General features: G+C 37.3%; 1 non-coding gene across 1 annotated transcript; it reads left to right on the top strand.

Annotated features, from left to right (window-relative positions):
• Nucleotides 1-48,998: 48,998 nt before the first annotated feature.
• LOC133766105 (U6 spliceosomal RNA) lies at nucleotides 48,999-49,101 on the top strand. The gene has a single exon (XR_009866660.1). It is a non-coding gene; the product is annotated as a U6 spliceosomal RNA (small nuclear RNA).
• The last annotated feature ends 22,988 nt before the right edge of the window (nucleotides 49,102-72,089 follow it).

Genomic DNA, 72,089 nt, shown 5'->3' with positions numbered 1-72,089 from the left:
CTCTAGAATCTCAGAACAAATTAATCTGCCTCTAATTTAGGATTGGTTAATCAACGTTTGCCTATATATTACTCTCTTCTTTTTTCACTACCCCAATCTCATGGCTTTGTGGTAACAAAGACATAATTTTTAACATAATTTTGCTAATTGTCTTGCTAACCATAAGCTAATTGTTAATATACAAATAAAAATTTTAAAGTCACAGTGTTTTTGATTGAAAGTACATGAGCATAGCTTTTCAAAAATAACTTTAAATTTCTTAATGTATTTTCCATTGATTAAGTTAAAAATCTGAGTAATGAGTTCTGAATTAGCTATCAGTATCCTTCAGGCTGGTAGTTTTTCTAAGCATAAAATTCTATTGATCCTGTGTCTGGCTTATTGTACATGAGAATAGAATGCAATCCATTATAAGAGAAAGCAAACCATTAGACTCCTCATGTATTCAATTAGGCTATTACTTTATCTGTCTTAATTGATACTGCTAATAGCATCATGTATAATTGCTCTATATAAGCAGAAAACTTACTTGTTAATGAGTCTTAGATAATTCAAAGAATGGTATTTAAGTACTATCAGTAGAATAGTATGTGAGTCAAAAATCAATATGTGACATATATCTGCAGTCATATAGCAGGTGGTGGAAAACAATAATTAAACTTGATGATAACTTCAAATAGGACCTAGCTAATTTCAATTTGTTTCTTTTTTGCTTCTGTTTGCTTCCTACTTCCCTTAATTTTAGCTTTCATATTTTTTCACAGATTATCTTTGATATGGATCTATCATCAAATCATTCTAAAATTAGAAACATTTTTTCCATAAACCTTTATGTCAAATTGTGTAACAGATAATATGCTCAAAGGAACTGTCACATATTAACAGTTAAAAACAAACCAAAATATTAATACCTTCTGACCTATTCAGACTTAAAGAAAATACACTCTTATAAGAGTCAGAAACATGGCAGAATGTGTAAAAAATACAGAGACTATGTTAAAATATGCAGCATCTAATTTTTTTTTTAATTTTTGACGGGAATAGTGGACAGTGAGAGAGAGAGACAGGGAGAAAGGTCTTCCTTTGCCGTTGGTTCACCCTCCAATGGCCGCCGTGGCCGGCGCGCTGCGGCCAGTGCACCACACTGATCCAAAGGCAGGAGCCAGGTGCTTCTCCTGGTCTCCCATGCGGGTGCAGGGCCCAAGGACCTGGGCCAACCTCCACTGCACTCCCGGGCCATAGCAGAGAGCTGGCCTGGAAGAGAGGCAACCAGGACAGAATCTGGCGCCCCGACCGGGACTAGAACCTGGTGTGCTGGCGGCGCAGGCAGAGGATTAGCCTGTTGAGGCATGGTGCCAGCCTGTGGCATCTAAAATTTCAGTGCATATTGAAGGACATTTCCCGTTGATTGGAAATTAAGCAAATACTCCAGCTGTTTAACTTTTTCAATTATTGAGCTACTATTTAGACCAACCACAAAAAATGAAATAATTTCTTTCAAATACATTAATTGTGCAGTATTAAAATATCTCAGTACATGAAATGCAGAGTGCAGTTTTTAAGTTGACTGCCATGATAGCAAGAGTGGAGTGTGCTCTAAATTTGGAGAAGAGTGCTCCCTTATTCTAGGCTGTAGCTGGCCGTGCTGGTATGAGGATGTACTTGGGGGAGGGAATCGAGTCCTAGGATGTTTTAGTTTAAGACATTTGCACACCTACTCTTTAGAATAGCTTGCAAAGATGTTTATTACAATCTGTTTCATTAACTCAGAGCTCTGTTGTTGCCGAAAAGAAATTGAGCTGTAAAGAAATTTAGGTCCAAGAAAGATCATTTGATTCGTCCAAGGCCTTATCCAGCAGTTATTCCCTAAGATATAATTAGATTCAGAATTCCTTAGAATGTGTTTTAATTTTTTGTTGTGGTGCTTAGATCACTGAACCATGAACTTAATTTAGAAAAATTTGCATAATATTGCATTTTTCAATCAATTTATGCAATATATCTGGCATGTTTTCAATCTAGAGAGAGCATATTTATAGTCACTTTGCAAAAGCAGTTTAAAAAAATGTTTCATTTCTCACACTAAGATGTCCTTGCCTCAGACCTTTATAAATTTTATCAAGTATGTCTACTAGTTCTCAATGGAAATCATGAGTGGCCTAGAGAATTTTTACAGATTTTTACTCTCTGAGCAGTTATTTTGCTACCAGACTGGAAAATGGGTGAAGAACAAATTGGAAAAAAAAAAAGCATCTCAATTTTCCAGCCCAACAAGATTTCAAAATGTTCTAAATGATATAGCATGTACTATTTGGAGAGTGCCTTAGTCTTGAACACTACATAAGTCTGTCTCTTACACAGAAAATGAATTGAAAACTAGAGGACATTTCAAACCATATCACAAATCACAAATGTGTAGTTATCCTAAAATCCCACAGATTTTCTTTGTTTTGTTCAGAATAGATTGATCATTGAATAACACATTCTCATCCTGAGAAAAATTCAGTTTCTCTTTATGAGTAATGACCTTTATTTCTGTGTCTCATTTCTTTTGTTTTAAGTAAAGTTTTATTTTATTTTTGTTTTTAGGAATTATTTATTTGGAAGGCAGATGGTCAGAGAGAGTCTTCCATCCTCATTTATTTTGTAGTTTATATTATATATGTGTGGACTGAATAGAGAATCCTGAATGTGTATAAAGAACTCCCCAGATTATGTGAAAATATTTAAATGAAATTTGGAGAGGATATGTTCCAAATATCAGAGAAGTGGTTTATATTGAAGAACTGGAATAACACTCAAAATAATGAAGGGGGATTTAAAATAATGTATTCAGGTACCATATTGTTCTTCTTCTAGATTGTTACCAGTCTATTTAATTAATATTTTTCTTTTCTATTTTCATTATGGAGTCTGTACAAGGAAGACTATGAACTTCCCAAATTCTTCTGACTTTGTATAAGGACAAGATTCCAAAATGGCAGAATAGGGAGGGATCTTATTGCTCTAGTCCAGGGGAAGATAGTTTAAAAGACAAAGTGGAAACAGTGCAATCTCAGGGAAGAGTTAGAAAACTGTAGTGGAAACTCAATGCAAGTTAGAAGACAACTGTAGATCTACATGCAGGTTGTGGATCTACAGCGCAAACATGGACACAACACAGGACCCCAGCAGTCAAGAGCCTCAGCACCTGTGGCGGCCCTATGAAATAGCAAGTAAAGCCGCTGCCTGCAGTGTCAGCATCCCTGGCTGCTCCACTTCCAAACCAGCTCACTGCTGGGAAAACAGTCGAAGATGGCCCAAGTCCTTGGGCCCCTGCACCCCAGTGGGAGACCCAGGAGAAGCTCCTGGCTCCTGGCTCCTGGCTTCGGATTGGTGCAGCTCCGGTTGTTGCAGCCAATTGGGGAGTGAACCAGTGGATGGAAGACCTCTCTCTCTCTCTCTCTCTCTCTCTCTCTCTCTCTCTCTCTTTCCCTCTCCTTCTCTTTCTATGTAACTCTGACTTTTAAATAAATCAATAAGTCTTTAAAAAACAAGGAGCCTCAGTACCAGCTTTGGAGGGTTAGTTGAGACCAGTCCAAGCCACTGGTGATAAAGCTGTTAGGAGAGCTGGGCGTTAAGTCCAACTTGAAGGTCTGTGAGGGACAGTGTATTTGTAAACCTAGAGAAATAAAAAAGTGGAACATTTCTCTCTTCCAGACCATCTGACAGTGGTGTCCTCTAACTAGCTTAGGGAGGGTGGTGCTTTTTGGACATACATAACCGCTGCACTAGCTTGTGCCTGTGTGCCTAGCAACCAATTGAGAGGAGACTCTAGAGCATGGCTGAGATAATTCACATGTTGCTGGGAACCCATGACTGTGGGAGCCTTGCATGCTGGGACTGTGAAAACATCATGGCTGCGTAGGAAGGCACAATGGTCACCTTGGAGGAGAGGGGGTGAGCCTGACGCTATTCCTACAGAAATGATGAAACCCTCATCTCTGATAAAAAGAGGAGATTAACCACACCCAAGTTATCACATTGGACACTCCTCTCACTTTGGAACACAGAACACATGCCTCCTAGTAATCACTGAAAGACTAGATACTTCACTAAGTTCCAGAGGCTTAGTTCAAAATAAGAGCCTTAAGAGGGAAACAAACAAACAAAAACACCAAGTATCTCCACCTTGCCTAAAAATAAACAAATAAATTAGAAAAATAAGAATAAGGAAGACAACACTATACCCCCAAAGGAACATAACAAAACTTCAATACTAGAATCTGAAGTTGAAGAGATTGAAGAAATCCCAGAAATAGAACTCAAAAAATTGATCATAGGATTACTTAGAAATAATCAAAAACAAATTCATAAATCAATGAAATTCATACATGATATGGATGAAACTTTTTTCCATGAAATTTAGATTTTAAAGAGAAATCAAAATGAAACATTATAAATGAATTATTCAATAGATCAAATAAAAAATGGGGCTGGCACTACGGTGTAGCTGGTAAAGCTGCCACCTGCAGTGCCAGCATCCCATACAGGTGATGGTTTGATTCCCGGATGCCCCACTTCCAATCCAGCTCTCTTCTATAGCCTGGGAAACCTGTAGAAGATGGCTCAAGTCCTTGGGACATTGCATGCTTGAGGGAGACCTGAAAGAAGCTCCTGGCGCTTGGCTTCAGATTGGCATAGGTACAGCTCTTATGGCAATCTGGGGAGTGTGTCAGCAGATAGAAGATTCTCTCTCTTTGTCTCTCTCTCTCTCTCTCTGCCACTGTCTCACAGTAACTCTTCCTTGAAATAAATAAATAAATAAATAAATAAATCTTTTTTAGAAAATGTGGTGAGGCTGATGCTGTGGCGTAGCATGCAAAGCCACCATATGCACTGCTGGCATACCATATGGGTGCTGGTTTGAGTCCTGGCTGCTCCACTTCTCATCAGCTCTCTGCCATAGTCTGGGAAAGCAGTAGAAGATGGCCCAAGTCCTTGAGGTCCCGCACCCATGTAGGAGACCCAAAAGGAGCTTCTGGCTCCTGGCTTCAGATAAGCACAGCTCTGGCCATTGTGGATAATTGGGAAGTTAACCAGTGGATGGAAGGCCTCTCTCTCTCTCTCTCTGCCTCTCATTCTCTCTCTGTGTAAGTCTGACTTTCAAATAAATGAGTAAATCTTTAAAAAACAAAAAGCAAATGCCATGGAAAGCCTTTAAAATAGACACTGTGAGGTATAAGAAGGAATATCCAAGTTAGAACACAAATCTCTGGGAACTTTACAGTCAGACTAAAAAAAAAAAAAGGAGAAGAAAAATTAGAAAAATAAAAACCTTGTTGGAGATCTATGGGATACTATCAAATGACCCAATATACGGGTCTTAGGAGATCCTGAAGGTGTAGAAAGAGAGAATGGATTAGATGCCCTATTTAGTGTAATAATTACAGAAAACTTTCCCAATTTGGAGAAAGAAAGGGATATCCAAGTACAAAAATAATATAGAAATCCTTATAGACATTACCTGAAAAGATCTTTACCAAAACACATTGTAGTCAAACTTTCAACAGTAAACATAAAGAAAAGATTCTAAAATATGCAAGAGAGAAGTTCCAGATTACTTTCAGAGGATCTCCTATTAGGCTTACAACACTTCTCATAGAAACCCTACAGGCAAGAAGAGAATGGCATGATGTATTCTAAGTCTAAGAGAAAAAAAAAAGTCCTAAATTCTGTACCATGCAAAGCTCTCATTTATGAATGAAAGTGAAATAAAGACCTTCCATAACAAACAGAAATTGAAAGAATTTTTCACCACTTGTCCAGCCTTACAAAAGATAGTTAAGAATGTAATAGTCACAGAAACAAAGAAACATGGTCATCACAATGAAAGAAGGTTAAGGCATAAAATCTCCCAAATAAAGGACAAAGGAAATCCAAAGTAAGAAACAGGAATATTTATGGAAAAATGGCAGCTTCAAGTCATTACTTATTAATAGTAACCTTGAATGTAGATGGCCTCAATTCAAAGGTTAAAAGAGATGACTGGCTGAATGGATTAAAAAACAAAACCCATCTATTCGCTGCCTAGAAGAAACACAATTCTCCAACAAAGATACACGTAGACTGAAAGTGAAAGTATGTAATAAGATATTCCACGTTAACAGAAACCAAAAAAGAGCTAGTGTAGCCATCTTAATATCAGACTTTGACACAAAAAAACTGTCAAAAGAGACAAAGAAGGACACTATGTAATGATTAAGGTATCAATTCAACATGAAGGTGTGACTATAAAATGCATATACACCCAATTATAGGGCATCTGTCTATTTAAAAGAAATGTTAATGGATATAAGGAAGTCATAGATGCCAGTACAACAGTAATGGGTGACTTCAATACCCCACTTTAGGCATTGGACGGATCAACCAGACAGAAAATCCACAAGGAAACAACAAAGTTAGTTGATACTATAGACCAAATGGACCTAGTGGACATCTACAAAACATTTCATTCTACAGTTGCAGAATATAAATTCTTCTCATCATTGCATGGAACTTTCTCTAGGAAAACCACATGCTATGTCATAAAGCAAATCCAAACATTTCAAAATCATACCATGCAACTTCTCTGAACACAATGGAATGAAACTGAAATTCAACAACTCAAGAATCTGTAGAACATATGCAAACACATGGAGACTGAATGACATGTTCCTCGAGAAATAGTGGGTCACTGAAGAGATCAAAAGAGAAATTAAAAGATTTCTGAATATAAATGAATATGATAATACAACATAGCAAAATTTCTGGGATACCGTGGCAGCAGTTTTAAGATGAAATTTTTATAGCGATTGGTGTCTATATCAAGAAATTGGAAAGGCACCAAATAATTGAGCTATCAATGCATGTCATGGACTTCGAAAAACAATGGCAAACCAAATCCAAATTTAGTAAGAACAAAGAAGTAATTAAAATTAGAGAACAAACAAACCAATAGAAACAAAAAACAATATAAAAGATCAGCAATATGGAGTTCTAGTTTTTTAAAAAATAAAATTGATGCACTGTTGGTCTGACTAACCAAAAAAGAGGGAGAAGGTCCAATTCAATAGAATTAGAGATTAAAACAGGAAATATGACAACAGATACCACAGATATAAAAAAGAATCACGAGCAATGACTACAAAGAGATGTATGCCAACAAATTGGGAAACCTAGAATTGATGGATAGATTCCTGGACATACACCACCTACCAAAATTGACCCAAGAAGACACAGAAAACATGAACAGACCAATAACCTAGACAGAAATTAAATCAGTAATAAAGACCCTCCCTACAAAAAAGCCCAGGACTGTATGGCTTCACTACAGAATTCTACTAGACATTTAAAGAAGAATCAATTCCATTACTCCTTAATCTATTCAAAACCATTAAAAGTGGGATGGGGTGAATCCTCCCAAACTCCTTCTATGAAGCCAGTATCACCTTAATTCCTAAACCTGAAAATGATACAACTAAGGAAGAGAACTACAGACCAATTACCCTAGTGAAAATAGATACAAAAATCCTCAAGAAAATCTTAGCCAATCGAATCCAATAACACCTCAAAAAGATCATTCACTTAGACCAAGTGAATTTATCCCTAGTATGCAGGGATGGTTCAACATTCACAAATCAATAAATGTGATACATCACATTAACAAACTGAAGATCAAGAAACATATCAAGAGATGCAGAGAAATCATTTAATAAAATGCAACATCCATTCATGATAAAAACTTTACGCAAATTGGGGATAGGCAGAACATCTCTAAACACAATCAAAGCAATTGTGTTAAACCCATGGCCAGAATGCAATTGAATAGGAAAAGTTGAGTGCATTCCCACAGAGACCCAGAACCAGACAAGGATGCCCACTCTCACCATCGCTATTTAGTATAGTCCTGGAAGTTTAAGCCAGAGCCATTAGGCAAGTAAAAGAAATTAAATGAATACAAATTGGGAAGGAAAAGTCAAACCGTTCCTATTTGCAGGTGGCATGATTCTATATGTAGGACATCCAAAAGACTCCACTAGGAGATTATTGGAAATCATAAAAGGGTTTGGTAAAGTGGCAGGATACAAAGTTAATACACAAAAATCAATAGCCTTTGTGTACAGAGTCAATGCCAAGGCTGAGAAAGAACACCTAAGATCAATCCCATTCACAATAGCTACAAAAAGTTTAATACATTGGAATAAATTTAAACAAGGACATCAAAGATCTATATAATGAAAATTTTAAAATTAAAAAAGAAGGAGAAGACACAAAAAAGGGGAAAATCTTTCATGTTCATGGATTAGAAGAATTATTATCATATGATAATATTATCATATTATCAAAATGTCCTTACTACCAAAAGCAGTTTGCATATTTATTGTGAAACCAATCAAAATACCAATGACATTCTTCTCAGATCTAGAAAAAATGATGCTGAAATTCACATGTAATCATAGGAGACCCCAACTATCTAAAGCAGTATTATACAACAAAAATAAAGCCAGAGACATCACAATACCAGATTTCAGGACACACTACAGGGAAGTTAGGTTCAAAACTGCCTGGTACTGGCACAAAAACAGATGAATAGACCAATGTAGCAGAATAGAAACTCCAAAAATAGATTCATGCATCCACAACCAACTTGTCATTGGCAAAGAAATTAAAATCAGTACCTGGAGCAAGGACAGTCTCTGCAACAAATGATGTTGGGAAAACTAGATATCTACATGAGGAAGTATTAAATGGGACTCCTACCTTATACGTTATGCAAATATCTACTTAAAATCAAAGATCCAAATACAACCTGACACCATCAAATTATTGGAGAATGTTGCAGAAACCCTACAAGACACTGGCATAGGCAAAGAGTTCTTGCAGAAAAAACCCCAGAGGCACAGACAATCAAAGCCAAATTAACAAATGGGATTACATCAAATTGAGAAGCTTCTGTACTACAAAATAAACACTCAGCAAAGTGAAGTGACAACTGACAGCATGGGAGAAGTTATTTGCAAACTATGCAACTGATAAAGGATTAATATCCAGATTATATAAAGAGATCAAGAAGCTGAACTACAAAAAAAAATCCAGTTAAGAAGTGGGCTAATTACTTGAACTGGCATTTTTCAAAAGAAGAAATCCAAATAGCCAATACACACATGAAAAAATGTTCATCAGGGAAATGCAAATCAAAATCACAATGAGGCTTCACTGCAAACTTTCTAGAATTGCTTTCATACAGAAATGAACAAACAGCAAATGCTTGAGAGGATGTGGAGAAAAAAATTACCCTAATACTCTGTTGGTTGCAATGTAAACTGGCACAGCCACTGAGGAAGACAGTATGGAGATAGCTAAGAAATCTCAATATAAACCTAAGATATGACTAAGCTATCTCACTCCTGGGAATTTACCCAAAGGAAACAAAACCATCATATGAAAGAGTTATCTGTTCCACCATGTTTATAGCAGCTCAATTCACAATAGCTAAGCTATGGAATCAACCCAGATACCCATCAACCAAAGACTGGATAAAGAAATTAGGGTATATGTACTTCATGGAATATTACACAGCAGTTAAAAACACCATGAAATACTGTCACTTGCAATAAAATGGGTGCAACTGAAAAACATTATATAAGTGAAATTAGACAGTCATAAAAATATAAATACAATATGTTCTCTCTGATATGTGGTAAGTAATAGATTACCTAAAATAGTAACCTATAGAAGTGAAATTGACACTTTGAGATGCAAGACTTTGAGCAGTATGTAAATTTAATTGAATAAATTCAATTATAAATTGAATTCAATAATAAATTGTGTATAAATTTCATTAAAAATAGATTTTAGTGAAAAGAATGAGAATCAGATAGGGATGAGAAAGAAAAGTGGGGATGCGGGGGGGAGGGGGAGAGGGGTGGGAAGAAACACTATGTTCCTATATTTGTATTTATGAAATGCATGAAGTTTGAATATCTAAATAAAAGAAAATGAACTGTAAGTGTATTAGAGGTTTTGAATATTCAGATCATGACAGTCCTACAATCAGATCAAAAATAAAACTCCTATTGTACATACATAGATATTCAAGCTTCTATCAAACAGATAAATAAATTCCAATAAATTATATCCAGGCATTTCATTGTTCTAGGCCAGCATCTCATATCATACTTCCAGTTATCCTACTTCTGATTTAGCTTCTTGCTAATGCATCTAGGATGGCAGGAGAAGATGGTCCAGGTACATGGGCCTCTGAAATCATGTGGGAAACCAGGAGTGGTATTCCTGGTTCCAGGCTTCAAATGTGGCTCTTTTGCCATTTGGGGAGTGAATCAGCATATAGAAAATTCTCTCTCTGCCTCTCTCTCTCTGTCTCTCTCTCTCTGACATTCAGATAAATAAATTTTAAAATAGAAATAGAAGAAGAGTCATAAATATGTAGAAAATATTTTTAAAACATGTATATAGTAAGGTACCTGTGCTATTCCAATAAGTATTAAAACTCAAAGAGGAAAGAATCTAATTTTAAAAAATAGAAAGAGAGTTATTCAGGCATCCGGCCAAAAGATATACGGACTGTAAGTAGTCATATGAAAATGATGTTCAATGATATATGCTATTATGGGATTACAAGTGGAAACAGTAATGAAATACCACTACCTACCTTTTAAAATGGACAACATCCAAAATACTAAACATAACAATTTCTGGTGAGTTTGTGGAAAACAGGAACTCTCATTCATTGTTGGTGGGAACTCAAAGTAATGCAGCCTTTTGGGAAGACTGTTTGGCAGGTTTTTCACAAAGCTATACATATTATCATAGGTTGTAGTGATTGTTCTCCTTGATATTTGCTTAAATGGATTGGAAACATGTCCACAATAAAAACTTGTGCAAATATGTATATTTGTCTCATTCTCTATTCCTAAAATTTGAAAGAATCAAGACATCTTAATTGGCTAAATAAGTAAATTTGTATATTCACACAGTAAATATATCGAGTAATAAAATATAAAAGGAAATGTGCTCACAAGCCATTAAAACAGGAGATCACCTTAAAGATTTATTGTTTTCTAGAAAATTCAACTTAAAATTGCTACATACTATGTAATTCCCATTATTAGACATTTGGAAAAGGAAAAATGATGAAAAAAAAAACATAATGGTTGCCTTTCATCCTTGGACAAAAGGAGAAATATATATACTTGGAAAAGAGAGGATTTTAGGGTAGTGAAACTATACTTCAAGATACTGTAGTGTTGGATACACATCAAATCAATAAGTGTGCAATGTAAAGAGTAAAATATAATGTACAATATGTCTTTCAGTTAACACTTTCTTAATATTAGCTCAACAGTTGTAGCAAATGTGCCAAACTAATGTGAGAAGTTAGTAGTGGAAATTTGAGGATGAGGTGTTACAGGGCATATCAGAACTCTATAAAATATATTGCCTATGGAAATATATTTGAATCTCAATTGCACTACCTGTGGGTGATCTGTGACATTATAACAAAGTCCCCTTCTTCTAATATTTTATAGTTCAAAAACTTCCAAATCAGAAAAATAACATTTACAAGTTAAGTTTCTGTGAAGATTAATTGAAAGATGCATTTACGATGTGTAACTATGTATAGTACATAGCAAGAGTCCAATTAGTGGAAAATAAATAAATAAATATATATATATATATATATTAGTGATATATTAGTGGATGATGTTCTCATCTGTTCAATTACTGTATAATGCAACAAAACAAATACTCTCCTGGCTATTCATTGTTTCAACCATACATAACTTTTTAAAATTCGGAAAATATTTCTGAAATATCTCATCTCCGTCTGTATTTCTGCTACACACAAGATTCTTTCAAGTAAAGAGGATTATTATTGTCAGGCATAAATAGACATATTTAGATTGGCCATATTTATTTATTTATTTATTTATTTTTAAAATTATTTTTGACAGGCAGAGTGGACAGTAGAGGGAGACAGAGAGAAAGGTCTTCCTTTTTGCCGTTGGTTCACCCTCCAATGGCTGCCACGGTAGGCGCACCGCGCTGTTCCGATGGCAGGAGCCAGGTGCTTATCCTGGTCTCCCATGGGGTGCAGGGCCCAAGAACTTGGGCCATCCTCCACTGCACTCCCTGGCCACAGCAGAGAGCTGAGATTGGCCATATTTAGATATAATAATGCATGCATATTTAGATGTAATACAGATATAATGAAGATATAATATAAATAGATGCTAGGTGGGTAGATAGGTGGAGAGATGGATGAAAAAGATATAGATAACAAACCTCATCAAACAGTTGCTTGTTGGGGTGCACAGCGAAAGCAGAGAAAGGACATGGGAACCCTTCTGAAAAGTGGCGCCAGGCTAACCCAACATTTTTTTTTTATAGATAAGGATTACAACAGCTTATTGTACACTGCATGCACATGTTCATATCACTCTAAGATTTCTCTGAAACGTGTTTTAAAAGACACATTAGATAATCATGTCTGGGAAAGCTGCCACATGTCCTTATGAAGCCAACGTTCCCACCAGGGCTCAATGCTCTTCTTGCTAGTAGGTCATGGATGTCCTTAATCAGTCCCTGCTGTCACACTGTGTTCTAGAAAGAAAATATCTTCACTAGCAATGAATTGGCAGAAATCTTATTCTCCACATTTCCCCCTTTTCTTGTTTTATAAATGTTTATCAACAATATGATTACAGCAGAAACTTTTCATTTTACATTCTGCTGTCACACTCTGTGCTCAGGAGAAATGTGTTCTCATTTGAAAGTGCTTTGGCAGAATTTTGTTCTCTATATTCTGCATCCCCCCATTTTTATTTATAAATGTTTGAATGGTAATGTGATTGTTGTTGAAGCAAGGATTACAGTCTTTACAAGTATTGACCAACGATGGAATGAACTGAAAGAAGCAGCATATCAGATCAATGAGGCCATGGCAAGGGAACCATAGGAAAATAATTGTTTCAACCAGGTGAAATTATTGAATCAGTATGGTAAGGAGCAACATAATACAGCATAATAAAAGCAATGAGGTTTTTGTTTTTGTTTTGTTTTGGGGGGGTCAGCAATTGAGTCGCTATGGCTATCAAAGAGTCTCAGGAGTTTCTTCTTGGTGATTTTTTTGGAGCAACCGCTGAGCTGAAGCAACTAGTGACTTGAAGTCTCCCCAGGTGGTCTGTCAGGTTGAGGAGGTCTCTGACAGTGAGAACAGAGGCATCAGGTCCTGAAGGCCTTGATGCCAGCTCATGATGTCATGCAGGATGAACACAATGAGCAGGAATCCACATAGGGTCTGTGGGAGAGAGAGCAGAGGTGTACCCTTGTCCCCATATTTGTAATGGTTTTGGTCCTTTTTTAAGTTGTATCAGAGAATTTTGTTTTTAATTTTTTTTAATATACACTAATGGATGTGGGAGGCAAAAATGTTTCCTTGCTGGGGCCTCAGCTGCTCCAAAATAGCCTTAAGGGTAACATAAGTGACTAAGTATAAATAACAGAATACAAACTGATTAATTTGTCCCTTTAATTGTTTATGTAAGAGTGGGACTTGAACCCATGATCCTGGGATTGAGTCTCATATTCTATTGACTGAATGAGCCAGGCAGCCAGCAATGAAGATCCAAAGTCCTAGTTTCTCTGTAAACACCATTATTAGAAATAGAAGTATACAGAAGAACAAGTAGTTGAGCAGCAGAAGTTTGAGGGACAAGTTCTCGGGGTAAGTTTGATCACAATTGAACATAAACAATCCCCGTATAATCAGCACCTATTACTTCGGGAATGACAAAAATGCCCTTTATATAGGTGTGGGACTTTGACAAAACTTGTGCCAAGGAGTTTATAGGTAAGGGAGCTTTCATTTGTGTAGAAGCCTTATAGATAGTGCCAGGCATTTTGATGCAGATTGGCTCCTGAATATACAAATCTATTCTGGCACTGTGTGCAGTAGCATGAAAGGATTGTTGAAAGGTTGTGGGAGGGGGTTAGATTGTTGGGCAGTTGACACCCTCTGTTGGGCAGGGGCTGAGGGCTGGCCTGACTTCAAGTTTCCTGAAAGAACAGAGCAGCACTGATTAGCCCAGTGATATCCTTTTTGACACTTTGGGCACTTTTTTGAAGGTCAAGTAACTGATTTTGGCAGTGACCGACAGGTTTTTTTTTTTTTTTTTTTTTTTTTTCTTGCTTCCCACAGCCAAAGCATTTTTTATCAGAAGGTTTAAGGGCAGCAGCTAGTAAATTAATTTTATAAGTTTCAGTCCCTACAGTTTGATATAATTTGATCATTTCTGCCATGGTAGTTTCAGATTTGGAGACAACAGCTTTTAAAATATTTTTATAATCCTGATTTGCATTTTTATAAGCCATTGGTTTTAGCAATATTTTTTCTGCTTCCTGATTATCTACCTGACATCCAATAGCTTTTTCTAGCCTACCCACAAAGGACAAATAGCCCTCAGTATGCCCCTGATGGACTACAGAAAAGGAGGTGAAAGGGTTTTTAACATCAGGGATCTTTTCCAAGCCTTTAATGCAGTGTTAGAGATTTGTATATAGGCTTCCCTTCGAGGATAAACAACTTGTTGACCAAGATCTGAACAGGCTCCCTCTCCCAGTAACTGCTCCAAATTGATGTGGACATTGTTATTTAGTTATCTATGACTTTCACAGAAATCAAATCTCTATATTCTTGCGGCCAAACAGGATGCTGGGCAGGAGTAACCAAAATTTTAACCAGAGTTTCCCAATCCCATGGCACCATCTTATACCCTCCTCCAATTCCCTCCAATATTCCCACTCTTTAAGAACTTTGCATCCCGTATGCTGTTAAGCTTTTTTTTTTTTTTTTTTTTTAACTCTATAAGCATTATAAGGAAGATGTTCAGGCCAGGAGCTGTATTTTGAGATTGAAGAACAGGACTGATACTTAACATTGGCAATTCTCCTTGCTCCTTGGTTTCCTGAAGCATACCTTGTACCGCTGACACAACTAAAGGGGACTCAGACCACCACAGCAGTATGTGCATAAAATGCAGAGGTCTCTTTGTGAGGTGGTGGGGTTGAGCACATTGATGGATCCTCCTGGCCAAGGAGAGCCGCCAAGGGGCTCATAACCTTACTAATGGTGTCCCAGCAGAGATATCACACAAGCAAAACCAGAACAGGAGTTCAAGACTCCTGATTAACTAATGACCAATTTTCTCCTAGTTACTTTTAAAGAGCCTTCATCAGGGTACCAAGGGCAGCAACTACTAATTTCTTGCAGCAAGTGTCCAATTACCTTTTTAATTTTTTAAAGGGGTTTTTTTTTTCTTATGTATTTGAAGGGTGGAGCCACAGAGCATATATGGCAGAGGCAAAGAGAGAGAGAGAGAGAGAGAGAGAGAGAGAAATCTTCCATCTGCTGGTTCACTCCCCAGAAGGTCATAATGGCCGAAGCTGGGAGGATTTGAGGCCAGGAACCTGGAACTTCTTCCGGGTCTCCCACATGGGTGCAGGGACTCAACAACCTGGGTCATCTTCCATTCCTTTCCCATGCAATAAGTGAGCTGGATTGAAAGCGGAGTACCCAGGACTTGAACCAGCACCCTGTTGGGATGCTGGCATTGTAGGTGGCAGCTTTACATGCTATGCCACAGTGCTGCCACCCCACCCCCCAATTACCTTTTCTGACAGAGTATCACTCTTTCTGAAAAAGATAAAGCAGTTCAGTCTTATGCTTCTGTTACCTAGAGACAGGGAATTCCCCATATTTTAGTGACTCACCAGGACCTCGATGAGATGAGCAATGCATCTGTAACCCTTGCCAGGCATGGGGAGCTGTCCCTTTCACGTTGTGCCAAGGGTACACGTTCTGGCCCCAGTTGTTGGGGTGCGCAAGTGAAAGGAGAGACAGGACATGGGAACTCTTTTTCCAAAAAGTGTCGTCAGGCTAACCCAGAATGTTTTCTTTATTGATAAGGCTTACAACAGCCTATTGTACACTGCAAGTGTACGTTCATATAACTCTTTTTTTTTTTTTATTTTGAACAGGCAGAGTGGATAGTGAGAGAGAGAGACAGAGAGAAAGGTCTTCCTTTTTGCTGTTGGTTCACCCTCCAATGGCCACTGCGGCCGGCACATCACACTGATCCGAAGCCTGGAACCAGGTGCTTCTTCTGGTCTCCCATGGGGTACAGGGCCCAAGCACTTGGGCCATCCTCCACTGCCTTCCCGGGCCACAGCAGAGAGCTGGCCTGGAAGAGGGACAACCGGGATAGAATCTGGCGCCCCGACTGGGACTAGAACCCGGTGTGCCGGCGCCGCAAGGCGGAGGATTAGCCTGTTAAGCCATGGTGCTGGCCACGTTCATATAACTCTAAGGTTTCTCTGAAACATTTTTAGCAAGACATATTAGATAAGCATGTCTGGGAAAGCACCTGCATGTCCTTGTGAAGCCAACGTTCCGGCATGGGCTCAATGCTCTTCTTGCTAGTAGGTCATGAATGTCCTTAATCAGTCCCTGCCATCACTCTCTGTGTTCTAGCAGGGGAATGTCTTCACTAGGAGTGCATTACAGAAATCTGATTCTCCACAGTTGCTAGCCAGGTGACAGAGAGTGGGTCTGCTCTTAGATGTCCATGTGCTGTGCTCACAAGTTCTCTTTTCACCTGCCTTTTTACATTTGCCTTATGTTCTTACTGTTTCCTGATCTAAGATTGTGTAACTGTACCTCTTCATTTTTAGGGGTTGGTTGGAATCATGCCTTGAACCAGAAGACTGTAATCAACCCTTTGTCAGATCAACAGCACTTGAATACCAAATATAAACATTAAAAACTAACGGAACTCTAATACAACTGCTAAATAACATTGTTTTAGGTAAAATTACATATTTCTCTTCAATGTTTTTATATAAAATTATTTCTATACTAAACATAGTTTTCATGGCATTATGAAATTCCTCAAAGAACCTGTATTACAATTTGATTTCAGTCTATTTTATGCTGATTTTGATGGAACTCCTGATGAGTTATAATTTTTAGTAAATAGGTACACAAATCTAAAATTCATAAAAAACACACAAAAATCTCAGGGGTTTGATCAATGAAAAATATATGCTCAACTTAATTTTTAACTTCCCCCTTTTTGTTTTCACTTTAAAACAAAGAAAAATGGGAAGATAGATAGATAGATAAATGATATATGCATAGTTAAATGATAGCTTGGTAGACAGGTATCCATAAAAATTACTACTACCAGCCCTACTATAGATACTGAACATAATAAATGAAGAAATGTTTACCTTTTCTAAGAGAGAATAAAATTTCAGTGGTGGAATTACATTCAAAAATATATTGGCATCTACTTGAATGCTAACAAAAATCATATGCCATGTTTTTCCTTAAGCAAAATGATTGATACCTTTCTCTGTTAGGGATTGCCCCCACTACCTTCAGTTAATAAGTTGTAGCTCTAACACCCCATGTGATGGTATTTGGAAGAAGAGGATTTGGGAAGTAATTGGATTTAGAGGAGGTGAACATGGTGTGGGGCTCATGTTGGGCTTAATGTTCTTGAAAGAAGAAATGCAATGGGCTTGGTATAACTCTTCCCTGGGGAGCACCAAGAGCAAGTCATGGAGGAACACAGAAAGTTAGTGGTCATAGAAGCACAGAATCCACGAGAAGAAGTAACTGAATAAAACCTACTTTGACAACATCTTCCCAGCCTCCACAACTACTAGAAACAAAGATGAAGAGACTACAGTTGTCAGCTGAGAGTTTAAGCTTTGGTTTGGCTGGCACCACGGCTCACTAGGATAATCCTCCGCCTGTGGCGCCAGCACTCCAGGTTCTAGTCCCTGTTGGGGTGCCGGATTCTCTCCAGCTCTCTGCTGTGGCCCAGGAAGGCAGTGGAGGATGGCCCAAGTGCTTGGGCCCTGCACCCGCATGGGAGACCAGGAGGAGGCACCAGGCTCCTGGCTTCAGATTGGTGCAGCACCAGCCATAGCTGCCATTTGGGGGGTGAACCAATGGAAGGAAGACCTTTCTCTCCCTCTCACTGTCTGCCTCTGCCTGTCCAAAAGGAAAAAAAAAAAAAAAACAAAAAACAAAAACATTGGCTTAACTGGTATGGTCATAGTCACTTCTGTATTATCATATAATTATATTCTAAGAACACATTTACAAAAGAAAAATTGTTAGATTGCTCTAAAAACATAGATATGCCTGCTTGTATTTTACAATGGGAGGATTGTGGTATTACAGATTGAATAATGTAATATGATAGTAATATTAAAATTGACCTCTGTAAACTCTCAGGGTAAGAACCAAACATCAGTGACAATCTAAAACATCACAATATGCTCTTTGCTTATCCTGTATCCAATCTGCATGCCTCGATTTTTGTTAAATTCTTACCTACTTTTCCATCACAAGTCTATGTGATCTTTACTTCAATTTATTTCTTCGTTCCTATTTTCCAATTACTGATTCAGTTTGATTGACAGCTTTAACTCCTTTTTGATACTTTAAATGTATCAGATTTAACTGGTTTTTATTGTTTCAGGATTCTATTCTTTATATAACCCCGGTGTTATGATTGCGTGAACTATCCCATACTTCAGTTCTGATCCAGTTCCCTGCTAATGCATATAGGAAGAAACTGGTGAAGACTCAATCACTTTGGGCCCTACCACCCATGTGGGAGACATGGATGGACTTCCTGGAACCTGACTTCAGCCTGGCTCAGACCCAGGTATTGTGGACATTCGGGGAATGAAAGGCAGATATATATATATATATATATATATATATATATATATATATATTTCTCTTTCTGTCTGTTCCTTTATCACTGTCACAGTGCCTTTAAAATACATAAATAACTCTTTAAGGATCTACAGTATGCCAAATCAAATCTATTTGTAGTGTTTTACCTAAAGGCATTCTTTTATTTCATGTATTTCGCATACACAGATTTAGGACCATACTGATATTTTGCCCCCTACCTTCCCAGCCAACCATGCTCCTATGCTGCCTCCTCCTTTCTTTCTTGTTCTTTCTTTTAATTTGTACAATGACATACTTTCAATTTATTTTATAATTATAATATTAACCCTCCACTAAGTAAAGAATTCAACAAAAATAAGTAACTGAAAAAACTACACTGTTCCACAACAGTAGAAATGGGCTATAAATAATAATCCTCAAAATGTCAATATTGCTATTATACATTACATTTTTGTATTCTATTAGTTACTACAGATAATGGAATATATAGGATTTATCTTTTGGGGACTAGCTTATTCACTAAGTATAATGGTTTCCAGTTGCATCCATTTTGTTGTGAAAGAAACGCAAGATTGCATTCTTTTTTATGGCTGAGTAGTAGCCCATAGCGTATATATACAACATTTTCTTTATACTGTCATTTGTTGATGGGCATCTGTGTTGATTATATATCTTAACTATTGTGAATCGAGTTGCAGTATATATGGGGCTGTCGATAACTCTTTCATATGCTGATTTAATTTCCTATGGGCAAGTTCCTAGGAGTAGGATGGCTGAGTCATATGGTAGATCTATAGTCAGATTTCTGAGGTATCTGCACATTGTCTTCAACATTGGCTGTACCAGTTTACATTCCTACCACAATGGGTTAGAGTACCATTTCCCTCACATCTTTGCAGCACTATTTTTTGTTGATTTCTATATGAAAGCCATTCTAACTGAGTGAGGTGAAATCTCATTGTGGTTTTGATTTATATCTCCCTTACTGCTAAGTGATCCTGAGAGTTTTTTCATGTGTCTGTTGACCATTTGAATTTCCTCTTTCGAAAAATCCCTGTTCAAGTCCTTGTCCATTCAGTTTATTTTATAATCATAATCTTAACGGTCCACCTAAAGAATTCTTAAAACCATGCCCTCATTACATTATTTTCTTTATCTTTACTCAAGGAACAAAAACAAAAGTTAGATATCTAAAAGAATTTCTAATGGAAAACCTATCTTTACAAAGTCTGTTGAAATGTGTTTTAAGATATGAATTGATTGTGTAGCTGCAGATATAACATGAATAATGGTCCACTTATACAAAGACAAAACTGGGTTATGCTCCCTCAAAGAATATATGATAATAGAGTAAAGGAAAAAAGCCAGAAATTAGAGCTTTGAATACATGAAATTGTAATAAAAGGTAACAGAATACATTTGGATTCGTTATGTAAATAGTTGGATTAGTTATATTTCTTATCACTTTTTCAGCCCTTGTGCAGTGTTCTAAAACCTACACTTTAAATCTGTATGGTTTTAGGGCCAGCGCTGAGGTGTAGCGGGTTAAGCCACTAGCCGCAGTGTCGGCACCCCACATGAACACCGGTTCGAGACCCGGCTGCTCCACTTCCAATACAGCTCTCTGCTAAGGCCTGGGAAAGCAGTAGAAGATGGCCCAAGTCCTTGGGTCCCTGCACCGGAGTGAGAGACCTGGAAGAAGCTTCTGGCTCCTGGCTTCAGATCTGCGCAGCTCTGGACATTATGGACAACTGGGGAGTGAACCAGTGGATGAAAGACAACTCTCTCTGCCTCTCCATCTCTCTGTGTAAATATGACTTTCAAATAAATAAACCTTTAAAAAATCTGTATGGTTTTACCTGCTAAGTATCTGTTCTTTAGCTTAAAAAGAAAAAGAAAAAAAAATCTCAGCCTGTACTGAAGAAGTACCTAAAACTGATTTGTGTTGATTTTCAAGTCCATCTAATAAATTATAACTGTTTCTATGGTTAAAAAAAAAAGTTTATAGTTTCACTACAGCCCATGTTAAGGCATAATTTTTCCATGATGAATAACTTTTTAAACTGGAATTTGATTTTCCTTAATGTGTGGCAATACAGACACTGAGTTTAAATTTCTTTCTCTCAAGAATTTAGTTTTATTTTTGTCCAAAAGTCAAAATGGGAATTGATGGAAGTATTTTAACATGCTCCATGGGTTCTCTGTTAATGGAAGATTCATGAACTTTCTCTGACACAATGCTTCTTTTTGCATCCATAATTGTGTGTGTGTTTTGTAAACACACCAATGATTTAAACCTTAAAATAAAGATATTTAATGTATTTTATACTGATAAATTACCTCTTATTTTTTCTGCAATGCAATGCTCTAACTTATCTGTCTATATTTCTGGAAGGAAGTGCATATCCTTGAAAACTCATGTCCATGTCAGGAAAGAATGGAAGGCGGTAAATATTCAAACACATACACACACACACACAGACACACACTATTTGCAAAATTTCATTTGTTTCTCCAGGAGTTTCATGAAGCCCTTCTTATGGATAAATCTTGGCTCATTTTAGGCATAATGGGCAGATTTTCTCCTATTTCTTATGAATGTTTTTTTCTCCAAAGATAATTTTCTAAGGACCTTGAGTCTTTCTTACTGGATTTTCTCAGTATTCCTGAACAACATTAGTGGCCCTGATAAAGGTACAGGCATCACTCTTCCTTCCTGGGAGAAGGGTTTGTGGAATGTATTTACTTCTCTTCCTATGCTCTTTTTCTTCTGCTTATATGACTAACAAGTGTGCAAATCTTTTCTAAAGAAAAGAAACTAATTATCATGTAGAAAGAACACTGTAGTTCTAGATAACTTGACATTTCACTTGAGTCTCTGCTCTGATTAATCCCTTTCTAAATACCTGGAGTTTCACAATGACGCATCCTCTGTGCACATTTGTTCCTTCCATTCCTGACCTGACACTCAAGTCTAATGCACATTGTTCGCCTTGGGGTTCTGAGAACACCCCAGTCCTGTTGCCCTCCTTTGGGAAAGTTTGACATGTGCCACAGAAAGAAATCTTGTTTTTTTGAGCACTCTTGTAATTCCTTTTCTCTCACCAAAATTTTATTCTCTTTAATGTCGACTCCATTGAAAGCTAATGACCATCAGCTTGTTATCAGTATTAGGAAATGAGATGATGAGAGGCGGAAGGATGGGGAGAGGTGTTGTTATGCTTCAGTCCCCTGGCCTATGATTAACACATCTCTTACTTTGACATTTCACTTTATTTCTACTGCTGAGTACTAAGGCCATCCACATGTCTTTACAAATTAATTCATTAATGGCACATTCATTTTTTTACATGAGAAAAATTTGAAAATTTAAGTAAGGCACATTTCCCCTGTGGGTAGTGATTTGCACTTACTTGAAGAAAAATAGACTTCTTGTACTGAGACGTGCTTCACTCCTTCTTGCTCTTTCTGAGTTTGACACAATCACAAAAGAGTCTCATAGATTACAATGATGGAATTCTTTGTTAAAAGATATGATGACAATCTTTGTTAACTTCCTTTGATACCTCCTTGATAGAAGACTGGAAGCAACTATTAAGTTCTCAAACAACACTTGATATTGCATAATGATCCTCCCTACCTGGTAGCTACTTGCTTTACAACTTCAGCTGACATGTGACATTTTTTTTTAAATGAATTCACAATAAAAGCATATTTAAAAAAAATCTAGGTGGGTGTTTTGAAGAAGTTTGCACTGAAATGCTTATCTTTTAAATTCATTTTCCACAAACTTTTTGAAGTTCTATTGAAAATCACCTCTATTTAAAAAAGAGTATTCTCCTCTTCTCTGATAACTGAATATTCAAGCAATGGAATCATGATTGGCTTGGAAAAAATGTTTTCTATTTGTTATATATATCCATTGATTCACTCCCCACATGACTACAACTGTCAGGACTGGACAAGAATGTCATCCTGTTCTCCCACATGGATGGAAGGGGCCCAAGTACTTTGGTCATCTTCCACTTCTTTCCCAGGTACATTAACAGAGAGCTGGATCAGAAGTGGAACAGCTAGGACTCATACTGGCATCCATATGGAAAGCTAGCATTGCAAGTGGCACCTTAACCCACTACACCACAAAGCTGGCCCCAATGTTTAACATTTTAAGAGAAAAATAACATCTACATTGATTTTAAAATAAAATATTATTCACTTTGGAAAATCCATTGTAAATCTATTGAGATTTTTGCAAATGGCTTCAAATTAGCCCTAACCCATTAGAGATGGCTGCTTGCACTATATATGCACTCTTATGTCCTGTTAAACAAACTCTTAAGAAGTGGCACTTCTATGAACTTCATGTATAATGATGATTTTTAGTATAGAAAAAGTATAAGGGGGGGGGCAGCACTGTGGTGGAGCAGGTAAAGCCAGTGCCTGTAGTGCCAGCATCACATATAGGTGCCATTTCGAGTCCCGGCTGTTCCACTTCCAATCCGCTCTCTGTTATGGCCTGGGAAAGCAGTGGAAGATGGCCCCTACAGCTGGCTGGGAGATCCAGAATAAGCTTCTAGTTCCTGGATTCTGATCTGCACAGCTCTGTCCATTGTGGCCATCTTGGCAGTGAAACAATGGATGGAAAACCTCTCTCTCTTTCTGTCTGTGCTTCTCTATAATTCTGCCTTTCAAATAGTTAAATAAATCTTTAAAAAAGTATAAGGGTATGGGAAAATGACGTATTTTAATAGTTTACCTTTACCTTTTTGTTTATTCCTGGTAAGTGTCCATATCATAAGTTATACATGAATGAAATATGGAACTGAAAAGATTTCTTTTCTACAAACTTATGATATAAACTTGCTTGGTTTTGTATCTTATTGCTAATGAACCTTATAGGCATACAAATTGTAAAATAATCCCCTATGTTAATTAAAGAATTTCCTTATTATATTAACTGTCATATTTTCAAATTTATGGGTTATGTTTTCATTAATCAGTCTACTAACTATGTCATTATGTCTCTGTTAGTCGACTGAATTCGAAATTATCATCAGGGAATTATCTTAAGGTGAAAGTTTTTTTTTTTTTTTTTTTTTTTTTTTTTTTTTTTTTTTTTTAGATTTACTTATTCATTTGAAAGAGAGAGAAGGAGAGACAAAGAAGAGATAGAGAGATCCTCCAACCACTAATTCACTCCTCATATGGCCGCAAAGATCAGGGCTGGGTCAGGACAAACCCAAGAGCTAGAAGCTTCTTCCAGATCTCCCACGTGTGTGGAAGGGGCTTGGGAAGTTGGGTCTTCCTCTGCTTCTTTCCCAGAACATTAGCAGGGAGCTGGCTCAGAAGTGGAATGGGAGTCAAACTGCTGCTCATGTTGGGTTCCAATGCTGCAGGGGCAGCTTAACCATAGAACCCTCCTGAGGTGATAGATTTCTATCAGATTAGGCACAGAGATGTGCATTTAGATGAGGTAAATATTAGGAATGATTGTATAATAGTAACATATCTGAAAGTACAGTATTCTTTCCATTACATGGAGGTTAAACAGCCAATGATTCCCAGCTGATGTTTGAAACTTCAGATAACACCCAACTTTATATATGCTATCTTTCTATACTTGAATAATGATGATAAGTTGGTAAGTTTGATTTATACCTTAGACATAGTAATCAACAGCAACTAGTAAAACAACAGTTTATGATAAGATACTACAACAAAATTATGTTAATGTGGTCTCTTTCTTTTAATGTCTCATTGTACTGTATTCAAACTTCCTGTGATGATGTGAAATGATACAATGCCTGCATGATGAGATAATGTGAAAGGAAAGACATTGATATTGTGACATTGTGTTAGGCTATAATATAAGGGTGACTTGGCATGCCCTGCAATACAGAGAGACTCACAGTTTAGTAGTGTATGCAGTCTGGATTCACTGGACACAGGAATGAGTCAAATGTTGGTGCAGACAATGAGAGATTTCATCATGCTGTTCATAAGGAGGCACAGTATAGACTTATGAATTATTTATAGAATTTTCCATCAACATTTTTGGTATCTTAGTTGACTATAGAGAAATAAAACTGTAGAAAACAAAACCACGTAAGGAGTGACAATTGTATACAAAATCCTTCTTACATAATTAATTTATTGCTGAGCAATACTAATGTTTCTATTTGATAAATTATATGTTTTGAGATTATTATACAGCAGTGATTCTCCTGAGGAGTCTCAAGACCAGCATCATCAAGGATCACCAGATTCTTAAATCCCTCGGTGTCACAATGGAATGAGAAACCCAGAAATAGGCACCCAACAGTGTGTATTATAACAAGCCACTCCTCCAGTTATTATGATGCACAAAAATCAGGACCCACTGCTTTAAGGCTACATACGCCTACATTAGCAGAGCTAGTCTTCAGTTAAGAAAATAATCTTTCCATGAGTGCTTTTTCTATTTTCTTAAGTTTGTATGATAGAAGACAATCATTTATATGAGATGTGGTTTGGGAAAGTTATTGCATAAAAATTGAACTATTAAAGCTCAGGCAGTTAAAATATACATGAAAACAAGATTGTCTTAAGATGTTTTTATTTATTTAATTTATAATCTGCCAATTTAAGTTTTATTGCTGTCGGGAATTCAATTTGCCTAACATAATCAATAACGTTTCATAATTCAAATAGTTTTTTCTCTTATCCTGGGGTGTCATTGTTGAAATCTAGTGGCATTGCTATAGTTTTGGAAGACTTTGTAGCTGCAATAAAATTCCTAATTTAAAATTAAGAAGACGTGAAGATGCATTATCTGAATCAAACTGTCTACCTTCCTTCCTGAGTAAACTCATATATACATGTATAAATATACATGCATATATATATGTGTGTGAATATATAAATATATATGTGTGTAAATCATATATGTGCTTTATAAAAGTTTTGAAGGGCCAGCTCTGTGGCTCACTTGGTTAATCCCCTGCCTGCAGCACCGGCACCCCATATGGGAGCAGGGTTCTAGTCCCAGTTGTTCCTCTTCCAGTCCATCTCTCTGCTGTGGCCCGGAAAGGCAGTGGAGGATGGCCCAAGTCCTTAGGCCCCTGGACCCGCATGGGAGACCTAGAAGAAGCACCTGGCTCCTGGCTTCGGATTGGCGCAGTGCTGGGAGGGGCGGCCATTTGGAGAGTGAACCAACAGAAGAAAGACCTTTCTCTCTGTCTCTCTCTCTCACTGTCTGTAACTCTACCTGTTAAATAAAAAAAAAAGTTTTGAAAAGACAAAAATGGTTGATTGTAGGAAGATTGTTTATCCAAGTAATTAAGAGAATGAGAATGGAAACTGAGGTACTTAATATTAATACTCCATTAAAAAACACAAGAGGGTGATACCAATGGTTGAACTGGGAAAAGACATGCTTTTTTGACCAGGGAAAGATAATAGAAGAAAAGTGGAGGACATGCATTCCCAGGAAAGAGTTGGAGAGAAATTTGTCATGGAAATTTTTCAGAAAGAAGAGAGACAACATGGAGTAGAGTGTACAGTGCAAACTGCAGCAGTGAGTGGGGATAACACCTGTGACTCCCCCAGCAGGGGTCTAGAGGAGATGTCAGCTGCTGAGAGCAAGGTGAAAGCAGACAGTGGAATCCACCGACACCGGTGATATTGGATGAGGGAGAGCCTTGAGTTATGCACTTGAGTCTAGACTGCAGCCGCAGCAGGGGTCAGCATACCATCTAAGTTGGTGAGAGAAAAACACATTTCTTTCTCCCCATCCCCAAATAAGGGCACATGGCGACCAGTAGGGAGGAAGTGCCATCTTAACATTAGTAGAAGCTGTGGCAACTCCTGCACACAGGTGTCTATGTTATTTTATCAGAAGGATAAATCTGCATTCCCTACTGACTTTGAGTCTGTCCTGGAGGGGGAGCAGAGAGCTTGGCACAAAATTAAGACTCTGAGGCACTCCTATCCCCCCACCTTATAACAGGATCCTGTGCCAAACTGGCAAGTTGGAGCATCCACAGGATGACTATGGGAATATCTCTGTTCGTTCTGTGGACACAACAGGCTCACAGAACTGATCCTCTGCACCCTGTGACTGTGGGAGCCCTTTGTGCTATTAGTGTTGCATTTCTGTGACTATGATATTGTGTGTGGTGTAGCTGGGTCTTTGGGCAATCACTTTGTCTGGCTTCATAGGCTCATAGCTCTCTGATTGCCTGTGGTACGTCATTGCACAGAATTCCAGGCTCATACTGAGGAATATACGGATCCTTTGTACAGTTCATGTACCTGTGTGCGTGGGAACTGAGACAACTGTAGTCTAACTCCAGGCATTGGTCATCTTGGAAGAGAGAAGTTGAAGCCTTGATTACACCAGCAGACATGACCAATACCCACCCATTGCTGACAATAGAGATGTACCATGTCCAACCTGAGAGTCACCCTTGACTCTTTTCTTACCTTTGAGAACTGACCAGAGGCCCCTAGCAACATCTGGAACATACCTCTGGATATATAGTGAAGTAATAGACACTCAACTAAGCCACAGCTGCTTAGTTCAAACATAAAAGCCACCAGAGGAGAAAACAAACAAGTGTTTCCACAAATCCTAAAAATAAAGGCAGAAATATGAGAAAAAAGAATGAGGAAGACAATATGACTCTCCAAAAGGAACACAGAAACACTTTAACAATAGAATGTGAAGACAAAGAGATTGATGAAATGCCTTAAAATGCATTAAAAAGATCATAAAATTACTCAGAAACACAGAGAAACAAATTCATGAGATAAAAATATCCACACATGGCATGGATGAAAAATTTTGCCAGGAAATAGATATTGAAGATAAATCAAACTGAAATATCAGAAATGAAGAATTCAATATGTCAAATAGAAAATACAGTGGAAAAGCCTCAACAACTGATTTGGTGAGGCAGGAGAAAAATATCTGAGCTAGAAGACAAGTCTTTGGAAGTATCTTAAAGAAAAAGGAAGAAAAATGAGGAAAATTAAAAATCTTGTTTGAGATTTATGGGATAATATCAAACGAACAAACATATGTGTCTTATGGGTTCCTGAAGGAATGGAAAGAGTGAGTGAATTAGAAGGCTGTTCAGTGAAATAATAGCAGAAAACTTCACTAATTTGGAGAGATAAAGAGACATCCAATATAGGAAGCACAAAGAATTCCTAATAGACATGATCAGAAAAGATCTTCATCAGAACACATTATAGTCAAACTTTCAACAGTAAAACACAAAGAAAATATTCTAAAATGTGCACTAGAGAAATGTGAGATTACCTTCAGAGGATTCCCAATTAGATGAACAGTTGATTTCTCATCAGAAACATTGCAGGCTATAAGAGAGCGAAGAGAAATAGTCCAAGTCCTAAAAGAAAATCTCAACTCAAACTACTGTACCCAGCAAAATTCTCATTTATAAATGAAGGTGAAATAAGGACCTACCATTACAAATAAATTGAAAAAATGTGTCACCTTTACAAAAGATGCCTAAGGATGTGCTACACACAGAAACAGAGTCATCATTATAAAAGAATGTGAAAGTAGAAAATCTCCCAGTACAAGTACAAAGGAAATCCAAAGCAAATAATAGGAATATTTATGGAAAATAGGCAGGATCTAATTATTACTTATCAATAGTAACCTTGATTGTAAATGGCCTAAACTCTGCAATTAAAAGATACTTGTTTGATGAATGGATTAAATAACATGACCAATCTATTTGCTGCCTGCAAGAAACACACATCACCAACAAAGAAACACACAGACTGAAAGCGAAAGGATGGAAAAAGTTAACTTATGCTAAAAGAAAGCAAAAGCAGCAGGTGTAGTCAACCTAAAAGCAGGCAGGTGTAATCATCCTAGTATTAGACAAAATAGACTTTAATACAAACTGTAAAAGGAGATAAGAAAATCATTATATAATGATTAAGGGATCCACTCAACAGGAAAATGTGACTTTTGTAAATGTATATGTACCCAATGCCTGGGTGCCTGGCTACTTAAAACAAATGTTAATGGATCTAAAGGGAGACATAGACAGCAACATGATAGTAATGAGGGACTTAACATCCCACTCTCATCAGTGTACAGATTAACTATACAGAAAGTCAACAAAGAACCTAAAAAGCAAATCTACTCTATGTGCCAAATGGACCTAATTGATATTTACAGAACATTTCATCTCACATTTTCAGAATACACATTCTTTTCATCAATGAATAGAACTTTATCTAGGAGAGATAATATGCTAAACCATAAAGCAAATCTCAGCATATTCAAAAAAAATCAAATTATACCTCATATATTTTCTGACCACAATGGAATGAAGCTGGAAATTAACAATTTATGAAACTCTAGAAAATATAAAAACACATGGAAACTCAACAACATACTCCTGAATGAAAAGTGGGTCATGGAAGAAATCAAAAGGGAAATAAAAAAAATTCTGGAAACAAACGAAGATGGCAACATAAAATATCAAAAATTATGGGATACAGCAAAAGCAATGTTAAAAGGAAAGTTTACAGAAATTGTGGCCTACATCAAGAAACTGGAAATAAATGAGCTATCAGTGCATTTCAAGGACCTAGAAAAATAACAAACCAAATGAAATATTGGTAAGAGGAAAGAAATAATTAAAATTAGAAAATAAATAAACAAAATTGAAGCTATGAAATAAATACAAAAGATAAGTGAAATGAAGAACTTATAATAAAAGAATAAAACTTATACAACATAGGCCCAAACAGCCAAAAAGAAAAGAGAGCGGAGACTAAATCAATACAATCAGTGATGAAAAAGGAAATGCTACAATGTCTATACTACAAAAGAATAATCAAGAATTATTATAAATAGTTATATGACAACAAATTGGAAAATTGAGAAGAAATGGATAAATTTCTGGACATATATAATATACCAGCATTGAGTCATGAAGAGATAGAAAACCTAAATAGGCAAAGCATCAAGGGAGAGATTGAATCAATAATAAAGACCCTCCCAATGAAAAAAGCCCAAAACCAGATAGCTTCACTGCTGAGTTCTACCAAACATTTAAAGAATTAATTACTATTCTTCCCAAAATATTCAAAACAAATGAATGAAGGCAATCCTCCTAACTCTTTTTTGAGGCCTATATAACCTTTAGTCCCTCAGAAATAAATATATGATACACAACAAGAATTACAGACCAACATCCCTGATGAACATAGATGCAAAAATTCTCAAGAAAATTCTTGATAATTGAACCTAACAACACATCACAAAGATCATTCACTTTGTGTTGCTATATGGGGGCAAACTGTTGAAATCTTTACCTAATATATACTAAACTGATCTTCTATATATAAAGAGAATTGAAAATGAATCTTGATGTGAATGGAAGGGGAGAGGGAGCGGGAAAGTGGAGGGTTGTGGGTGGGAGGGAAGTTATGGGAGGGGGGAAGCCATTGTAACCCATAAGCTGTACTTTGGAAATTTATATTCATTAAATAAAAGTTTAATAAATGAAAAAAAAAAGATATGGAATCAATCCAGATGTCCATCAACTGATGACTGGATAAAGAAATCATTGTACATATACTCTATGGAATACTACTAAACCATAAAAAGAATGAAATGCTATCTTTTGCAACAAAATGGATGTTAACTGGAAGCCAATAAGCTCGGTGAAATATACCAAATTCAAAAAGACAAATATCAAATGTCTTCCCTGATACATGACAGTATAGATACCCAGAAATGCACAGAAATGAAATGATAGTATCCAGGTATGACTGTGGTTTTTATCCCCTGTTTATACTCCTGGGGAACTGTAATCTTGGTTTTCTTAACGTTATGATTAGTGGAAAATTTAGCCTGTGAATATAGAGTGAATTAAAATTATGGCTTTTCAAAAACAGATGAAGAGATGGAAGTGATGGAGGAGTATGGGGGAATAAGGGAGTGAGGGAAATGTGATTGTCTCCTTAGAACTGCACCAATAGATTGTATAAAATCTGTTCTCTTTATATTAATATAATTTTTTAAAACACAGATGATGTTTTTATAATGATAACATGATGTTTTCTAATCAGAATTATCAATTTAAAGCATGAGCAAGGCCTGCAAAGTAAATAGCATGCCAGTCAAACTATACTTTTTTGATTAAGTCCAAGTAGAAGACAGTAATATTTGTCCCACTAATAAAAACCAAGCCAGGTTTCCAAATCATGCCCTTTAACTGGGAAGTGTTGCCATGAATTTGGGGTGTCAAGAAAGTAACAAAGCACAGTTTCATATAGTTTTCCCCATTCCAAAAGGGAAGATAATGGTAGGCAGATGTATGGAACTTAAATCTCTATGATTATATTGAGGAAAGAGTTTTCAGGGCAAACTTTTAAGTAGTTTATTATGATTCCAGAAAAGTGGTGAAGCAAGTTCTCTAAACCCATATCTTTCCTTCCCCACACAATAGCTACAAGCAAACCACAGAAACATTTCTGATTAGGAAATATTTCTGTCCTCACCTCAAACACAATTTTCAACACTGAGATTCATGTTATTACAGCTGGTAAATTTCCCAGTAAGAAGTCCTAGAAAGACATTATGATATTACGGAGACACAAGACTTATACTTCCTTTTAAGTTTTTAGTTGCAATCATCATTACTCCAAAATTTTCATCATTCTAGCAACATAACACTATCCTTTTGAAAATACCAAAGCCATCTAGGCAGCATTTTTGCCTCAGCAACTTGAAGTGAAGCACCATGGAGATGTTTCTCCAAAGCCAACATTCAAGAAATGGATGAAATATAGTAAAAAATGTAATGTTGATTAACATATTATGATATATAAAATATGCATTCATAATTATATAATGTATCATATTTTAATATATGCAACACTTCATAGAAATGAAAATAGAAGCAAAAATTGCTACATTTTATAAGTATTTTGTGAAATGGAAGGAATGGGACTTAAATATACATATTTTTATTATGTATAAAAATTCAAGAACAAATAAAACTAGTCCTTGCAGATAAAAGTAAGAATAATGTTTTCCTCTTCAGGGAAAGTCAAAAGAAGTTCACGTAGGAAACCTCTGTGGGCCTGATGTTAAATTTATGCATTTGTGGGAATGGTTGCTATACAGGGACATATACAAAATCCATTGAACTCTGCATTTACAATTAACACACTTGATGCATTTGTTGTATATATGTTATACCACAAGACAAAATGATAGCAATTCCTTTTTTTTTTTTTTTTGACAGGCAGACTGGACAGTGAGAGAGAGACAGAGAGAAAGGTCTTCCTTTTGCCGTTGGTTCACCCTCCAATGGCTGCCGCGGCCGGCGCACCGCGCTGATCCGATGGCAGGAACCAGGTGCTTCTCCTGGTCTCCCATGGGTGCAGGGCCCAAGGACTTGGGCCATCCTCCACTGCACTCCCTGGCCACAGCAGAGCTGGCCTGGAAGAGGGGCAACGGGGACAGGATCGGTGCCCTGACCGGGACTAGAACCCGGTGTGCCGGCGCCGCAAGGCAGAGGATTAGCCTAGTGAGCCGCGGCGCCGGCCACTGATAGCAATTTCTAAACTAGTGTATGTTGTGTGTTCACTCTGGATTACTACTGATCCCAATGCTTGGTAAAACCCAGCATTATGAAAAGGATTCCAAAGTTTAAAGTTCCAACAACAATGAAAGCAAAACAAAATTGAATAAGGAAGACAAACAAGTTCTCAAAAGAGATGGATTGTAAATGAATTTAATAATTTTAAATGAAAAATAATTGTTATTAATAGATACAGATATTTCAAAGTGGCTATTGTATTTTTAGCTTGATTATCCCTCATTATTGAATATTAGTTCATAATAGATATATAATTCTTTGTTTATAGAGAAATTCATTTAAAATGCTAACAAAATATGAATTTGAATATAAAAAAGATTAAAATATATACAAGAAATGGAAGTGAGCAAATAGCATGGAAAACACCCATATAATTAATAGTAGTTGCACTGTAGAGAAAAACATTAGAAAAATGTGTAACCATGTCACTGAAAGTAGTGATAGAGTGGCTTTATTTCTTAATTCTAAATATTTATATATCATAAACTTAAATTTGTTTTAATGATAACTCATAAGAGGAACATAATACACACCTATTTTAAGATACATAGACGGGGGACGATAGATTAATATCTTAAGCAATTCATAAAATTAGTATGGGAAAGATGGAAGGATATTACAAAAATGTAAGAAATATATCAAAAGTTCAGGGATGGGTATTTGGCACAGCAGTAAAGATGCCACTTCAGACACATATAGCCGATATCAGAGTCGCTGGGTATCAGCCCTGGCTCCACTTCTGACTTCAACTTCCTGTTAATTCACTCCCTGGAATGACTCAAATATTTGCATTCCTGCCACCCTATGAGAAAGCCAGGTTGAAGACCCAAGTCCTGGGTTCATCCTGGCACAACCCTATCTGTTGTAGGCATCTGGGGAGTGAACCAAAACAGAAGACTGATTTCTCTCTTTCTTTCTCTCTTCTTTTCAAATAAATTAAAATTAATTGTGATGATGGTGATGATTTCCTTGGGGCAGGTATTCGATCTAGTGGACAAAATGCCCATGTTGATGTGCTTGTTTTAGATATCAGCTTCTGGCTCTCAGCTCCAGCTTTCTGCAAACACACAGTCTGGGAGGCAGCACTGATGATTCAAGTAGTTAGATTGCTGTCACTCATGTGGCAGGCCTCCTTCAAGTTTCTGGCTCCTGGTTTTAGCCCTGGTCTTTCCAGGTCACTGTGGACATTTGGGCAGTAAATCAGTGGATGGGAGCTCTTGCCCTCTGTTTAAGAGTCTCTATATCCCGCCAGTGCTGCGGCTCACTAGGCTAATCCTCTGCCTGTGGTGCCAGCACCCTGGGGATCTAGCCCCGGTTGGGGTGCTGGATTCTGTCCCGGTTGCCCCTCTTCCAGGCCAGCTCTCTGCTGTGGCCCAGGAAGGCAGTGGAGGATGGCCCAAGTCCTTGGGCCCTGCACCCGCATGGGAGACCAGATGAAGCACCTGGCTCCTGGCTTTGGATCGGCGCAGTGCACTGGCCATAGCGGCCATTTGGGGGTGAACCAATGGAAGGAAGACCCTTTCTATCTGTCTCTCTCTCTCACTGTCCACTGTGAAAAAAAAAAAAAAAGAAAAAAAAAAAAAGAAAAAGAAAAAAAAAAGTCTCTATCCCTGTCTCTCCAAATAAATGAAGATAAATAAAGTAACAATTTCAGAAATATCACAATATGTGTGAATTGGTTAGATTTTTAGTTTGTTCTGAGACTCTAAGACACAATTGAAAATGGAACCAAAATAAACAGGCAAAATCCAGCATATAGCTAAGTACAAGAGATATTGGAAGAAAAAATGACTCATAAACATTGAAAATGCAGAACCAGAAAAAATACAGCAGGCAAATATTAACAGATAGAAGGCAGATGTATACACATTAATAATAAACACAGTAGAATTCAAGGTGAAACCTTAGGAAAGACAGATAAATATTTTATGTTAAAAAAGGTGCAGTATACTGAGAAAACAGTAGTCCTGTTGCCATTTACTTATGAAATTACTTTCAAATAAATTGCATTCATAGAAAATGGAATGTGAAATCTAGAAAACTCAATATTGGTAGGAAAACTTAGACTGAAATAGCTCCAGAAAAGGAAGGACATATGTAAAGGCTTAAGTAATTTTAAGAAACATAATTAAAACCTTGATAAAAAACATAGTGTATATACAGATATATATATACATAATCTTGCAATAGAGATTTTCATAAATTCATTCATAAATAAATTAATAAATTTATATAATAAATAAATAAATATACATTTATTTATTTATTTAGAGATGAAACAAGAAATAGGCAGACAGAAGAACTCCCATCTTCTAGCTCATTCCCTAAATCATTACAATGGCTGGACCTCGGCTGGACTGGGCTGAGGAAGGGAACAGGAAGTTCAATCAAGACCTCCAATGTGGGGTTAATGCCCTGGCCTGAAGCACCATCATCCCATATGTGCACCGATTTGAGACCCAGCTGCTACACTTCCGATCCAGCTTTCTGCTATGGTCTGGGAAAGCAGTAGAAGATGGCCCAAGTCCTTGGGCTCCTGCACTCACGTGGGAGACCCCAAAGAAACTCCTGGCTGCTGGCTTTGGATCAGCACATTACCGGCCGTTGAGGCCAACTGGGGAATGTACCAACGGATGGAAGACCTCTCTCTCTCTCTCTCTGCCTCTCCTCTTTCTGTGTGTAACTCTGACTTTCAAATAAATAAATATTTAAAAAAGACTTCCAATGTAAGTGACAGAAAAAAAAAACAAAAAAACAAAAAACAACTCCTTGAGCCATTGTATTGCTTTCCAGAGTGAGTATCAAAAGCAAGTTGGATTAAGAGCCAGAGTGAAGAACCAAACTTAGGCACTGTGGTATAGCTCATTGGTAGTCTAACCAATGTCTTAGCTGCTGGCCAAATGCATGTCCCTTTCACTTGTGTATTTATATTTAATTTTATATGTGGATTTTAAACTAAGAAAATATTTTTTTCAAAGACACATAACACTAAGAATAGTCATAAAATCTTGATGAATGTGACTGAGAAAAACAATAAATCTCCAAAATAAGAATTCTACAAATGGTATTATTTTTATACTATACTTTTAAAGTGTGATTCTTAGATGAGAAAAACTAAAATCTCCTGGGATTCTAGTTAATTTACTATATATCATGGATGTAAGTTTTCTAGATCCAATATTATTCTCCCACATAGGGTGATAATTGGTTGAGATCAAACAAAACACAGGTCATTACTTTGAATTCCTGATTTTGAACCTTTGCTGTGTCTTGAATCTTCAAACTGAATACCCATTAGAAGAACAATAGATTCTCCACCTGTTATCCAACAAGGCTGGTCATCCTAAAATATTTTTAATAAATTATAACTTCTCTTACAGTTGTTTAGGACACATATTTGAAAATATTCCCTAACTTCTGTTATGCTAGCAAAATAACAAATCAGTAAATCCTGAGTGTTGAGCTTTCAAAATGTATTTAGAATCTGGTCATCTCTGATCACCTCTATTGCTAGCACACGTGCCAAAGCATCATATTCTCTCTCCTGAAGTTTCAATGCTATGCTTATTGCTTTCATTAATTCTTACCTTTCCTTCCTTTAAATCTTCCCACAGCACATGTCAAAACCTCTACTATGATCTACAAGCCCGCACGTCATCTGATTTCCCACCACCTCTGCTATTCCATTTATTAATGATAAGAACAGGAATGAAATTAGGGGGGCTGGAATTATTATGTTGCAGCAAGTAAAGCCGCCACCTGTGATGCTGTTCACATCCCGGGTGTTCCACTTCCAAAACAGCTCCCTGCTAATGTGCCCGGTAAAGCAGCAGAGAATGGCTTAAATCTTTGGCCCCTGCCATCCACGTGGGAGACCTGGAAGAAGCTCTTGAGTCCCGGCTTTGGACAGGCCTACCTCTGGTTTGAGGAGGGAGGGAGGCCGTGAACCAGCAGATGGAAGATCTCTCTCTCTCTCTCTCTCTCTCTCTGTCTGTCTTTCTCTCTCTCTTTGCTTTTTTTTTTTTTTTTTTTTTTTTTTTGGACAGGCAGAGTTAGACAGTGAGAGAGAGACAAAGAGAAAAGTCTTCCCTCCATTGGTTCACCCCCCAAAATGGCCCTACGGCCAGCACGCTGGGCCGATCCAAAGCCAGGATCCAGGGGCTTCTTCCTGGTCTTCCATGCGGGTCCAGGGTCCAAGCACTTGGGCCATCCTCCACTGCCCTCCCGGGCCACAGCAGAGAGCTAGACTGGAAGAGGAACAACTGGGACAGAATCCGGCGCCCCAACCGGGACTAGAGTCCGGAGTGCTGGCACCACAGGCAGAAGATTAGACTAGCCGGCCCTCTCTTTGCCTTTCAAATAAAAAAAAAATAAATAAACAACAAGAATTAACAAGCAAGAGAGGTCTTCAAACTTTTCATGGAAAATGTGTATTCTGGAAAAAAGAATTTCCAAATAATTTTTGTATTAGGATAAAATTATGTCTTAAATATTTTTGCCCATGAGCAATTTTAAGCATTGTCATATAATATTAATTACTCTGATTATGAGTACCAACTAAATTTTATATGCGAGTTGCAATACCTAATGCCTTATAGAAATAAGTAGACTATTAGCTCATTTGAAGCCCAGAGAAATCGCATGAAGTAAGTTTTAGTATTATTTATACTTAACACTTGAGGAAAAATGACCCCAGGAGCCAACACACCTGGTATGGATCAACTTAGTTGCATGGGACATGATTCCAATGTATTCTTTTTTTTTTTTAAGATTTATTTATTAAAAGGCAGAGCCACAGAGAAGCAGAGGCAGAGAGAGAGAGAGAAGGAAGTCTTCCATGTGCTGGTCCACTCCCCAAATTGTCACAGTTCCTGGAACTGAGTGGATCTGAAGCCAGGCATCAGGAGCTTTCTCAGGGTCCCCCACACAGGTTCAGGGGCCCAAGGACCAGGGCCATTGTCCACTGCTTTCCCAGGCTATAGCAGAAAGCTGGACTGGAAGTAGAACAGCTGGGACTTGAACCAGCACCCCTATGGAATGCCAGCACTGCAGGAGGCAGCTTTATCCACTAGGCCACAGTGCCTGTCCTCAATATATTCATTCTTAAATCTGCCTATCAAGTTCCCCTCACTAACTTTGCTCAGAATATGTTTATCTCATGACTGAGGAATTCTCCTCCAAAGCATATTGAAATAAAATATGCATCAGATGCACAATGAAATATGTAAAAGAACATCATAGCAGTGTTTGCAATCTTAAGAAGCTGGAATTCATCAGAAAGTTCATCAATAAAGGAATGAGTTAATGAATTATACTATGGTCATGTACCCAAGATAACCTACTGCTACAAAACTTAATAACTTGGATCTGTTGGTCTGTCATGGTTGATGTTTCTAAACAAAATATGAAGTGATTAAAAACATTTCAAATAATATATAAGCATTATGATACATATATATTCAGTTCAAAAGCTGGCCAAAATTTTTCCATGTAGTCTATGGATACATATATCTTCATAAAACCATAAGGGCATGGCTAGAAATGACCCGTATGAAGCTAAGTATTGGAGGTATTTTGATGAGAATTTTGGAGGAGGATGAAAATATAATGGTTCATAATAAATGACAGTGGTATTGGTGTATCTCTGCCTTAGGCTGAGATGGTCTATGTGGACATGTATTATCTTAGATTTGCTTCCCTTTGTATCTCAGAAATAATTCATAATACCAATTTTGAAAGCAAAATATTCCTGTCAATAAAGAAAGGCTTTATTTCAAATGTTTATGATCACACATATAAAAATATCTGAAATTGCCATATGGATGGCTTTATATAAAAACGTCTATTAAACAGGCTCAAGAGGGGATAGAAAACTCATATACATATAGCACAATGACATTAAAATAAATTTAAAAGAAACATCTATGGAATGTTGTGAAAGTCATTCACATTCTATTTTTCTTTTACCTTATGAAGTGGAAGTCATACCTCCTGATAGGTTTGCTGTGAGTCTTCAGGATTTAATAATTATTTATAACTCAGCTGAAGTGATACCAGGCACATATTAGATGCTGAATCTATATTATTTAGAACTTACTGCTATTACTAGGTATAAATGTATACTGTCCCACTACTTTTAAGAATAAAAATGAAACTCTCTCTCTCTCTCTCTCTCTCTCTCTCTCTCTCTCTCTATATATATATATATATATATATATATATATATATCTCCACCCAAAGGAAATGCTTAATAAGATATGGATGGCCCACATCATAAAACACTATGTGGTATTTTGTTTATTTATATAAGGTGAACAAACTTCATGTACAGATTTTAGGAGCATAGTGATACTTTTCACCCTACCCTCCCTCCAGCCCATGCTCCTGCCCTCCTTCCTCTCTTATTCTTTCTTTTAAGCTTTACAATGACATGCTTTCAGTTTATGTTATAATCATCAGATCAACTTTTCACTAAGTAAAGAACTCAACAAATAGTAAAAAATATTGTTCCACAACAGCAGAGATAAGGGCTGCAACAATAATCAATTCTCGAAATTTCAATTTTGTTCATGAACATTGCATTTTTGTACTCCATTAGCTACCACATTAAATGAATTGTATTTATGTAAATACACAAGATGTTTACTAATTTTTTTTTTCAGTTTATTTGAGAAGGAGAGAGAGAGAGAGAGAGAGAATCTTCAAATCTGCTGATTCCACTTCTCAAATGCCTGCAACGATCAGGACTGGGTCAGGCCAAAGCCAGAATCAATCAAAGTTTCCAAAATCAGTGATAGGGACATCAGCTGCAGGCTCCCAGGATGTGAGTTAGAGGGATGCCGGATCAGCAGTATACTCAAGACTCACCCAGACTCTGTTATGTGATGTGGATGTCCAAACCAGAAATTTACCTGCCCCTGCTCTTTTTAAGTCATATACTTAAGTAAAGATGGGAAGGAATGGATTCAAGAAAATAAAAAAAATGGCGCTTACTATGTGTATGTACATGTATGCATATATTTATATTCATACACACATACCTGTGTATAAATACAATGTTTAAATATGTTAATGAAATGTATCTCATTGAGTATTTTTGAACAAAGGGGTAGTAATTGTAATAATGACTAATATTTATTAACCACATAATACATTTCAGGTAATAGAGTAATTGATTTACATAGCTTTGCACCATGAAAGAGCTATTACAAAGTATGATTATTGGGGCAGAAATTTGACCTGGCAATTAAAACACTGGTAGAGATGCCCACATCCCATATCAGAAAGTCTAGGTATGATTCCTGGCCCCTGCACCTTCTTCCGTATTCTTGCTAATGCAGACACTTCTTGCTAATACAGTGGTGATGATTCAAATGATTGGGTTCCTGCTGCTAGCATGGAAGGCCTGGAATGAATTACTTGCTGTGAGTTTTGACCTTGCATCTAGGACTGTTGTGGTCATTTATAGAGTTAACCAAAAACTGGAAGAACTCTCTTATGGCTCTCTCTCTCTCTCTCTCTCTCTCTCTCTCTCCCTCTTTCTCTCTCACTCTATTTCTTTCAAACTCTCAATATAATAGAAAATAAAGGAAGGAAAGGAATTAAGAAAGAAGAAAGAAAGAGAGAGAGCAAAAAAGATGGAAGGAAGGAAGGGAGGGAGGGAGGGAGGGAGGAAGGGAGGAAGGGAGGAAGTAAGGTGGCTAGGAAGGTAGGGAGGGAAGAAGGAAAGTCATTAATGATTATATTTTCAAATCATTATATTTCTTTTTATTTTCCTTTCTTTCTAGAATAACTTTATAACTATAGAACTCATGAAGATAGTACAAAGTGTTCTCATGTACTGCACATCCACATTCAGTTGTTATTATCATCTACATGTTTGTGATACATTTATTACAATTAGTGAACCAATGTTGGTACATTATTACTAACTGAAATATATATTTTAGTTAATTTTCTGACAATCTAGCATCCTTTTTTTAAATGTCTGGATCCTATCTAAGAGGCACTTTCCATGTCTCATTAGACTTAATTGGATGTTGAGTTACAGAGACACAGAGAGGGAGAGACAGGAAAAAGAGAGAACTTCCACCTGCTAGTCCACTCTGCAAAAGGCCACAATGGCCAGTGCTGGGCCATATTAAAGCCAGGAGCCAGGAATACCATCCTGGTCTCCGACAAGGGTGGTGGTGACCCAAGTACTTGGACCATCTTCAGCTGCTTTTGCAGGTACGTTAGTAAGTGACAGGATCAGAAGTGGAACAGCCAGGACACTAACCAGAGCTCTTTGGGATGCTGGTGTTGCAGGCAGCAGCTTAACCTGCTGTGACAGAATGCTGGCCCTGCTTAGATTCTTCTTGACCATGATAATTTCTGGACTTTCTCCTGACTTTGATGGCTCCATAGTTTAGAAGATAATGATAAGATATTTTGTAAAGTAACTGTTAATTGAAATTTATCTTATATTGTTTCTTCTGATTAGTCTGAGGTTATGGTTTTCAGAGAAAGTGTCAATGGATAAAGAATTATTTTTTTAAACTTTTATTTAATGAATATAAATTTCCAGTGTACACCTTATGGATTACAATGGCTTCCCCCTCCCATAACTTCCCTCCCACCTGCAACCCTCCCCTCTCCCGCTCCCTCTCCCCTTCCATTTGCATCAAGATTCATTTTCAATTCTCTTTATATACAGAAGATCAATTTAGTATAAAGATTTCAACAGTTTGCACCCACATAGAAACACAAAGTGAAACATACTGTTTGGGTACTAGTTATAGCATTAAATCAAAATGTACAGCACATTAAGGACAAAGATCCCACATGAGGAGCAAGTGCACAGTGGCTCCTGTTGTTGACCCAACAAATTGACACTCTAGTTTATGGCGCCAGTAACCACCCTAGGATGTCCTCATGAGTTGCCAAAGATATGGAAGCCTTCCAAGTTTACCGACTCTGATCATATTTAGACAAGATCATAAAAGACAGAGTGAGGATAGTAACCAATGATCCTAAGAGTGGCATTTACCAGGTTTGAACAATTATACAGCATTAAGTGGGGAAGAGGACCATCAGTACACACAGGTTGGGAGTAGAGCCATTGGTGGTAGAGTAGAGGTTATGATTACAAAGGAATGAGGCCCAAGTACGCTAGACAGGGTCTAGAAAAAAGGACAGAGTCATTATTAGAGGAGCTAAGAAAGGTGCTGTCTAAGCTACAATTAAGTTTTCTGATTGAGAGGCAAATAGAACCTGATAGAAGGGGCTTGATAATAATCTGGTGGGCTTTAGGCCTTGTAAGTTAAGAGGCCCAGACCTATCTATCTCTTCACATGGGGTACATCCTAAGGGAGGTGTGAACCTCCTAGGGGAAGGCACTCTGTTGACTTTCATTACTTGGCTGACCTGGGAGGAGAGCTGGCCAGGTAAAGGCAGGGGGCATCTCTAACAAGAAATTTACAGTTCTGCCTGCAATGTTGCTGACCCTACTTGACCATCCCCTCAGCTGCAGTGGTCACTTTGGAAGTTGGGCTGAGTGAAGGGCTTTTCAGCTTGGAGCCAATAAGATCTGTGGCTCTGACCTGGGCATCCTTCGACTCCAGGGCAGGTCCATTTCCAGTGACCCAACTCTTGGCAGAGCTGCCAGGGCTCTTCACAAGCTGACTTCTGCTGAAGCCCAGGCTTACCACATTGAAAGCCACTGCAGTGGACTGGCCTGTTGGGTCTCCTTGAGGGCAGATCACTGTACCGATCAGCCATTAATAGGCCTGCCACCCATTGCTTCTGATGCCTAGCTTTCTTTTCCTCCTGGTTTGTGTTCAAGCAGACCAGAGGATGCAAGTCAAGGGAGTGCCCGTGTCCCATCTCTAATCTTCTGTGGCCTGAACTACAAGTCTATAGTCACAGGCATGTTCTGTAGTAGTTTTTCTAAGGTAGACAATGCCCGTGAGGAAAATTATATTCTCACTTTAAAACTTTCTTTCCCTTTGGTCTGAAAGGGAGGTTTTTTCTACTTACTGTATACTTCGCTGATGGCGAAGTGAATCTAGCTATGAGATTATTATTAGTCTTTTTTTAAATCTTTTATTTAATGAATATAAATTTCCAAAGTACAGCTTATGGATTACAATGGCTCCCCCCCCCCCATAACTTCCCTCCCACCCGCAACCCTCCCCTTTCCCGCTCTCTCTCCCATTCCATTCACATCAAGATTCATTTTCAATTCTCTTTATATACAGAAAATCAGTTGAGTATATATAAAGTAAAGATTTCAACAGTTTGCCGTCACATAGCAACACAAAGTGAATAATACTGTTGGAGTACCAGTTGTAGCATTAAATCACAGTGTACAGCACATTAAGGACAGAGATCCTACATGCTATTTTTTTAAAAAAAAATTGATTACTTTTCTATGTCATTTCCAATTTAACACCAAGTTTTGTTTTTCCATTTTCAATTATCTTTATATACATGAGATCGATTCAGTATATACTAAGTAAAGATTTCATCAATTTGCACCCACACAGAAACACAAAGTGTAAAAATACTGTTTCAGTACTAGCTATAGCATTACTTCACATTGGACAACCCATTAAGGACAGATCTCACATGGGACATAAGTACCCAGTCACTCTTGATGTTGATTTAACAATTTAACACTCTTGTTTATGGGGTCAGTAATCTCCCTAGGCTCTAGAAATGACTTGCCAAGGCTATGGAAGCCCTTAGGGTTTGCCGACTTCGATCTGATTCTGACAGGGTCATAGTCAAAGTGGAAGTTCTCTCCTCACTTCAGAGAAAGGTACCTCCTACTTTGTTGGCCCCGTTCTTTCCACTGGGATCACACTCGCAGAGATCTTTCATTTAGATCTTCTTTTTTTTTTTTCCCCATAGTGTCTTGGCTTTCCATGCCTAAAACACTCTCATAGGCTCTTCAGCCAGATGCAAATGCCTCAAGGGCTGATTCTGAGGCCAGAGTGCTATTTAGGACCTCTGCCATTCTATGAGTCTGCTGTGTATCCCACTTCCCATGTTGGATCGTTCTCTCCCTTTCTGATTTTATCAGTTAGTATTAGCAGACATTAGTCTTGTTTGTGTGATCCCTTTGACTCTTAGACCTATCAGTGTCATCAATTGTGAACTGAAATTGATAACTTGGACTATTGAGATGGCATTGGTACATGCAACCTAATTGGATTGCATTGGAATCCCCTGGCACGTTTCTAATTCCATCGTTTGGGGCAAGTCCGATTGAGCATGTCCCCAATTCCCACTCCTTGGAATTTACCCAATGGAAATTAAATTGGCAAACAAAAAGCCGTCTGCACATTAATGTTTATTGCAGCTCAATTCACAATAGCTAAGACCTGGAAACAACCCAAATGTCCATCAACAGTAGACTGGATAAAGAAATTATGGGACATGTACTCTATAGAATACTATACAGCAGTCAAAAACAATGACACCCCATCATTTGCAACAAGATGGAGGAATCTGGAAAACATCATGCTGAGTGAATTAAGCCATTCCCAAAGAGACAAGTATCATTTGTTTTCCCTTATCGGCGACAACTAACTGAGGAATTAGTCTTATATCATATCAATGGCACATACTGTCTACAGGAAGTATTGCTGCCCATATTGACCTTACCATAATATGTTTGATGTGTTTGTCATGCTTTTCCACTATAAAGTTACTCTTTTCTCTTCCTTTTCTTTATTCTTTTTAATTAATTAATTAATTAAAAAGCAGAGTTATGGGGAGGAGAGAGAGAGAGAGAGAGAGAGAGAGACAGGGGAGAGAGAATCTACAATCTGTTGATTCATTCCACAAATGACCTTCATGGGCAAGGCTGGGCCAAGCTGAAGCCAGGAGCCAGCAACTTCATTTGGGTTTCCCATATGAGTGGCAGGGTTTTAAGCATTTGTGTCAACTTTTGCTGCCTTCCCGGGTGCATTTGGAGGGGAACTGGATTGTAAGTGGGGCAGCCAGGACTTGAACTGAAATCCCTATGGGATGCTGGTATTGCAAGCGATAGCTTTACTTGCTGCACCACAGTGCCAGCAATCCTGTACTGTGCTCTTTAAAGTCAATACATACGGCTCCTCATGAAGAATACTCAAGATTAGAATTATGTTGTACCTCTTTGAGAGTAGTGTGCCTACATACATTATTTATTTTACACACATTTTTTTTATAATTTATCTACTCAGAAGAATTTTCTTCTTACCCATTTTTATTCAATCATTGATTCATGGCATTGTAGGTTCACAGACACTTATTTTTTAATCTTTGTTACAACGCAATATTATTTCAGATACTTATAACTCAAATCCGTCTATTTTCAGCTAGTAGAAACTATTTCCTTGAGTCATATAACTCTTTGTCATAGTCTCTCACTGTTTGTTTATTGGTTTTATCATTTCCTAACAACCTGATAATACAAAATGATGGAATTCATTATATACATTGCTTGCCTATGTTTCTAGAAACAACATTTAGTCAAGAAGCTCTGGTTATACCTATTGGAATGTAAGAAAAAAAGATCTGATGTTTGGTCTGCTCATTGATACCAGTGTGCTTTTAAACTTTCATAACTGACAAAGCAAGGAGATACAGTATATGCATATAATAGCCTTTATATATACATACATAGCTCTATTTATAGACATGTATGATAAATCTACATATACGTGCTTTTAACCTACTTATCTCACCATTATTTCTATATTAAGCTTAATATAAGGTCATACTGATGGCTCCAACTGTAACACATGACTTTATGGATAATTCTAGCCTTCTTCTCTAGATTATTTGTAACCTTCATTTCAAAAATGAGAAAACTGGCTCTCACCATGTGACTTATATTTATTTAATTTTAAAATTCCATTACATAGATAAAGTATTTTCAAAATGGATAACCTATACTGTATGGAGAAAATCTTTTTAAAAATTATTAAAATAAATAGAATGAATTTTATGCATTCCATGTATACTGTTCCAAGAAAACAACCACATTTTCCTCATTCCAATGCACCATCCTCCCAATCACTTTCCCTTTACCCCTCTTCATCAGTTCTTGCAAAACCATGATTTTAATGCACTCTATATTCACAGACTTAATTCATCACATCATAAAGTTCAATAAGTAAAAAAATAAGAATATCACAGTTCGCAGGTGTGTAAACGGGGTAAAAACCACAACCATATTCCAAAATGACTGTTTCATTACTATACATTTTTGAGTATTCCATATTAACAGCACACATCAGAGAAAACATATTATATTTGTGTTTTTGAGACTGGCATATTTCACTAAGCATAATGGTTTTGAGTTGCTTCCATTTTTTTTGTGAAAGATAGGATTTCTTTCTTTTGGTTGAATAGTATTCCAAAATGTGTATACACACACCAACACATACACACACACATACACATACCATAATTTCTTTATTCAGTCATCAAATATATATATATATATATGTATATATATATATATATATTACCATAATTTCTTTATCCAGTTTTTATCCAGATGTATATTTGGATTGATTCGATATCTTAACTATTGGAATTGAACTGCAATAAAGATGGGAGTACAAAAAACTCTTTCATATGCTGATTTAATTTCCTTTTGGTAAATTCCCAGGAATAGGGTAGCTGGGTCATTCAATAGATCTATTTTCAGATTTCTGCCTCAAAAGCTGTGCTAGGTTACATTCATATTAATAGTCGACTAGGGTATCTTTTTCCCCCATATCCTCATCAGTATTATTACTTTTTGATTTCTGGAAGACAGTCATTCTAACTGTGGTAAAATGATACCTCACTGTGCTTTTTATTTGCATTTCCCTGAAAGAGAGTGATACTGAGCATTTATTTTTATTCAAGTGTCTGTTGGTCACTTTAATTTCATCCCTTGAAAATTGCCCATTTGTCCTTTGTCCATTTCTCAACTGGATTGCTAATTTTGTTTTTGTTGAGTTTCTTGAGCTATTTAAAGACCTTGGATATTAATACTTTGTCAGTTTCATTATTTGTCAATATTTTCTGCCATTTTTTCAGTTGCCTCTTCACTTTGTTGAATGTTTACTTTGCAATGAAGAAACTTCTTAGGTTGATCTAATCCTATTTGTCTATTTTTGTCTTTATTGCCTGTACTTCTGAAGTCTTTTTCAAGAAGTTTTTGCCTATGTCAATATCTTGCAGTGTTTTCCTAATATTTTCCTACAGTAATTTGATGGCATCAGATCAGACATTTAGATCCTTGATCCATTTTGAGAGTATTTTTGTATATTTTATTAGGTAGGGTTCTTGTTTCATATTTCTACATGTGTAGATGCAATTTTCACAGCACCATTTGTTGAAGAGACTGTCATTTCTCCAGGGATTAGCTGATTTGTCTAAGATTAACTGGTTGTAGATGTGTGGGTTAATTTCTGGAGTTTCTATTCTGTTCCATTGGTCTCATGCCTATCGTTTATGTCAATACCAGGCTATTTTGATTATAACTGTCCTGTAGTAAATCTTGAAGTCTTGTACTACAATGTCTGCAGCTTTTTTATGTTATTTAAAATCGGTTTTAGCTATTTGTCATCATTTGTGTTTTGATATGAATTTTAGCATCATTTTTCTAGATCTGGGAAGAATGTCATTGGTACTTTGATTTTAGTCATATTGCAAATTGCTTTTGGTAGTATGGACATTTTGATGATATCAATTCTTCCAATTCATGAAAATGGAATATTTTTACTTTTTTGTGTGTCTTCTTCTATCTCTTTCTTTAATGCTTTGCAATTTTCACTGGAGAGAACATTTACATTCTTAGCTAAATTTATTCTGAAGCTTTAGGGTTTTTTTCGGTAGCAATTATGAAAGGTACTGGTCTTACAAGTTCTTTGTCATGGCGCTGAGAGTATATTGATCTTTGTGGATATTTTATATCCTACAACTTTTCCAAACTCTCTTTTGAGATCTGGTAATCTCTTAATTGAGTCTTTTTCTCCCTCTATATATAGAATCGTCTCATATACATATAAGGGTAATTTGACTTCCTTATTTCTAATTTGTAGCCCTTTGATTTCTTTTTATTTCATAATCTCTCTGGCTAAACCATCCAGGACTATATTGAATAGTAATAGTGGGCATCTTAGTCTGGTACTGGATCTTGGTGGAAATGCTTCCAACTTTTCCACATTCAATATGATGCTGGCAATGGATCTGTCATATGTTGCCATAGAAAATCATTTTCTAGAATAATATAATTCTTGGGGACTGTTCTTTCTGGTATCCTTACTATGAAATTCTGAGACAAGAAGGAAATATTTTCCTGGTCAGAAATTCCATGAAAATGTATGAACCTCCAGGAGTTTGTCACTCACATGCCATTCCACTCAACATCTCTCAAGGCATCAAAATAACCAAGTAAGCAATACTACCAGTTCATGGTCCCAGGGACTTTTGCTCTAGGTATGGAGTTCTCAGGTGCTGAGTATCCTGGCTGAATCTGCCTATCAAATATTGGAGTGATGAGATTTAAGCTCCCTGGTAGTTTAAAGGAAAGTCAATGATTCTGTTCGTTAATCTTTTTCTTGTTATAGTCTGGGAGGAATGACTTATTGTTTGTTTAAATACCAGAGCTGAAGCTAGAGATACAACTAATTTCCTTTTTTAAGAGAAATTCACCACAAAGTGATTTAAAATAAAATAAAATGAATATTAGAAAATTATCTGTGTTTACCATTACAATATATAACTGAAATAGAAATAGTACACTTAATTTTCTCACAGTATCTACCTGACAATTCATTTAAGACTTATTTTTAAAGAAAAAAAATGTATGTATGTATGTATGTATTTAAAAAGCAGAGTGACAGATTTTTCCCAACTAATGGTGCACTCTTTAAATGCCCACAGCAGCCAGTGTTGGCTCAGGCAGAAGCCAGGATCCAGGAGCCCCATCAAGTCTCCCAGATGAGAGGCAAGAAACTAAGTGATCAGGAAGGCCATCACATGCTGCATCCCAGAAATAATATTAATAACAAGAACCTAGATCAGAAGCAAGGAGTAGCTTGGACTAGAACCAGGAACTCTGATCTGGTATGTGAGGATCCCAAATAGTGCTGCAATACCTACCCCTATTTTAAAGCTCATAATTGGTGCTCGCCTAAACAGAACATATATTAAAATTGGAATTATATACCAGGCTGGTGCTGTGGTGCAATGGGTTAACACCCTGGCCTAAAGCGCCGGCATCCCATATGGGCGCCGGTTCGAGACCTGGCTGTTTCACTTCCTGTCCAGCTCTCGCTATGGCCTAGGAAAACAGTAGAAGATGGGCCACGTCCTTGGGCCCCTACACCCGTGTGGGAGACCTGGAAGAAGCTCCTGGCTCCTGGCTTCAGATCAGTGCAGCTCCGGCCGTTGCAGCCATTTAGGGAGTGAACCATGGGATGGAAAACCTCTCTCTTTCTCGCTCTCTCTCTCTCTCTCTCTCTCTCTCTTTGCCTCTCCTCTCTCTGTGTAACTCTGACTTTCAAATAAAATAAATAAATCTTTTAAAAAATTGGAAAGATATAGAGAAGATTTGCATGGACCCTGCTCAAGGAAGATACACACATTCATGAATATTCTGATATTTTTATGCCTTAACAAAAGTCATAAGTATTTATTATCAATGACTTTTTGAGCATGTATTTCATTTGGTCTCTGATCCATTATTTTTTTGTGTGTCGTAAATGCTAGTGAATAAGTTCCAGGTAATATATTAATGCTATGTGTCAATGGAAGGGGATAATATCAATTTTTAGCATTTAATAAAATTTAATATTAATGTAATGTGTTATACATTTGTTTCTTCTTTCTTTTTTTAAAATTTTTATTTAATAAATATAAATTTCCAAAGTGCAGCTTTTGGATTACAATGGCTTTTTCCCTCCATAACTTCCCTCCACCCCCAACCATCCCATCACCCACTCGTCTCCCATCCCATTCACATCAAGATTCATTTTCAATTATCTTTATATACAGAAGATCAATTTGGCATATACTAAGTAAAGATTTCAACAGTTTGTACTCACACAGAAATACAAAGTATAGAGTACTGTTTGAGTACTAGTTATAGCATTAATACACATAATATAACACATTAAAGACAGAGATCCTACATGGGGAGTAAGTGCACAGTGACTCCTGTTGTTGATTTAACAATTGACACTCTTGTTTATGGCATCAATAATCACCCTAGGCTCTTGTCATGAGCTGCCAAGGCTATGGAAGCCTTTTAAGTTCGCCAACTCTGATCTTATTTAGACAATGTCATAGTCAAAGTGGAAGTTCTCTCCTCTCTTCAGAGGAAGATACTTCCTTCTTTGATGGCCCGATTTTTCCCTGGGATCTCACTCGCAGAGATCTTTCATTTAGGTCATTTTATTTTTGTCCACATTGTCTTGGCTTTCAATGCCTAAAATACTCTTAGGGGCTTTTCAGCCAGATCTGAATGCCTTAAGGCCTGATTTTGAGGCCAGAGTGCTGTTTAGGACCTCTGCCATTCTATGAGTCTGCTGTTTATCCTGCTTCCCACGTTGGATCGTTCTCTTGTTTTTAATTCTATCAGTTAATATTAGTAGTCACTAGTCTTGGTTATGTGATCCCTTTGACTCTTAATCCTATCATTATGATCAATTATGAACTGAAACTGATCCCTTTGACTAGTGAGATGGCATTGGTACATGCCACCTTGATGGAATTGAATTGGAATCCCCTGGCACGTTTCTAACTCTACTGTTTGGGCAAGTCCGATTGAGCATGTCCCAAACTGTACAACTCCTCCCTCTCTTATTCCCACTTTTATATTTACCAGTGATCACTATTCAGTTAAATTTAAACACCTAATAATAATTGTGTGTTAATTACAGAGTTCAACCAATAGCATTAAATAGAACAAAAATACTTAAAAGGATAAAGTATTAATTTTTTCCTCGACAGTCAGGACAAGGGCTGATCAAGTCATTCTTTCTCATAGTATCCACTTCACTTCAACAGGTTTCCTTTTTGGTGCTTGGTTAGTTTTCACCAATGTCCTGAAGCCCAACACATACAAAAGATTTTGAAATTTCAAGGCAAACATATTTCTACAATATTCACTTCAATGTACCACATAACATGTATGAGAGACTGACCTCCAATGTGTATCTGTTTGTTGCTTTAAAACATATATAAATAGGAAGTTCAAATCCAAACGCATGTCATCCCCTCTTTCTTGGGCTTGCACTCTTCTACAAGTCAACCCTAAGTGTACTTCCTGTTTTTCACAGTTCTCCTTTTTTTACTGCAGATATCTGAATGTTCTCTAATTGCACTTCAGTAGGTATTTCTTTCATAGAGATCATTTTCTCAGATAAATTTTCTAAGTTACATCTTCCTAAGTGATATAGAAATCATCATTGCTCCCAAATAGGTTCTACTTTTCAAATGTAGCAAAAACGTAGTGAGCTAAATTAAAGTCACCTAGCAGAAAATGAATATATCACTGCCTTCACTGTTGGAGATATATTATTAAATACAATCTAAAAGCATAAATGTTCTTTTGGTAACTATGTCATATTTTATCTTCTTTTAATTGACTCATTTTGACTAAAGTCTATAACATTACTAAGCTTATTTTAAAGCTCAGAGCTTCATTCATACCCTGGACAGCTTTAAGGAAAGTTTTAAGGAGCTGAAATGCTCCTACAAAATCTAAGTGTGGTAGTGCAAGACATCTTGTTAAATGTTTGTGTGTGTATGCGTGTGTGTGTGTGTGTGTGTGTTACTTTTAAAAAATATGTACACCAGTGGAGATTCTAAGAGGGCAAAATAAAGAATGACATACTGCACTAGTCAATGAATAAATGTTTTAAAAATGCTGTAAAACGTGGACTCTCAGGGGAGAATTAGAGACAAAACTGCAATGGAAATTTTATGGAAGGAACAGGAATGCTGTGGACCTGTGGGCATGTAGCATGCACATGGACACTAGCCACAGTGCAGTAGCCAGAGTGGGAGGCAGCTTGGAGACAGAGATGAGAACAGACTGCAGCAAACCATGGTGATATAGCTGGAGGGAGAGCATAGCTTGAGTTTGGCTTGGAGCCTTAGAGGCTACTGGGTACATGCAGACCCAGTGGAAGGAGACATTTCTCTCATCCTCCTCCCCTAAGAGTGCCAGATGGCCAGCTGAGAGAAGGTGGGTGCCATTTTGGTTTTGGGTAGCAGCTGTGGAAGCCCCTTGTGCATGTTCACAGCAACTGGCTGAGACAGTATGCCACCTTCTCAGCAGTACTGTTGGTAGCGGGAGGGAGAAGGAAACATTCTTCCAGTGGCTCTTGTGTATGCTTGTGATCCAGAGATTCCAGTGGAGGGAAAAATCTGTGGTCCCCACTGACTTTGGGCCTGGCTGAGATGATTGACAGGGGGCTTGACACCCACATAGGACTGTGAGGAACTCCAGCCTCTCAACATACCTCAGGCTCCAGGATTCAAGACACCTCGACAGAGCATCCACCAACAGTTGGCTCTGGGAACATCTGCCTCTCTAAGAATAGAACAGACTGATGAAGTGCAGACCCTCTACACCCAGTGACTATGGGAGCCTTGTGTACTGAAGCTGCACAAAAGGCTTCAGGGTGTAGCTGGGTCTCTGTGCAATCACTGTGTGTGGTTACACATGCTCAGAGCTCCCTGGCTTCATGGGTAGATCACTGCATGAGGATCCATGCTCAGAGTGAGGACTGTGCAGATCATTTGTGCAGTTCATACAATAGCACAGACGCATGTTGCACCCACTAGGAGCTAATATCCAGACATTTCTCACCTTAGAAGAGAGGTGAGGGTGTGAACACACCAACAAAGTTGACCATTCCGCCTCATTCTATTAACCAGATAAACCATGATCACCAAGGGTGTTATCCTGGATACGTGCCCCACACTGGAGCATTGATCAGAGCTCCCTGGCCACCCCCAGCAGACACCACTGAATGTGCACACATTCCACTAAGCCACAGAGGCATAGTTCTGGAAATGAATGTAGATGACAATACATCATATCAAAACTTATGAAATACACTCAAAACAGTGTTTAGAGGGAAGTTTATAGCAATTGGTATCTGCATCAAAAAATTAGAAAGGCAGCAAATAAATGAGCAATCAATACATCTTAAGGATCCAGAAAAATAATAAACCAAACTAAAATTAGTAGGAGGGAAGAAATAATTAAAATTAGAGAAGAAATACAAAAATTTGAAACCAAATAAACCATACATAAGATTAGTGAAATGAAGAGCTGCTTTTTTGAGAAAATAAATAAAACTGATACACCACTGGTAACAGTAATCAAAAAAGGAGGACAAGACTTAAATGAGTAAAATCCAAGATGAAAGAAGAAATGTAAGAACAGATAGCACAGTAACAAAACGATTCAACAGAAATTACTATAAAGAACAGTATGGCAACATGTTGGGGCACCTAGAAGTAAGAGATAGATTCCTTGGCACATACAGTCCAGTAAAATTGGGTCACAAATATGTAGAAAACCTAAACAGACCAATAACAGACAGAGATTGAATCAGTATTAAAGACCATCCCAACAAAAAACCCAAGGCTGGATGGCTTCACAACTGAATTCTACCAATACCAAAGGAGAAATAACTCCAATACTTCTCAAGCTACTCAAAACCATTGAAAAGGAGGGAATCCTCCCTAACTCATTCTATTAAGTGTGTATCATGTCATCTCATAAACCAGATAAAGATGCAACAGAGAAAGAGAAATATAGCCAAATATCCCTGATGAACATAGATACAGAAATCTTCAACAAAGTATTAGCTAATGCAATCCAACAACATATCAGAAAGATCATTCCCACATATCAAGTGGGACTTATCCCTAGTATGCAGCAATGGTTCAGCATTCATAAATTGATGTGATACATTATATTAACAAACTGAAATACAAAAATATGACTACCTCAATAGATGCAGAGAAAGCATTAGATACAATGTAACATCCTTGAATGATGAAAACCTTAAGCAATTTGGGTATTGAAGGAATATTCCTCAATATAATCAAGTCAATTTACAACAAATCAATGACAAGCATCTTATTTAATAGGGAAAAGTTGTAAGCATTCCCCCTGTGATGTGGAACCAGACAAGGATTCCTACTCTCAACATTGTTATTCAATATTGTCCTGGAAGTTTCAACCAGAAAAGTTAAGAAAACAAACAAACAAAAAGATAAAAATTGGAGAGGAGGAAGTCAAAACATCCTTATTTGCAGATGATGTGATCCAAAAGACTACACTGAGAGAGTATTGGTACTCATAGAGGACTTTAGTAAAGTAGAAGGATAGAAAATAACAAATAAAAATCAATAACCTTTGTACACAAATACGATGCCATGATTGAGAAAGAACTTCCAAGATCAATCCCATTCATTATATTTGCAAAAGTGATCAAGTATATTGGAATAAATTTAACCAAGTATATCAAAGATTTCTATGACGAAAATTATAAAACATTACAGAAAGAATAGAAGAAGACATTAAAAATGAAAAAAAAAATCATGGAGTTTTGTTCATGGATTGGAAAAATTAACATCATCAAAATGTCCATACTACCTAAAACAATTTACAGATTGAATACAATCCCAAACAAAATACCAACAGCATTCTTCCCAGATCTCGAAAAACTGATGTTGAATTGATATGGAAACACAATGGACCCTGGATATCTATAGAAATCTTATAAAAAAAAATTGGAGGCATCATAATATCACATTTTTTGTTCTTTTTTTCTCTCTCTCTTTTTTTTTTTTTTTTGACAGGCAGAGTGGACAGTGAGAGAGAGAGACAGAGAGAAAGGTCTTTCTTTGCCGTTGGTTCACCCTCCAATGGCCGCCGCGGTAGGCGCGCTGCGGCTGGCGCACCGCGCTGATCCGAAGGCAGGAGCCAGGTGCTTATCCTGGTCTCCCATGGGGTGCAGGGCCCAAGCACTTGGGCCATCCTCCACTGCACTCCCTGGCCACAGCAGAGAGCTGGCCTGGAAGAGGGACAACCGGGACATAATCCGGCGCCCCGACCGGGACTAGAACCCGGTCTGCCGGTGCCTCAAGGCAGAGGATTAGCCTAGTGAGCCACGGCGCCGGCCCCATAATATCACATTTTAAGAAACACTATAGGGCATTAATCACCGAAACAGCCAAGTAGTGCTATAAAAATAAACATGTAGACCAATGGAATAGTATAAAAACTCCAGAAACCAATCCACAGATCTATAATTAAGTTATTTTTGACAAAGTTGGTAGAATCAATCCCTGGAGCAAGGACACTCTCTTCAACAAATGGTACTGGGAAAACTGGATCTCCGCATGTAGAAGTATGAGACATGACCCCTACATTACACCTTACACAAAAATTGACTCAAAATGGATCAAAGACCTAAATCTACAACCTGGTGCCATCAAATTACTAGTGAATATTTTGGATACTCTGCAAAATACTCATATAGGAAAAGAATTCTTGGAAAATACCCCAGAAGCACAGGCAATCAAAGTCCAAATTGACAAATTGGTTTACATCAAGCTGAGAAGCTTCCACACTGCAAAAGAAACACTCAGTAATGTGAAGAGGCACCAGCAGAATGGGAGAAAATATTTGATAACTATACAACTGATAGAGTATTAATATCCAGAACCTTTAAATAACTCAAGAAATTCAACAACAACAAATAATCCAGTTTAAAAAATGTGCAAAGTACTTCAACTGCATTTTTCAAGATAGGAAATTCAAATGGGCAACAGACACATGAAACAAATGCTGAGAATCATTAGCTATCAGAAAAATGCAAATCAAAACCACAATGAGGTTTCACCTCACCCATTAAATTGGCTCTCATACAGAAATCAACAAACAAAACATGCTGGCAATGATATAGGGGAAAAGGTAGCCTTACTCACTGTTGGGTGGTATGTGTATTAGTTCAGCTGCTGTGGAAAACAGTATGGAGATATCTCAGACTTCTGAATATAAATCTACCATATGATCCAGCCATCCCACTCCTTGGAATTTACCTAAACCAAATCAGTTTATGAAAGAGTGATCTGTACCCACATGCATATTGCAGTTGAATTAGCTATTTTGAATTATATATTTTCCCTGATCAGGGGCAACTAATATAGTATCTAAAATATAATGTATTGGAGTGAAATGGGCATTTTGAGATTCAATGATTGTCTACATCCCTGTCTCTTCTGTTGAGGAACAGTGCTTTTTCCTTCATACTATTTTTTTTAGATTTTTTTATTTATTTGAAAGACAGAGTTACACAGAAAGAGGAGAGGCAGAGAGAGATAGAGAGGGCTTCCACTCCCCAGTTTGCTGCGACAGCAGGAGCTGTGCAGATCCGAAGCCAGGAGCCAGGAGCTTCCTCCGGGCCTCCCACGTGGGTTCAGGGGCCAAAGGAACTGGGCCATCTTCTTCTGTTTTCCCATAGCAGAGAGCTGGATCAGAAGTGGAGCAGCCAGGACACAAACCAGTGCTCATATGGTATGCCGGCACTGCAGGCAGTGGGCCCACCTGCTACACTACAGCGCTGACCCCCATACTGTTTTTTGAACTCTTTTCTAAGTGTAGGGTTAATCTTAATTAAGATCATTGAATAAACTGAAAGCAGATCTTTGTGGGATGGTTTAGCACATGAGTGGGAAGGAGTTTAGGATGAGAAATATTACTGTGTTCCTAAGTCTGTATATATGAAATTTTTATGACTTAAATAATATAGAGAAAACTACTAAAAAGAAGAAGAACATTTGTAGCCTGGACCAGTGCTATGGCGTAGTGGGCTGAGACTCCACCTGTGGCCTAGCATGCCATGGTGGCGCCTGATTGTGTCCCAGCTGCTCCTCTTCTGGTCCAGATCTATGCTATGGCCTAGGAGGTCAGTAGAAGATGGTCAATGTGCTTGGGCCTCTGCAACCACATATGGGGCCAAGAGGAATCTCCTGGCTCCTATCTCATTGCTTCAGATCTACCTAGGTGTGGCTGTGTGTAGCCATTTAGTGAGTGGGCTAGTGGCTGGAATAGCTTCTTTTTCTATTTCTCCCCCTCGCTGTCTGTAATTCTACCTCTAAAAAATAAATAGAATCTTTTTATAAAGCAGCCCAACGCTGTAGACTTTAAAGTGTTCACTTTATAAGAATTCATTTAATTGTACTTTATGACATCCAAAAATTAAATAATCATGATTAGAGAGAAGAATAGGATATATTGCTCTTGGATTGGAAGAGGAGACTGTTTGGGAGCCTATGGCAAGTTTCTAGTGCCATGATTATGTTCTTACTCTTAAACTGATTGATGGATCAATAGATATTTATTATGTCTTTCAAAACTAGTATCAGCATATTTAATCTTTAATATTTATTTTATATTATTAAAGTATGATTTTCAGAAAAGTTAACATCATGACTTTAATGCAGAGGTAAAACAGAAATATATCAAAGGTTTTATCCAATTCATTTAAAAGGGGAGATTCAGAAATACATACAGATGACCTAAATGAAGGATCTCTGCGAGTGAGATCCCAGTGGAAAGAACAGGTCATCAAAGAAGGAGGCACCTTTCTCTGAAGGGAGGAGAGAACTTCCACTTTGACTATGACCTTGTCTGAATAAGATCGAAATCGGCTAACTCAAAAGGCTTCCACAGCCTTGGCAACTCATGACAAGAGCCTAGGGAGATTACTGACACCATAAACAAGAGTGTCAAATTGTTAAGTCAACAACAGGAGTCACTGTGTACTTACTCCTCATGTGGGATCTGTCCATAATGTGTTGTCCAATGTGAAGTAATGCTATAACTAGTACTGAAACAGTATTTTACACTTTATGTTCTATGTGGGTGCAAACTGATGCAATCTTTACTTAATATATACTAAATCGATCTTCTGTATATAAAGAGAATTGAAAATGAATCTTAATGTAAATGGAATGGGAGAGGAAGGGAGAGAGGGGTGGGTTGCAGGTGGGAGGGAAGTTATGGGGGGGAAACCATTGTAATCCATAAACTGTACTTTGGAAATTTATATTCATTAAATAAAAGTTAAAAAATTAAAAAAAAGAAATACATACAGATCAACTCAAAGAATGTTTGAGAAATTATGCATTTATAGAGCATGTAATGAAGGAATGCTATTGTAATTTTGCTGTATCAAAATCATGCTCAGTGTCTTATAGAAAACGTAAGTATAATTCTGTGGTGGTTCTTTGCTACATCTTTTACTGCTCAGCCACACCACTCATATATTTACCTTACTCTTGTATTTGATTAGTTTTTGTTATTGGTATTAAAGTATTAAAAGTAATAAGACTAAAATTAATGCATTTCAAAACAAAATGTTTTGTAATTTTTCATTTATCCTAATAGAAAAGTTTGCATTGATTAAACTGATATTTTAGATTAAATAATTCATATTTGACTGGTTATTAAGGTATTTTGTTATATTTGCTTCTCTTCTTAAAATTTCTGCTTTAGCTGTGATTAAAATTGAAATGAAAATAGGAATATTAAATGAAACATTCACGAAAGCTACCATTACAGTGCTTCTGACTTTCATATATTTGACAGTTGCTCATTGTTTTTATAGCATGGCATGTATATGTCAAATGCAACTCTCAGATCTGGATACAAAGGAAAACATGAAACACTAACTCTTTCCTCTGATTGTATTTACATTTTAGTGGCAGAAAGTAAATTTTACTTACATAAATTAATATCATAATTTTGGTTTTGTTAAGTGCTACATTGAAAATAAAGGTGTGTGTGTGTGTGTGTGTGTGCTGTGGCATAGCTGGGAAAGCCACGGCCTGCAGTGCCAGCATCCCATATCAGCGCTGGTTCCAGTCCCAGTTGCTCTTCTTCTGGTGCAACTTTCTGCTGTGGCCTGGGAAAGCAGTAGAAGATAGCCTGAGTCCTTGGGCCCCTACACCCTCATGTGGAATTCAGAGGAAGCTCTTGGCTCCTGGCTCCTGGCTCCTCTCTCTGTGAAACTCTGACTTTCAAATAAATAAATAAATCTTAAAAAAAAGAAAAGAAAAAGGAAATTAACTTTAGAATGTTAGAAAAATTATTGGGAGTTTGATAAATTGACATTTATTTTAGGTTAGGAAGCCTAATTAATGACCAAATCAGTTGTGCTAAGATCATTTGAAAATACATGTTGCTTTATGAAATACACTTTTGAATTTCATACTTGATAAAATTACAGTATTACAATTTCTTTTTTTAAAGATTTATTTATTTATTTGAAAGTCAGAGTTACACACGCACACACACACACACACAGAGAGAGAGAGAGAGAGAGAGAGACAGAGACAGAGAGACAGAGAGAGACAGAGGTCTTCCATTCGTTGGTTCAATTCCCAGATGTCTGCAACAGCCAGAGCTGTGCTGATCTGAAGCCAGGAGCCTCTTCTGGGTCTCCCACGTGGGTATAGGGGTCCAAGCACTTGGGCCATCTTGTACTGCTTTCCTAGGCCATAGCAGAGAGCTGGATTGGAAGGGGAGCAGCCGGGTCTTGAACCAGTGCCTATATGGGATGCCCATGCTTCAGGCCAGGGCGTTAACCTGCTGTGCCACAGTGCCGGACCCCAGTATTATAATTTCAAAATCAGTTACAAATGTCTATTATGTCTAATAGACAAACTAAACCTATGTATTATATTATTCAATTCATCAATTTTCAAGTAGAAGAGGCTGATATTTCTATCATGGTACTTTTATTTCAAATATACTGATCAAAATTAAAAAAGGAACTATGAATCACATCTGTGTTTGTGGGGATGCCAATGGAATGTAGTGTTAGATCTAGTTTATGAAGATCATTGGCTTCAATTCCAATGTCAGCTATTTCACTGAACAAAAGCTGATCCAGTATAATAATTATCTTTCTTCTCATAATTACCATTAGCCTTCAGTGCTTAACAATTTCATTTATTCTTTTTTACTCTTTAAAGAATTAAATATCAAACCATATAAATGGGCATGACACAATGAAATCTCCTTTCCTTTCATTCATGCCATATTATCTCAATAGTGTCCTGTTTTTCATCTAACATATCCAAAAGATTAAACAACATATTATCTGCTTCTTTTATAATTATTTGGGATAAATTGTGTTCCTCTGAATTTATGTGTTGAAATATTCATGTGGCTGGCAGGGACACAACTGCTTGAGTCACCACTTACTGCCTTCCAGAGTGTGCAGCATCCGGAAGCTGGAATCAGGAGTGGAGCTGGGATTTGAAACCACTATTCTAGACAGACACTTGACGTTATTTTCTAAGTGGATCTCTGGTTGTTATTCTAGGATGTCTTTTCATTGTGTATCTGAGCTATTTTTTAATCATTTTATTTTTAAAAGACAAAAATCGTGCATATTTAAATGGGGTTATGCTGTAATATTTCAGTGTACTGTTGAAAGTCCAAACAGGGTAACTATATCTATTTCCTCAATTTCAGTCTCGACTTTCCATTTTTAGTCATATTTCAGCAATTGGGAAAGGTGTAGAGTATATGCAAGCAGTCAAATATTTTTTTTGAAATTTTATACTCATATCAAATAGTAGGGTTTATCAGATGGAAAGTTATTTTCCTGAAAATTTTGCCGATACTACTTTTACAAACTCACAGATAAAAAGCTTAGTCTAAAAATTTCTCATAGATTTTTATTTTGTTTTACTTTTTGTTTTTGTTTTCCTAATCAAGAATTGAGAAAAGGATTTTATTCCAAACAGGGTATCTGGCAGATGAATCTCTGAACCTAAAACAAAATTGAAGGTTAGAAGTAAGGAGTGCAAGACCACAAAATCAGTCAATAGATTCTATTGCATTCATTCATCAGCTAAAATAGAATATTACAAAAACCAGTGACAGTCACACATCAATTTCGTTGAAAAATTGAGGGAAAAGGCAGCCGATCGGGACCAACACTCCTTACCAGAGTGTGGCTACCAACAGTAAGTTACACAGTTTTATTTTATTTTATTTTATTTTATTTTATTTTATTTTATTTTATTTTATTTACAAGAGTTACAGAGAGAGGTAGAGATAGAGAGAGAGGTCTTCCATCCTCTAGTTCACTCCCCAGGTAGCCTCAAGGCTAGAGCTGTGCCAATCCGAAGTCAGGAGCCAAAAGCTTTTTTCTGGTCTCTCACACAGGTGCAGGAACCCAAGGATTTGGGCCACCTTCTACTGCTTTCCCAGGCCATAGCAGAGAGCTGGATCAGAAGAGGAGCAGCCGGGACTAGAACCGGTGCCCATATGGGATGCCGATGCTTCAGGCCAGGGTTTTAACCTGCTGCGCCACAGCGCCGGCCCCTAGTTACACAGTTTTTTATAGTATTCTGTCCACTCGGGCTCATAATTTTGAACTCCTGGCATGCAGTGAACCATTAAAAAAAAAGAATATGTTTGTAAGATAACAGTTAACAATAATAATTCCAGGAACAATAACAAACCCTAGATATGGTTGTAAGATAACAGTGCAGGGCATATTTCTGTCAACTTAGGCAGAACACTCGGCTTGTATCCTTTCTCAGTTCCTTGGAATTTGGGCCTGCATAGTTTCACAAGATACATCCTTAGACTTTGGCAAACAAAGCTAACATGTACAGAAGCAAGAGATCTGCAATTAGCTGTTAGCCACACACACTCCAATTTGATTTTGACTCTACAATCCTTTGTTATCAAATAAAGGTGAGTATCTGAGGTCTAGCCTTTCAGAGGGATTCTCAAAGTCAATGTAGGTTATGAGCTTTAGAACAACCAATTGAGGAATGAAGTAATAGGATTATAAATAATATCTGTAGTTTTGCCTAGGACTGGTGTGCCGTTGGATATACTGGCTTGGGTTCTTATGAACTGAAACATCTCACCAAAAATATTCAGATTCTGTCAATTGGAATTTGGGCCTTAGGCAACTTATTGCAGCTATTAGGATGAATGTATACCACATAATTGCATATTGCCACATTGCTATTTCTTTGTAGCTTTTCAGGCTATATCTGTGTTCACACTTTAGAAGATTTGAAGACAACATCTTTGTTTTTAGAATTATGCAATTTTAGTTGCATGAACATGTATATGTACATACATACACACACACGCACACACATGTACACACAGACCACAGATTCAGTCTAAACATTTGGCAGTGCAAGTCTTTCACTGTGTGAAAATTTATTCTTTCGTTGTTTTTATTATGCCCATTATTACATTAACATTGTTTTCTCTTTCAGAAACACCTATTGGACAGATGTTTGTAGATTTCCGATGCCTTCTTTTCCAACAAACATATTGATTTTTTTCCTATATACTTGTGTTGTTATTTTCCTTGGTCTCTTTCTTGATTGCAAATTCTTTTCACAAGAAGCTGTTAGTTTTATGTGTCCCCTTTTTATTAGAAGAAATGCATTCTGAGGCCATTTCAGAAAGATTTTCTCATTTTTTTTTTGCAATCATCTATGGTCTTATTTGTAAGCTGAAGTATCATTGAGCTGACTTTTTGCTATTCTACTTCTAGAGAAATCTCTCTCTGACTCAACATCTAGGAAGTAATATTCCACCTTTCAGCTACCAGTCTGAAAAGAAAAAACATATGGAGATTGAACAACATGCTCCTGAATGAACAATGGGTCATAGAAGAAATTAAAAGAGAAATAAAAAATTTTCTGGAAGTAAATAAAGATAACAGAACAACATACCAAAACCTATGGGATACAGCAAAGCAGTGTTAAGAGGAAAGTTTATATCAATAGGTGCCTACATCAAGAAATCAGAAAGGCATCAAATAGATGTGCTTTCAATTCATCTCAAAGATCTAGAAAATCAGAAGCAAACCAGACCCAAAGCTAGTAGGAGAAGAGAAATAATTAAAATCAGAGAAGAAATCAACAGGATTGAATCCCCCCCCCCCAAAAAAAAAAATTACAAAAAATCAGCCAAACGAGGAGCTGGTTTTTTTTTTTTTTTTCAAAAAATAAACAAAAATGACACCACATTGGCCCAACTAACTAAAAAAAAGAAAAGACCCAAATCAATACAATCAGAGATGAAAAAGGAAACGTAACAACAGACACCACAGGAATAAAAAGAATCATCAGAAATTACTACAAGGACTTGTATGCCAGCAAACAGGGAAATGTATCAGAAATTGATAGATTCCTAGACACATACAACCTACCTAAATTGAGCCAGGAAGACATAGAAAACCTAAACAGACCCATAACTGAGACAGAAATTGAAACAGTAATAAAGCCCTCCCAACAAAGAAAAGCCCAGGACCAGATGGATTCACTGCTGAATTCTACCAGACATTTAAAGAAGAACTAATACCAGTTCTACTAAAACTATTCAGAGCAATCAAAAAAGAGGGAATCCTCCAAAATTCTTTCTATGAAGCCAGCATCACCTTAATTCCTAGCTGGAAAAAGATGCAGCATTGAAAGAGAATTACAGACCAATATACCTGATGAACATGGATGCAAAAATACTCAATAAAATTCTGGCCAATAGAATGCAACAACACATCAGAAAGATCATCCACGCAGACCAAGTGGGATTTATCCGTTATGCAGGGATGGTTCAATATTCATAAAATAATCAACGTGATACACCACATTAACAGACTGCAGAAGAAAAACCGTATGATTCTCTCAATAGATGCAGAGAAAGCATTTGATAAAATACAACACCCTTTCATGATGAAAACTCTAAGTAAACTGGGTATGGAAGGAACATTTCTCAATACAATCGAGCAATTTATGAAAAACCCATGGCCAGCATCCTATTGAATGGGGAAAAGTTGGAAGCATTTCCACTGAGATCTGGTACCAGCCAGGGATGCCTACTCTCACCACTGCTATTCAATATAGTTCTGGAAGTTTTAGCCAGAGCCATTAGGCAAGAAAAAAAAAGTTAAAGGGACACAAATTGGGAAAGAAGAACTCAAACTATCCCTCTTTGCAGATGATATGATTCTTTATTTAGGGGACCCAAAGAACTCTACTAAGAGACTGCTGGAACTCATAGAAGAGTTTGGCAAAGTAGCAGGATATAAAATCAATGCACAAAAATCAACAGCCTTTGTATACACAGGCAATGCCATGGCTGAGTAAGAACTTCTAAGATCAATCCCATTCACAGAGGCTACAAGAACAATCAAATACCTTGGAATAAACTTAACCAAGGATATTAAATATCTCTACGATGAGAATAACAAAATCTTAAAGAAAGAAATAGAAGAGGATACAAAAAAATGGAGAAATCTTCCATGCTCATGGATTGGAAGAATCAATATCATCAAAATGTCCATTTTCCCAAAAGCAATTTATACATTCAATGCAATACCAATCAAAATACCAAAGACATTCTTCTCAGATCTGGACAAAATGATGCTGAAATTCATATGGAGACACAGGAGACCTCGAATAGCTAAAGCCATCTTGGACAACAAAAACAAAGCCAGAGGTATCACAATATCAGATTTCAGGGCATACTACAGGGCAGTTGTAATCAAAACATCATGGTACTGGTACAGAAACAGATGGATAGACCAATGGAACAGAATATAAACAAGAAATCAATCCAAACATCTACAGCCAACTTATATTTGATGAAAGATCCAAAACCAATTCCTGGAGTAAGGACAGTCTATTCAATAAATGATGCTGGGAAATTTGAATTTCCATGTGCAGAAGCATGAAGCAAGATCCTTACCATTCACCTTACACAAAACATTCACTCAACATGGATTGAAGACTTAAATATATGACCTGACACCATCAAATTATTAGAGAACATTGGAGAAATCCTGCAAAATATAGGTACTGGCAAAGACTTCTTAGAAAATACCCCAGAAGCACAGGCAGTCAAAGCCAAAATTAACATTTGGGATTGCATCAAATTGAGAAGTTTCTGTACTGCAAAAGAAACAGTCAGGAAAGGGAATAGGCAACCAACAGAATGGGAAAAAATATTTGCAAACTATACTACAGATAACGGGTTGATAACCAGAATCTACAAAGAAATCAAGAAAATCCACAACATCAAAACAAATAACCCACTTAAGAGATGGGCCAAGGACCTCAATAGACATTTTTCCAAAGAGGAAATTCAAATGGCGAACAGACACATGAAACAATGTTCAAGATCACTAGCAATCAGGGAAATGCAAATCAAAACCACAATGAGGTTTCACCTAACCCCGGTGAGAATGGCTCACATTCAGAAATCTACCAACAATGGATGCTGGAGAGGATGTGGGGAGAAAGGGACACTATCCCACTGTTGGTGGGAATGCATACTGGTAAAGCCACTATGGAAGTCAGTCTGGAGATTCCTCAGAAACCTGAATATAACCCTACCAGACAACCCAGCCATCCCACTCATTGGACTTTACCCAAAGGAAATTAAATTGGCAAACAAAAAAAGCCGTCTGCACCTCGATGTTTATTGCAGCTCAATTCACAATAGCTAAGACCTGGAATCAACCCAAATTCCCATCAACAGTAGACTGGATAAAGAAATTATGGGACATGTACTCTATAGAATACTATACAGCAGTCAAAAACGATGAAACCTGGTCATTTGCAACAAGATGGAACAATCTGGAAAACATCATGCTGAGTGAATTAAGCCAGCCCCAAAGTGACAAATATCATTTGTTTTCCCTGATCGGCGACAACTAACTGATCACCAAAGGGGAAACCTTTGGAAGTGAAATGGACACTATGAGAAACAGTGACTTGATCAGCTCTTGTGCTGACTGTTGATGTACGATGTAAAACTTTATCCATTTTAGTATTGTTTTGTTCTAATTAACACACAATTATTCTTAGGTGTTTAAAATATTAACTGAAAAGTAATCCCTGTTAAATACAAGTGTGAGAAAATGAGAGGGAGGAGATGTACAATTTGGGACATGCTCAATCGGACTTGCCCCAAATGGTGGAGTTAGAAACGTGCCAAAGGTTCCAATACAATCCCATCAAGGTGGCATGTACCAATGCAATCTCACTAGTCCAAGTGATCAATTTCAGTTCACAATTGATGGCTCTGATAGGTCTAAGAGTCAAAGGGATCACACAAATAAGACTAGTGTCTGCTAATACTAACTGATAGAATCAAAAAGGGAGAGAACGATCCAACATGGGAAGTGGGAGACACAACAGACCCATAGAATACCAGATGTTCTAAATAGCACTCTGGACTCAGAATCAGCCCTTAAGGCATTCGGATCTGGCTGAAGAGCCCATGAGAGTATTGTAGGCATGGAAAGCCAAGATACCATGGAAAAGAATAAAAAAAGAACACCTAAATGAAAGATCTCTGTGAGTGAGATCCCAGTGGAAAGAACGGGGCCATCAAAGAAGGAGGTACCTTTCTCTGAAGGGAGAAGAGAACTTCCACTTTGACTATGACCCTATCTGAATAAGATCAAAGTCAGCGAACTCAAAAGGCTTCCATAGCCTTGGCAACTCATGACTAGAGACTAGGGAGATTACTGACGCCATAAACAAGAGTGTCAAATTGTTAAATCAACAACAGGAGTCACTGGGTACTTCCATCTTATGTGGTATCTGTCCTTAATGTGTTGTCCAATGTGAAGTAATGCTATAACTAGTACTGAAATAGTATTTTTACACTTTGTGTTTCTGTGTGGGTGCAAACTGATGAAATCCTTACTTAGTATATACTGAATCAATCTTTTGTTAAAGATAATTGAAAAATGAAAAAAAAAAACCTTGGTTTTAAATTGGAAATTGCATAGAAAATTAATCAATGTTTTAAAAAATATCATGTAGGATCTCTGTCCTTAATGTGCTGTACATTGTGATTTGATGCTATTACTAGTACTCCAACAGTATTTTTCACTTTGTGTTACTATGTGGGTGCAAACTGTTGAAATCTTTACTTAATATATACTAAACTTATCTTCTGTATATAAAGAGAATTGAAAATGAATCTAGATGTGAATGGAAGGGGAGAGGGAGCGGGAAAGGGAAGGGTTGCGGGTGGGAGGGAAATTTGGGGTGGGGGGGAGCCATTGTAATCCATAAGCTGTACTTTGGAAATTTATATTCATTAAATAAATGCTAAAAAATTATGTTTTTGGCCGGCACCGTAGCTCAATAGGCTAATCCTCCGCCTGTGGTGCCAGCACCCTGGATTCTAGTCCCAGTCAAGGTGCCGGATTCTGTCCCAGTTGCCCCTCTTCCAGTCCAGCTCTCTACTGTGGCCTGGAATTGCAGTGGAGGGTTGCCCAAGTGCTTGTGCCTTGCACCTCCATGGCAGACCAGGAGAAGCAGCTGGATCCTGGCTTCGGATCAGCGTGGTGCGCCGGCTGCAATGCGCTGGCCTCAGCGGCCATTGGAGGGTGAACCAACGGCAAAGGAAGACCTTTCTCTCTGTCTTGCTCTCTCTCACTGTCCACTCTGCCTGTCAAAAAAAAATATGTTTTTTTCTAGGCAGTATGTGTTAATCTTAGAAATATTACAAAATACAGAAATACATAAATAGTATATATATATATATATATATATCCCAACACTTCTGATCTAATATGAATGCTATTTATGAACATAGAACATAAATATTTTCTGAGCAATATATTCCACAGTATGAACCAAACATATGTGCTGATAAATAAATTAAAGGGACAAACATAATTCCAATTTGGGCATATACATAATATATACTGCACATAAGAAATGTATATGGGCCCTGCACCCCATGGGAGACCAGGAGAAGCACCTGGCTCCTGCCATCGGATCAGCGCGGTGCGCTGGACACAGCGTGCTACTGCGGCGGCCATTGGAGGGTGAACCAACGGCAAACGGAAGACCTTTCTCTCTGTCTCTCTCTCACTGTCCACTCTGCCTGTCAAAAAATTTAAAAAAAAAAAAGAAATGTATATATGTAACTTACATACCACATAAGAAAATATTTACAAACATAATGAAGACAAAATGCAGCATTAGAGGAAATTCAATTTTAAGAGTAGAAGAGAAAATTTCCGAAATAAAACAGAAATATTGGAAGAAATAATGTGTGTAGTTTTACATTCTTTTTTTATGTAAATATAAATTTCCAAAGTACAGTTTATGGATTACAATGGCTTCCCCCCCATAATTTCCCTCCCATTCGCACCCCTCCCATCTCCCATTCCCTCTCCCATTCCATTCACATCAAGATTCATTTTCAATTATCTTTATATACAGAAGATCAATTTAGTACATATTAAGTAAAGAGTGCATCAGTTTGCACCCACACAGAAACACAAAGTGTAAAATACTTTTCATTCTATATGTTGAAAGAAGTAATTAATGGATCAGAAAACTGCAAAGTTCAGAGTTCAGACTCCTGTGGGGCAAAGGTAAAGTTGAAGACTGCCCTGCATGTATTTATCAAAGGTAAACCAGTTTTAGGAGTTCCAAAGCAATATTCTTGCTAAATTGTTTTGGAAACATGTTACTAAGTAGGTTGAGACATTTAAGTCCCAAGTCAAATAACAAGATTGAATATTATCCCTGATGTAGCTCTCCATACAAGGTGTAGTGGTATTGGAAACAATGTGCTTTCCTTATCTACCCTTTCAAAGAGGGCAATTGTTTTTAGTCAAAGGCAAGTTGAGAATGTGACCATGATGACATCTGTACACATGGCATTCCGTTGCTTATATATCAAACGTACTAACACCATTCTTGAGCTTTAATGTTTGGAAAGATAAAGAAAACTGGAAAAATCTTCTTTAAACTTCTCTCTGTGACCTATACTTACCCTGAGGAAATACAGACATTACTAGTTTATTTTTTTTATGGAAGACAAAACTGATGTTGTTAGGGAAATTATAACATTAAAAACTCCCAAACAAGTTTTATCCTAGCACAGTCATATTTCTTCTTATCTGGGAACGTATAAATTATGTTACTTGCTAAATTATAGAAAAATTGTCACACAATGCCTCTTCATTATCAGTTTACACTAGTTATGAAGCCAGTTTATTTTCTTGCTTAGTATTTTTTCAGTGTCAGAGATCGCATCTACATCAAACCTAGTTGTATCCAAAACTGTAGCATACTATACTATTATACAACTAAAATGTGATGCACTTCTTTCCCACACCCTTAAGAACATTTAATTAGAGATAAATTCAACAGCATTGCAGGGGGTTCTGTTATTCATTATATGACTGCAATTCATTGAAAAAAACCTCAGTATTTTATTCTTATATATCTTCTTCAATTATAAACAGATGATCATGGAAGGGCAGAAGACATTTTCATTGTCACACTGAGTTTACTCGGCCAGGCTTGTTTTTGCTACTTTGAAAATTAGAAGGATGGTTTGTCCCACATTGCATTGCCATCTTAACATTTGGAATCCTTTGACTCCAATGAGATTATTTAATTATTGTATGCCATGTCCCTGCCAGGAATAATAAAGGTCACTTACCAAAAATCCTATTAAAATTTAAACTTTATGTTAATAACCTCTTACAAAAAAATCCCAACATTTTCAGAAGTTACTTTCCCAAGTCAGGTAGCACAGCATCTAGATAATTAACAAGCAGGAAATACAATTTCAATTAATGAGACTGTCTTTCCCTTTTGGCTCTCTGGTATTGCCCCCATGACACCTCACTTAATTGTGTGCCTTTTCTGAGCCAAAAGATAAAGTGAATTAAAACTAAGAAAGAAGAGGAAATAATTTTTATTCTCTCAAAAAATATGAGTACTTCCTTTTAGAATTTGTAAGTATGTGTTGTGCCTATTCTAGTTTCCTCTCAGAAGGCTACTGCTGGAAGAAGAATCAGACTGACAATGAGTATATATAAAGAATCCCTTTCATTTAAAAGCCTAAATGCAAGGGGTAAGACATAGAAACTTTGCGGTGAAATTTCTGACAAACATGTTGCTCTGTCCATGTTGCTTTAGTAAGCAGTACGTTCATATGCGTCTTTCATAGAATATATGAAATTATGTATTATCTGAAGGAAAATCATAGTGTTACATTTCAAGTTTAGATAACAAGTTCAAAATGGTGTTGTATTGCTTTTACTTAACAAGGAATAAAAGGCACATTTATACATTTTTAATAAATTCATCACATATAAAGTCAGAATTCATCAAAGCCTTACATTTTCTGAGAACCATTTCTGCAAAATTGCTGGTTTTAGATCAATTATGTTTCTGTTTTGTTTTTCCCAACCATATCCATGAAGGATGAAAGTATTTCTTTATGGTCTGGAGAATTAAAAAGGAAACCAAAGTATAGGAACATTTCAGTGAGGCTGTTTACATCTTTAGGATGTGTATAACAGTACAGTTTGCTGAACTTGGAAAGTTTTAGCAGTATACCAATAGTCAGATTGCTCTGTGAGGCATTGCTCATTTTTTTAAATTTTTTTATTTTTTGACAGGCAGAGTGGACAGTGAGAGAGAGGCAGAGAGAAAGGTCTTCCTTTGCCGTTGGTTCACCCTCCAATGGCTGCCGCGGCTGGCGCGCTGCTGCCGGCGCACCGCACTGTTCCGATGGCAGGAGCCAGGTGCTTCTCCTGGTCTCCCATGGGGTGCAGGGCCCAAGCACTTGGGCCATCCTCCACTGCACTCCCTGGCCACAGCAGAGAGCTGGCCTGGAAGAGGGGCAACCGGGACAGGATCCGTGCCCCGACCGGGACTAGAACCCGGTGTGCTGGCGCCGCAAGGCGGAGGATTAGCCTAGTGAGCCGTGGCGCCGGCGAGGTATTGCTCATTTGATTCTCAGCAAGAGAATGACCAAAGTTTGTCAACATGGACATTCTTTGGAAAAATGATGGGATCTGTTCCAAACCACCACAATAAAGTAAATATTGATCTAAAGGGAGCCACACCAATGTCTTAATTCTCATGTATATATTTACATATATACATACATGTATGTACATAGTGCTAATCTTTTAAGTGTGCATAAGTGTGTAATAACATTATTGGCAACAGTCAAATAATCTGCAACCCTAATTAAAATAATTTTATGCTAACAAAGCTTAAATTCATTTGAAGTTTACCAAGTCACAATATTTTTTTGGTGAAAACTCTTGCTTTATGTTGATGGTTGCTTGCTGATCAGAGTGATGCCTGCTGACGTAGAGAGAGGCTGGGAAAATTCTTAAAACAAGTATTCTTATGCTCTTAAAAGTGTATATATGAAAGACATGAATTTCTTCTTTGATAAATATTTTTTAAAAAGCAAGAAAATAATGTAGATCGCTGTCTCATTTCATTCTTCCTTTAGTGAAAGTTTTCTTTGTAGTATGTAATGCTGTTTGTAGCATTTTACTCATGGAACTCATTTCAAAATTGAAGCCAAATCTCTCAAAGACTGCTTTATTAATGTTAAGATTTATTAATATCTACATCCTATGTTGCTATTTTATCAATGTTCACAGCATCTTCACATGGAATAAATTCCATATCAATGAACTACTTTAGTAGTGTCGCTCATGCATTTAACTTCAGTCATGAGATTGTCACAGTTCAATCACATCTTCAAGCTCTACTTCTAATTCTAGTTTTCTTACTGTATCCACCAAATCTGCAGTTAATTCCTCCACTCAACCCTACTATACTTCAAAGTTATCTATGAGAACTGACATGAACTTCTTCAAAACTCCTGTCATTGTTGATATTTTGACCCCCTCTTTGAATCACAGATGTTCTCAGTGGTGTCAAGAATGATGACTATTAAAGAAGGCATTCAATTTACTTCACCCAGAACTATTGGGCCTACAAAATGGTTTTCTTAAACGACAAATAGTATTTCTTAAATAATAAGAATGATAGTCTTTCATAGTGTCCATTTCACTTCAATGGGTATCATTTTAGATGCTTGTTTAGTTGCCATCGACAATGACATGATCAGCCCTTGTCTTGACTGTTGAGGAACAACTTACTATTTTATTCCTTTTAGTATTTTTGTTGTTGTTGTTGTTGTTGTTGTTGCTCTGTTTGTTCTACATAAGACCACTGGTTGAACTCTGTAATCAATGCACAATCATTCTTAGGCGTTTAAAATTAACAGAAAAGTGATCACTGTTAAACATAGGAGTGGGAATAAGAGAGGGAGGAGATATATAGGTTGGCACAAGCTCACTCGGACTTACCTCCAATGGTGGAGCTAGAAATGTGCCAGGGGATTTCAACTCAATCATACCAAGGAGGCAGGTACCAATGCCAGCGCACTTGGTAAAGTGATAAGTATAAATACACAACCGATCAAAAAGATAGGGTATGTGTCGAAGAGATTTCACAAATAAGACCAGTGTAAGCAAATAATGAAGGATAGAATTAAAAGGGAGAGAATGATCCTGTGGGGGAAGCAGGACACACAGCAGACTCATAGAATGGCAAATGCCCAAAACAGCACTCCTGCCTCAGAATCAACCCTTGGGACACTGGAATCTGGCTAAAAGGTCCATGAGAGTCTCACAGGCATGGAAAGCCATGACACAATGGCAAAAAACAATCTAAATGAAAGACCCTGGTGAACAAGACCCCAGCAG

This window comes from Lepus europaeus, chromosome 8, assembly GCF_033115175.1.
Source record: "Lepus europaeus isolate LE1 chromosome 8, mLepTim1.pri, whole genome shotgun sequence".
Classification (NCBI taxonomy): Eukaryota; Metazoa; Chordata; class Mammalia; order Lagomorpha; family Leporidae; genus Lepus; species Lepus europaeus.
This window is presented reverse-complemented; position numbering and strand designations above follow the sequence as displayed.